The sequence below is a fragment of the Meles meles genome, chromosome 2 (assembly GCF_922984935.1).
Source record: "Meles meles chromosome 2, mMelMel3.1 paternal haplotype, whole genome shotgun sequence".
Taxonomy (NCBI): domain Eukaryota; kingdom Metazoa; phylum Chordata; class Mammalia; order Carnivora; family Mustelidae; genus Meles; species Meles meles.
In genome coordinates, this window is record NC_060067.1 from 91697961 (window position 1) to 91770049 (window position 72089).

General features: G+C 37.6%; 2 protein-coding genes across 2 annotated transcripts in view; both read left to right on the forward strand.

Moving 5' to 3' along the window:
* The window catches only part of MAD2L1 (mitotic arrest deficient 2 like 1), an 8568-nt gene extending 7327 nt beyond the window's left edge, over window positions 1-1241 (forward strand). Inside the window, exon 5 of the mRNA XM_045986868.1 lies at window positions 1-1241. This exon is cut by the window's left edge and continues 1208 nt beyond it. The gene's annotated coding sequence lies outside the window, so the exon portion shown is untranslated.
* A 14011-nt stretch (window positions 1242-15252) lies between these two features.
* LOC123936867 (rho GTPase-activating protein 20-like) lies at window positions 15253-45899 on the forward strand. The gene is made up of 14 exons (XM_045997404.1): window positions 15253-15317; window positions 16445-16615; window positions 23390-23539; window positions 25707-25748; window positions 26376-26460; window positions 31329-31406; window positions 33822-33888; window positions 35783-35968; window positions 39074-39249; window positions 40603-40764; window positions 42295-42404; window positions 42936-43125; window positions 44582-44693; window positions 45769-45899. Exons 1-14 carry the CDS (start codon window positions 15253-15255, stop codon window positions 45897-45899), a joined length of 1725 nt encoding a protein of 574 aa, XP_045853360.1.
* The last annotated feature ends 26190 nt before the right edge of the window (window positions 45900-72089 follow it).

The window sequence follows — 72089 nt, forward strand, 5'->3', positions numbered from 1 at the left end:
AACTTCTAAAAAGTCTCTTCTGGTCTCTGTTCTAAATTTTTTCTCACTTTTATATAATTACGTGCTTAGTATCAGACACTATACTAAGCTCTTTATATGTATTAACTCATTAATCTTTACTGTCAAGTAAAAACACATAGCCTGTATCCAGTCATTCAAGAATTGCAAAGTGAGCAACTGTTAATGTGCCAAGTAAGGGGATGAATGAAACAGTGTCCTGGCTTTTCTGAAGTTTGAGATAGGAAGGAGAGGAAAATACATGGCAAGCTACCAGAAAGTAACTGCACAGGTTTATCTCATATATATTTGTCTTTGTTATTTCACCTGAATAATCTGATCTCTTTGATCCTGTTGCCTGCTTGTTAAGAATAAAGGGCAATTCTTCTCTCAGTGAAAGACAAGTAGGTACCAATATTTGGTGATAGGTGTAATGAATGCTGTTGTGAAAGAGCCACAGCTCCCTTGAGAATTGAAGCTATCTAATTGAGGTCCACCCACAAGTCTTTTTCGGAAATGGAAATGATGTTGAATTAGGTATGGTCAAGAGTCTGGTTTTCCAGCATAAGATATAGTACAAAGTGGATGCTAATACTGACTTCTGGGCTGTTCATAACCTCTTACCATGAAACATTATGTTGAGAAGGAAAGCAGAAATGGAAGGTCAGTAAAAATATGAAGATAGTTGAAAATCCTGAAACTACTTTTAGGATAAAAGTTTGAAATTCTTTTTAGAAAGAAATTCCAAGGTGCTTTTGGAAATACTGCCTCCGCTAAATGACCAAAAATAATGTGGTTCTTCCCCCAAAAATCTCACCGGTAGAAACTTTCTTAATATATCATTGATAATACTCAAATTTCTGTCATTTATGTTTTTATTCACCAAATTAAATGATTCTAATATTTATCACTTTTAATTTGTAATTTCTAACGTTACTGACTTCTACTGACTTTCCCCCTATATACATTATGTATCAATCAGGAAATATATATACTGAAGTTTAGTAAGAGCCAAGCTATGAGCTTTATTGGTAAAACTCAGTTGAAAAGCTTTGACCTATGGCTCCAACTATACTTGTCTCACCCTCTTTTCCTATACCTTGAAGCTCACCTTAGGGAGATATTTAAACCAATGGGTTCAAGAATTGTGAATGACTGATGAGCACTGGGTGTTATATGTAAGTGATGAATCACTAAATTCTCCTGAAACCAATATTACAGTATATGTTAATTAACTAGAATTTAAATAAAAATTTGGAAGGGAAAAAAAGGCATGCATGACTTACTTCCACACCATGTTAAATCAGAGAAGCCAAGATTCCAAGAGAGTCTGATAGGCCTGGCCTGGACTCTGACTCAGTTTTGCTTATCATAGGTAGAGGAATGAAAACATGTTCCGATTAGGCCTGTCACGATCTGAAATAGAGCCCCAGAAGGGACTGAATCACACTTGGGTCTTCAGGATTCTTCTTGCAGTGTCATCAGTTGGACAGGGAAGTCAAGTCTTCATGGGAATTTTACACAGAGGTATAAATGATCTCATGTATTAGTTGGGTTTTGCTTCATAGGAAACAACCATAGAATAACCATAAGCATTTTTTTTTTCCTGTTAAATGTGGGTTATCTGGGGTGCTTGTTTTATTCTTATGCAAATCTGCAGGTCACATGTCTCATTCTACCATTGTAGGGGAAAAGGCTAGCCAGGACTCTTAAAACTTAGCTTCCACACTTTCACACTGACATTTTGCCCACATTCCACTGATAGGGGCAAGTCTTGTGGCTAAACCAAACTTCAGTGTGGAAGGGAAGTGAACTCCTACAGAGTTTGGAGGAGGATTATGTGAAAATGTGATGAAAATGATATTATAAGGAAGGATCAGAATAGCTATAATAATGCTACATTGTAACTCATATTTTCCACCAGATGTCACTAATGCTGCAATATTCAAATTAAGGTTGAACTTTTGACTTGATAATATTCAGCTTTTCTTATTGAAAATTAACATTGGGGTTTCTGGCTACAAAAATATAAAGAGATCAGAGGAGGAAAACAGGATCTGCTATTGGCTAGGCACTTAACATGAATTATTTCATTTAATGCTCGTGCTTTAGTGCACAAGTAGAATTGCGGGATCAACAGGCATGCAAATTGCACCATTTTTTAGAGTTTAGATGGTCTCTTTTATCCATGACCAAGGAAGCTCCACCAGGTTCTCAGCAGGCTCATCAAAAGGAGTGTTTCTTCACATGTTTCCTAATGGCTCTTACCTTTTACATCCTTTTAGCAACTGAGTGTCCAGAACCAATGGTTTTCATTTATTGTGTTTTACAAAACTCCCATGTTTCTTTGGGTGCATTTGTATTTACACTTTCCTCAGATGACTTTAACCAATGAAGGATAGGAACCAAAAGACAGAGGACTTAATCTTATAATTTATCTGTGTTGTTCAAAGAATAAAGTGTGCATTTGTGAGCAGTTGTGAAACACTTTCCCACCAGTCAAAAGAATTGTTCATTAAGTAACCTCAGTCACTCTTTAGGGAATTAATTTTTGGCTAAGGTAAATAATTTCTTATTTTTTTATTAAATATATGAAATTAGATTTTAGGTTACTTTGTTCAGTGTAACCATGATAAAAATTTGTGTTGGAATAACTATCGAATAGAAATGCTGCTAAATTTCAAATTTTATTAGCTACATTTTCTAAGAATAGATCTTTAAAGATCTTCCCATTCTTCATCAACATGACTTTGAAAGCCAGCAGTATTAACTGATGCTTATTAAAAAAAAATCTAGTTGGGAAAGCTACTTAATCTTCATTAGAGTTGACAGTCCTGTTCCAATCTGGCAAAAACACTGTAGCCTTAGCAACAAAACTATTAGAAAAGGCCTAGAGAGAAAAATGTCAAGAGTTGACCCTCTGATTACACAAGTCAGTTTATGTTACCATTTCACCTATTTTTGTGCTCTTACCATTTGATCTATTTTTATACTAGAGAAACATAATTTCATTTATTTGTATAAATTCCATTTTCATCTGCGTTTATCTGCACCATTTTGCTATGCAGCTTGTTTGCACAAAGGAACACATCAGATTAAAATCTTTATTGTTTTGGCATTTTATCTGTGCTAAAAAAGGCCTCTGAATATAAGCATGACCACTCATGCTCCACTTCCATGCAAGGGAAAGATCCCAAACTCTTAAAAGCTATCTAGATATGGACATGCCCAGGGGATACCTAGACATGGATCTGAATTTCTTTCTGAATGGCAGTCTTACTGACTCACACACATTTTCTTTAATCTTCACGACAACCCTAAAATGGGAGTTTTACCCATGTAAAACCTGAGATTCAGGGAAGCTAGGTCATTTTCCCAACTTTAAACATCCAGAATCTGTCCCCAGACCCAACCCCAAGACCAATATTCTTTCTATTATATCTCATCGCTTCTCAGAGACTAGGGAACAAAGGAGGGTGCCCCTGCTCCAGTGCGCAAACAGCCAGAAAGACTAGACTGCTCCTTGACTCTAACCCCAAGCTGGGGAAGGAGAACTCCACAATATTTAAGTACCAAGTTGCATTAATCCTTTAAAAAATACTTTTTCCATAATAAGCGGTCATTAAATGTTTATATACACAGTATTTTGCTGTATGATAACCACATGCATATTCTTCCATCAACATTTCTTCTCTTTTTTTCCCTTGTTTTTGTAACTATGTGCTGTGTTGGAATTTAACTAGTTTGAGAAATAGAGGAGACAGAAGGCAATTGAGATGCATGTTCTCACCCAAATCATGGATTTCCCTAATCAAGCTGGGTGGAGTGAGGCTTAGGCCTCAAGCAGAAACAGGGTTTGCTACTACACCTCTGGAAATGAGCCGGGGAATGGCCACGCAACTACAGGCGTCCTCACTCAAGCCCGCTCCAACATGGGAGTAAGAAGCCCTGCGTGCTGAATGCCAAGGACACAGTAAGAAAGTACCTTACCGAGCTCCTGTAAATCTTAGATCTTTTCTATGTTGCTTGGGATGGTGGGAGAGAGGGGCCCAAAATATCTCTCCCAATACCACCTTCTGTTATCAGGTGCGTCCCTCCCAACATTTGCCAGCTTTTTGAACTTTTTAGTATATTACACTGTGTGTTCCACTGGCGTCACGTGAGTTGCTGTAGGTAGCATGCTCACAGGCATTTTTTTTTAATAATTTTAGTCATGTATTTTAATCTGTATTCGGAAAAATGTATAACACATTTTAACACATTACCATGAGCAAAGATTATGAAGTCCACACTGAATACTTAAAGAAAAACATATCAATGTTTGTATGGGTGGTGCAAACGTAGACAAGGCGTGACGGCCGAGCACACAGGATGGAAGGCTGCGGAACAGTGCCGTAACCCATCGTGTTCCGGCATCGGGGGGAGCCAGGGCAGCCACCCGCCTCAGCGGAGCTGAGCATGCTCATGGTACCGCTGCGCTCACTCCTAAACTCTGCTTCTCCCTAGGAGTCCTTCTGGAACTGCTAGAGGGCATCTTGCTTTCTGCCACAAAGACTCAAGCACTATGAGTCAGATAGAACTCCATGCAGCAGCCTAAGCTGAAAGTTCACTCTCTGTTCTGTTTCTTGTGATAAATTATGTCCAGTCACGTTGTCCAAAGTGGCTCACCAGACTTTATGAAATGAACACAAGAGACTGTATCCACGTTAAAATGTCCCAAATTCGAACAATATGAAACTCTTTTGTGACTCAACATCCCCTCAGACTAAACCCCTCACAAATAAAAACCCATAGAAAGTCCAAATGACTTCATTCTCAGTTGTATACAGTTGGTTCAGTGTCAGCCAGAGGCTTTTACTCAGAGCCTGGGTTTCTAAGGCTGCAGCCATGTCCTGGGATTTCACGGAAATGGGTGTAGCTTCTTCAGCCTCTTCAAAGTTAGTTCAACTCTCTGATTTGTTCTAGTCTCCAAGGGGTCAACAGTCACAAAAGAAACCGCATCTTCACTATAGTTGTCATCACAAACAAAACTGTGGCCCCCAGTTCAGTGAATAGGTAATGTCATTTGACAGTGCTGTTCTCAGCCAAAGAGCAAGGCACCGGAAACAGCGAGGACCTGAAACTGTTGGGTTTCAGTCCCATGACAAGCCAGCGTCAAGTCCACAGCCTCTCTAAGTCTGAACAGACGGTGCCCAGCAACAGTTGGGTTTCCATGTTTAATACATGTGTGTATTTCTTTGTTTTTGTTGTTACTGTTTTGTTTGGATGACGTGTATGGGACCCTCCCATATGCATTGCCTACTTTCTCTCAGAGAGTAACCCTTGAGACACCAATGCCTTCTTCGAAATTTAGATATTCTGGTTTCTTCATGTTTTTGTGTCTCGTGTCTCATGCTTTTGGCACTTGGGTGCAAGATGGTGGTCTAGAGAAAGCATTTACTCCCAAACTCCTCCAAGTGTGTTCTCTCCAGAACAGTGGAGTGAAGTACACTCTCCCCTGTGAATGCATGAGGGATGGGGTAATGAAATATTTTTTGCTACTCCCTTAGCACAATGTTTAACTTCCTCATATACCACAGTTTATTTATTCTGAGAATAGTAATTGTCATCGCTCTTCCATAGACTTTTCATTCCTACCTGGGCAGGCTGAGTTGGACCTGGCTCATAGCGGTTGACCAGAACCAAGTTTCTAAGAAAATAAAATACCACAATCACAGTAAGAGCCAATGAGTCAGGATTACGCTTTGTCAAGAAGTAACAGAAGGGTAACAAAGCTTATCAAGGCTTTAAGAAGATTCTAGGCGTCACAGATTAAAGTAGTCAAAAGTTAGTATTCCAAAGAGTTGCGCCATTGAAAAGATAGAAGACAAGTACAAACAAAAAAGATTCCAAACTTAAATTCAGGGCAGAAATTTTCTGTTCTTTCACTCCTTCCTGTCTCAGTAGGATCTGACCACTGGTGTAAGGAGAGGGACTGCAGCTGGGAAGGAAGTGAAGCCAAGAGCTGCAGCTGCAAAAAGTCGGGTTTTTTTTTTTCTTTTAACTTTTATAGTGTAAAATTGATACATACACACATTTTTAAAAATCAAGCAGTACAGAGTGGTACCAAATGAAAAGTAAATTCTCTGCCTGAACTTGTTCCCTGACTTCTCATTTCCAGCTCCCTATTTTTAAATATTTTCTGTTTTGCTGGTGGTTATCACAATACCTCTGAAACCTATGTTAATACTTTCATTTCTTGCTTTATCAACTTTAAATAGCATCTACTGAAAGATGAGAAACTTGTTTCTTTCATCCATCCACTTCTACACTTTCCAGTTACATTGCTTTGGTTTTTCTCGTGAATATCATTTTAAAGTGTATGCTTAAGTCTGTATTTTTTAACATCAATTTTGGACAGTATATTTTGATTTTTTGCTATGAAACTAAATAGGTGAAAAAAATCTGTGACATTATCTTCCACGTCTCTCTGCTGCCTTAATATTCAGACTTCCATTTTTAAATATATTATCAATGTTAATTAGATTCTCTTTTATAGTTATTGTCTTCCAAGTTTTGTTTATATGTTGATTCTGTTAATATTAGATTCTCTTTTATAGTTGTTGTCTTCCAAGTTTTGTTTATATGTTGATTCTACAAATTAAAATCACGTTTCCATTATTTCAATGATTAAATTACTCCTTACCGAAGGACCAAATAGCTCAACTTAATGGAGAAAGAAAGGGTAATCTTATGTCATTAAAACTGAAAGATGAATGTTCCAAGTGTCAAGTTCAAATGGGATTATTTAAATTCAATCTTCAAGACTTTCTATTAAATTTTATTTGGCCTATGTTATCTTTAATTTCCCAGAAATCTTTCTTTATCTTTATTCTTATTTCATAGTCACCCATTCTTTGCCTTCTTGACTCTGAAGATGTTAGTTGGTTTTGTTTTCTTAATCAGTTTTTTTTCTTTCCTGTTCTCTTACTTGTTTTCTTCAGGATTCAACTTTTATAATATCTGTTCTAATTGGATCTTCTCATCTTTGTTTTTCACTTACTCTAAATTTTATGGGTTTTTTCCCACCATATATGTGAATTATGAGAAAGGTTGACCAGTATTGGTAGTATGATTTGCCACTGTGGTATTAGACCTCTTTCTTGAATGAAAAGATGGATGGCAGGGTTTATGTACATATAAGCTAGTAGTACTATTTTAGGGTACATTTAGGTATTTTTTCACCATTTAATTTTTGAAAATTGACTTTTAAAAATATTACATTAAAATATCGTATCTTATTTATTTAGTTTTTTGGTGCACCTCAAATTTTTTGTGTGTGGTTTCACTCATGGTAGTATCTGCTTTGGGCCAAGGGCCTGAAAGGGTAAATGTATTTCCAGTATGGTCAGTAGAGGGCAGCAAAGGGTAATAGAGTGAGCACTCACTGCCAAGGCCTGGGCATACATTTTCCCCTCTCTTTATAGAGATAACAATCAATTCGTGGTAGGAGAAAGTCCAGAGTGCCAGACTCAGGAGAGAAATTACTCATAGGGATACCAATCCAGGATGGGGATCAAGCTGAGGAGGTACAATTTACAGCCTGGTATCTATCATAGAGTTGTGAACCACTAGGCATCAGGAAGGGAATCATTAGACTTTCACAGTCCTGACTCCTACTCCCCGCCTATCTAAAGCCTAAGATCTGGATCTGTAAAGTAACAGGAGTCTCCTGTCCACCTTGGGAGCTGATGCAAACTTCCTATCTGAGAGTTAGGACATGGAACCAGCAGCGGCTTAGGATTCCACAACCAGCCATTTCAGGGAGGAGAGACAGAGTGGGATATGGGCACCATATACAAACACTGACAGTTGATAACAACACTCACATTTGTGTCAATTAAATAATGTGGGAGCCAACCTAAATGAGATGTGGCTTAAAATATAGTTTCTTTCCTCCCCCAGAAGGGAAACATTGTTTAGGTGAGAAAAAACTATATGACTTTGAAATTAGAGAAACTTGACTCTACAGATATCAGGTATGTGGTTCTCAGTTACTTAACTTTACTAAGCTTCAGTTTCTCCATCTATAAAATGGAAATAATGATTCTTACCTCACAAATCTGCTGCAAGGAAATGAGATGATACCCATAAACTGCCTGGCAAAGAACTTGACCATTTGTTGTTACTCCATCGGCATTACTACCTGTTCTCTCTCCCTGCCTTTGGTCATGGGGAAAATGCCCATGATATTCTTGCTATTTTTGAATAAAAAGTCTTATTGTCTCCTATAAGTATAACTAAATTATTTGAAGGATTACTCTGTGTGGTATACTAACATTTCTGCAGTATAATCTCATTTAATTCTCATAACAAACCCAGGTGCTTTTATCATTAGATGAGGACATCGAGGCTTTAGAAGTATAACTGGTTTACCCAGTGACACGTAGATAATAAATCATGAGGAAGGATTACAACTAGGTAATTGGATTCTAGAGCTCATGTTTCTGACACTGAAGAATGTTTTCCAGTATGCACATTTAATCAGAGATTTAAAATTTAAGGGAAGAAATCAAAGAAGAAATTAAAAAATACATGGAGACAAATGAAAATAAAAACACAATGGTCCAAAAACTTTGGAATCCAGCAAAAGCTATTCTACAAGGGAAGTTTATAGCAATCCAGGCCTACCTCAAGAAGCAAGAAAAATATCAAATAAACAACCTAAACTCACATCTACAGAAGCTAGAAAAAGAACAAACAAAACCCAAAACCAGCAGAAGAAAAATAATAAAGATTAGAGCAGAAATAAATGAAGTAGAAACTAAGGGGGAAAATAGTGCAGATCAATGAACCCAGGAGCTGGTTTTTTGAAAATATCAACCACATTGATGAAACTTTAGCCAGACTCATTAGAGAGAGAGAGAGAGAAAGAGAGAGAGAGAGCGATTGGGGGGTGGGGGGACTCAAATAAAAAAGATCAGAAGTGAAAGAGGAGAAATGACAACCAAAACCACAGAAATATGAAGGATTGTAAGAGTATTAGGAAAAATTGTATGCAAACAAATTGGACAACTAGAAGAAATAGATAAATTCCTAGAAACATATAACCTCCCAGAACTGAATCAGGAAGAAATAGAAAACTTGAACAGACCAATTACCAGCAATGAAATTGAATCAGTAATCAAAACACTCGCAACAAACAAAAGTCCAGGACCAGATGGCTTCACAGGTGAATTTTAGCAAGCATTTAAAGAAGAGTTAATGCCTATTCTCAAACTACTTCAAAAAACAGAAGAAGAAAAGCTTCCAAATTAATCCTATGAGGCCACCATTACCCTGATACCAAAACCAGATAGAGATACTACAAAAAAAAAAAAAAAAAGAGAGAGAGAGAACTACATACCAGTATCTCTGATGAACATAGATGCAAAAATCCTCAACAAAATATTAGCCAACCAAATCCAACAATACATTAAAAAATCATTCACCATGACCAAGTGGGATTTATTCCTAGGATGCAAACATGATTCATTTTCACAAATCAATTAACATCATACATCGCATCAATAAGAGAAAGGATAAAAAACACATGATCATTTTAATAGATGCATAAAAGAATTTGACAAAGTACAACATCCGTTCATGATAAAAACGCTAACAAAGTAGTTTTAGAGGGAACATACCTCAACATAATAAAGATCATATAAAAACTTATGGCAAATATACTCAATGGTGAGATACTAAGAGCTTTTCCCCAAGATCAGGAACAAGACAAGGATGTTCACTCTCACTTCTTTTATTCAGCATAGTACTGGAAGTCCTAGCCCCAGCAATCAGAAAAGAAGAAGAGATAAGCAAAATCCAAATGGGTAAGGAAGAAGTGAAACTTTCATTATTCACAGGTGACATGATACTATATATAGAAAACCCTCAAGACTCCACCAAAAATAAACTAAAACTGATAAATGAGTTCAGGAAAGTCACAGGATACAAAATCAATATACAGAAATCCACTGCATTTCTGTACACAAATAATAAAGGAACAGAAAGAAAAATTAAGAAACAGTCCCATTCACAATTACACAAAAAATAGTAAAATACCTGGAATAAACTTGAATAAGGAAGTGAAAGACCTATACTCTCTCTGAGCACTATAAAACACTGATGAAAAAATTGAAGACAACATGAATGGAAAAATATCCCATGCTTATTGATGGAAGAACAAATACTTTAAAATGCCCCATACACCAAATAATCTACAGACCCAATGCAATCCATATCAAAATACAAATAGCATTTTTCACAGAACTAGAGTAAATAATTCTAAAATATTCATGGTACCACAAAAGGCCCCAAATAGCCAAAACGATCTTGAAAAAGAACAAAATTGGAGGTATCACAATCCCAGATTTCAAGATATATCACAAAGCTGTTATAAAACAAAATAGTATGGTACTGACAGGAAAGCAATAGATGGATGGAACAGAATAGAGAATACAGAAATAAACCCACAATTTTATGGTCAGTTAATGTACAACAAGGGAGGCAAGAATATACAATGAAAAAAAAGATAATCTCTTTAAAAACTGATGTTGGGAAAACGGGACAGCTAAATCCAAAAGAATGAAACTGGACCATTTTCTTACACTATACACATAAATAAAATTCAGAATGGATTAAAGACCTAAATATGAGAACTGAATTCAAAAAAGTCCTAGAAGAAAGCACAGGCAATAATTTCTCTGACACTGGCTGTAACAATATCTTTCTAGATATGTCCCCTGAGTCAAGGGAAACAAAAGAAAAATAAATTATTGGGACTACATCAGAATAAAAATCTTCTGCACAGCAAAGAAAACCACCAACAAAACTAGTAGACAACTTACTGAATGGGAGAAGATATTTGCAAATGACATAAAAGGCTAGTATCCAAAATATAAAGAAGTTATACAACTCAGCACCAAAACCCACAAATAATCCAATTTAAAAAGTGGGCAGAAGACATGAACAGACATTTCTCCAAAGAAGACACACAGATGGCCAACAGACACACAAAAAGATATTCAACATCACTCATCATCAGGGAAATGTAAATGAAAACCACAGTGAGCTATCACCTCACACCTGTCCAAATGGCCAAAATCAACAACATAAGAAACAAGAGGTTTTGGCAAGAATGTGGAGGAGAAAGGAACTCTTGTGCACTGTTGGAATGCAAACTGGTGCAGCCACTGTGGAAAACAATATGGAAGTTCCTCAAAAAATTAAAAATAGAATTGCTATATGATCCACTACTGAGTATTTACCCCCCAAACAGAAAAACACTAATTTATGGAGTACCTGTCTGGCTCAGTTGGTTAAGAGTCTGGCTCATGATTTTGGCTCAGGTTACAATTTCTGGTTGTGGGACCGACCCCTACCTTGGGCTCTGCACTCAGCACAGAGTCTGCTCGTGATTCCTTCTCCCTCTTCCCCTGTCCCTATTTACAGTAGCCAAATTATGGAGTCAGCCCAAGTGCCCACTGATAGGAATGGATAAAGAAAACGTTATATATATATATATATATATATATATGTATATATATATATATATATATACACAATGGAATATTATTCAGCCATAAAAAAACGAAATATTGCCATTTGCAACAACATGGATGGATCTAGAGGGTATAATGCTAAGTGAAATAAGTCAGAGAAAGACAAATACCATATGACTTCACTTATATGTGGAATTTAAGAAACAAAACATATGAATAAAGAAAAAGAGATAAAGCAAAAAAAAAACAACTCTTAGCTATAGAAAACAAACTGATGGTTATCAGAAGGGAGGTGAGTGGGGGGATGGGTGAAATAGGTGATGGGGATTAAGAGTACACTTACCATGATGAGTGGTGAGTAATTGTATAGAATTGTACCTGGATGGCTCAGTTGTTAAGCGTCTGTCTTTGGCTCAGGTCATGTTCCTAGGGTCCTGAGATCGAACATGGGGCTCCCTGTTCAGCGGGAAGCCTGCTTCTTCCTCTCCCTCTGCCCCTGCTTGTGTTCCCTCTCTTGCTGTGTCTCTGTCAAATAAATAAATAAATAATTTTTTAAAAAAAGAATTGTTGTATACACTATATTGTAGACCTGAAACTAATATAATGCTGTATGTTAATTACATTAGAATTGAAATAAAATAAAGACAGGAAATTTAAAAGAAAAAAATTGAATTAAGAAAATAGTCTTGTCTTTGCAACATGCTTAAAAATGTTGGTATTATGGGCATAGGACCACCTTATACTATCTCTTCTATTTGATATTTAGGGTGAAAAGTTAAGTGTTCAATGAAATTGATGAAAACAGACCCTATCACTATTACTCTATTTAGAGCTCATTCATCAAATTAAAACACATAGCATTGGTATTTTGGAAGAAATGAAACTTTAGCTATTACTGTAAAGGTAACTATTATATGACTAAGGAAGGCTCCCTTTATCTTTCTAAGAGAAACTTTCCTTTGCTTTACTACAAGGGAAAGATAGTATCAGAACACTATATCTTTCTCAATTAATTCCTGGAAACCAATTCCTCACAATCCTGGTTACATATAAGAATCATTCAGAAAGCTTTTTAAAAAATACAGGTTTTTCCGGATCTGATGAATCAGAACCTCTGGGGGAGGAGGTTTCAGGAGGAGCGCCTGAAAAGTTCCCCCAAATAAGTCTGATGCACGTCAGAATTGATAAGCAGGAACTAGATTCTAGAAGGAGAGAAGTTTTCCTGGCATCTAAATCTGTAATCTCTCTGAAGGGAGAGGCAGAGAATGGGACAAAATCTGGGAACTGGGGAAGGTGCAGAGATAAGTCGCCTACATTTTTACCTTAAATAAATTTTGACAGATGCTTGATGGGAGGCCTGAAAGTGTTGGCAATGAGCCTCCATGGTTGTAATACAAGGAAGCATGTCCAGAGTAGCACTTATCCCTTTTAAAGTGGTGAGAAGGGGCACCTGGGTGGCTTAGTCAGTTAAGCTTCTGACTCTTGTTTTTGGCTCAGGTCATGATCTTAAGGTCGTGAGACTGAGCCCTAGGTCAGACTCCATGCTTAGCACCATTTGTGCTTGTCTCTCTCCCTCTGGTGCCCCCCACCCCAAATAAATAAATAAAATCTAAAAAAAAAAAAAAAGTGGTAAGATGTCTGAAGACCACTATCTACATGTCACTTCTGTGCTAGTTTGGTTTTAAGATGAGAGGCCTCAATAAAGTCTAAAAGGACCATCAGACTTGTGCTCTCATCTCTACCTACTTTTTCAGGCATATTTCATGTTCCTGTACCTTCTGCCCGTGTCTCCAATCTAGCAAACTCTTCCATGTCTCTGAAATGTCACATATTCACATTCTGTCCCTTCACCTGAAAAATTTATCTTCCCTCCCAACCCACTTCTCTTCTTGTCACCTCCCTCTTCCTTCCTCTTTTCTCTCCTCTCTCTAATTAATCCCAAATTATTCTTTAAAGCTTATTTCAAATGAGCTCTTCAAAGGAGCCTTCCTCTCCACAGTTGAAATTAGATGTCAGGTCCCTCTTTTAATTTCTCATCTCACTCTTTTTCTCTGCAGCACTTCCCAGAGTCTGGTGTTACAGTTATTTATGGCACTCTGTTTAATGTCTGCCCCCCCCCCCCATATTTAAATCCTGGTTTTCTGAGAGTTGGGCCTGGCTCCCTGTTGCTCAGACCTATTAAGAGCCTTTCTCCTAGTATGGGTTCAAACACTATCTGTTGAATGGATGAAGTAAATGAGAGAGAAACTATTTTAAGTCACGCCTTTTCCCCTCCATCCATTCCAGAAAACTCTTTCATTCACCCATTCAATAGAATTTTTGAATTCCTCCAATGTGCCAGTGTTTGTGAGAATTAAGTGATAAATCAGACATAGACTCTTTCTTTGAGGTCCATAGAGTTGAGTGGGGAGTAAAAGAAAGGGAATTTACATACCTGGTATAGGTGCCTGCAAGGAAAACTATAGACTTTGTTAGTAGGATCCAATTTCAGTCCTCCACAGTTGTCAAAGGAAAGATGCTGTCCATGTGAGAAGAGTGGGGGGCCCTCATGGGAAGCTGGGTGACCTCCTGAGTAGGCGGGATTTGAATCCTTCATTTTACGTCACAGCCACTTTGATTGAAAGCGTCTAACCTGTCTGTTCAGCAGCTGCCTCAACTGTAAAACGGTCAGTTTCCCTGTGGTCAAGGAACACCGTCTTCACGGAAAATGTTTTTAGCAGACTACTGTAGGTTCTGTAACACTAATATGATGTCCAGATGGGAAATAGATGTTTAGTATCACTAGCCATTAGGGAAATGCACGTTAAATCCACAGGAAGATACCACTACACAGCTACCTGAATAGCTAAAATAAAAAATGACAACACCCAGTGCTAGTGTGGATGTGGGGAAACTGAATCACTCCTAAAGTACCAGTGCGAATGTGAATTGGCAGAACCATTCTGGAAAACAGTTTTATTTAAAAATAAAACAAAACAAAACAGAGCAGTTAACCCTAGGTCCTGGCAGTTGGACTCCTGGGCTTTTAGTCAAGAGGTGAAGACTAATGGTGTCACAAAAACCTGTACACAGCTGTTTCCAGCTTATTAGTGACAGCCCAAGCCTGTGGACAATCCAGAACCCTTTCAGCAGGTAGTGAAGCAAACTGTGATACACCCATACCCTGGCAAACTACTAAGAGACACAGAGAAATGAACCACAAGCACCTGCGGCAAGCCATGTGATTCCAGTTATGCTGAACGGACAAAAGCAAATCACAAAAATTTTACATACTCTATGATCCCACCTGTATACCATTCTTGAAATGGCAAAATTGTACACATGGAGAACAGATTTGTGACTGCCAGGGATTAAAGAGGTCATGGAGGTGGGAGGAAGTTTGTGTGGTTGTAAAAGGGTAAAAGGAAGGATCCTCGTGGTGATAGAAGTGTCTGGAAGTCTCTATCTGTAATAAATGGGTGTAATTTATCTGTATTATTTCTTATAGCCTCACATAAATCTATAGTTACTTCAAACTGAAAAGGTTTACTTTTAAAAAATCAAAACATGCAGGCCAACCCAGGGAAACAGGTACGTCAGTTTGGCAGTTATGACATGAGCCTTAGATCCGTGACATCATAATGGCAGTGATCTCGGGCTACCGTGGAATCCTGAGGCTTCAAGCACTTTACAGTACTCTGCCAAGAGCTGTAGACTCACTCGATTTTCAGTCCTGAGAACTGAAGATAAAACGATGTTCCCGTCGATCAGAAAGCCTTCTGAACTTATAGGTGGTCGTTCAAGGCTTCACCGCATAAGGTAGCCTTTTGATATTACTATTTTTTGAGCCTCAAACAAACTGATGGTAACAGGAAGTGTCGTTCTCATTTGTTTCTTGTAATACTTGTAAACTAATGACTAACTTCAGCACCAGCTTCATGAAAAGCTACTCAGTAGGTTCCTAAGATTCAGTGCTGCTGAGCAGAAGAGAGTAGGCGTTAGTCTTAGGGGGGAGACACTTTCTTGACTCCATGAGAGAGAATTTTCCCAGGTCTATGAAAATATCTGTCCTATTTATGAAAGAACTTTTGCGTTCTGTTCAATTGAGTTGTTTTACCTGTTATGACCAGAAAGTCTTATCAGAGCTTAGAGCTTAGCCAAGTAATAGCTAAACGAATTCTTGTGTTTAGAAACTTTTTGATGTTTCCAGTATTCTTGTCGAACTTTGAGAATTTTCCCCCCAAATGTGAATATTGATTTGGATAAGACCGGGTTCAATTTCCAGAATCTTCAGTTGTCTTCATTTTTATCTTAACATGAAAGCAAGTTGTAATTAATCCTTCACAAAGGATTTATATTAGGCCACAAATTGTCCTTTTCATTGTTGTGGTTTGTTTGTCTTCTTGTAATACACTTTACCTTTTGGTTCTCCCCTTCCTAACAGTTCATGGTTAGCTTTTCTGCTTTCTCTACCCCACCTTTAAGTGTTGGCCTGCCCAAGGTCTTTGTCCTTGAAACTGTTCCCCATCTGCATCAATTCCCCAAGTGACCTCATATCTCTCTCTCTCTCTCTTTTAAGATTTTGTTTATTTATTTTAGAAAGAGTGAGTGTATGTGAGAGACAGAGAGAAAGCAGGAGCAGACGGGTGGGGTAGAGGGGGAGGCAGAAGCTGAGCAGTGACCCTGATGCGGGACTCAATCCCCAGACCTGGGATCCTGACCTAAGCTGAAGGCAGACACTTAACCAACTGAGCCATCCAGGCACCCCCACCTCACATCCTTCAATAGCTTTCTATAACACAGTGATCTGTGAATGTGAGATCTGGAGCCCTGTTTTGGTGGTGGAGACTAAATTTTAGTGCTGTGTGAACCTTGACATTTAGCATACATCTCTATTGTATATTTAACTAGTAACTGGCTGCTCTGTGGTCTTTGATGGGTTGCAGGAAGGGCTCTTCTGTTGAGGTGGACACCCACAGCGAAAGCACTGCATCATCTGAGGCTGCCGCCGGTTCCCTGCTTATTATCCACAGCCCCGTGGAGCTCAAGAAAGGCTGGAGGAGGCAGAAGCGGTACCTCTTCTTGTTCAGCGATCGGTTGCTGATGTCCAACACCAAGTATGTATGCTATGCTACGTGCTCTTGTGAGGATCACGAAGTTACATTTCCATGAACCCTTACCATAGGAAGACATGATATTTTTTTCTTTTGTTTTTTGCCAGTGTTTGGATCCTTCATTCATTCAAGTGCCTATGGAGGTCTTGTTTTATGCCATGCCCGCCCTGCAGAGAATACAATTGAGAATGTGACAGGCAGTGTGTCTCTTGCCAGGGACTTACAGAGAAGTGATAAAAATAAGAGAGGGAATTATAGATTGTGATTAGTGCTTCTGATAGACGGTAGAATGGGGGGAGAAGATGGGAACGTAACAGGGGTAGTCTAGGAGGACCTCTCTGAGGTGGCAGAACTGAGATGAGAAGCAGCCACATTGGTAGACAAGGTGCCTGAACCTTCTAGGCTGAGGGACTGGCAGGTGCAGTCTGACCCCTTGGAGGGAGGGGGGCTCAGGGAAGGGAGATCTGACTAGGGCTGAAAGCGTGGGGCATGCGATCAGATGTGATACATACTCAGGGGTCCAGTCACACAAGGTCTTCACAGGAAATATTTTTCCAAAGGATTTTTAACTAGGGGACTGACCAAATTTGATTTATAGCTCTAGCAAATTTTTCTGACAGTTGTTAGATGATGGATGGATGCGTAAACAAGAGTGGGAGCAGGGAAACTGGTTAGGGAGGCGGTAGTCTGATGGCTGCTCTCAAGGGCTCCATCGTGGGAGTGCAGTAAAAGCAAGGAGGCAGCAGACAGATTTGGAACATATGCTAGAGATAGAACCAACTGTGTGCGCTTTCCTTTTAGTCCTGAACACAAATGCAACTAATACCCAGCCTGCAACCTGATGATTGCTCAGTAAATGTCTGAAGGCAGGTAGATGGGAGTTCATCTCTTTCCTTGCTCCATCTCTATTTCCATTCTGTCTCTGATGTCACAAAACATCATGAAAGTCGAAGAATATTCCAACAAACCAAATATCAAGAAGCTTGTTGGTCACTAGAAAAAAACTAACCCCCTGCCTTTTTTTTTTTTGGGCCACCCTTACCCAGCTCCCAGTTATGCCCTGCCAGGGGCAAGACATGCAAGTACTAATTTGGCAAAATGCTATACTCAATCTGAGTGACGTAAATGATAATTTATCAAGGGCTTACTACACGTCAGGTTTTGTGCTAAGAACTTCACGTACCCAATCTTTTTTTTTTTTTTAAAGATTTTATTTATTTATTTGACACACAGAGAGAGATCACAAGTAGGCAGAGAGGCAGGCAGAGAGAGAGAGAGGAGGAAGCAGGCTCCCTGCAGAGCAGAGAGTCTGATGCGGGGCTCGATCCCAGGACCCTGAGATCATGACCTGAGCCGAAGGCAGCGGCTTAACCCACTGAGCCACCCAGGCGCCCCTCATGTATCTTGTCCAACCTTACAACTATCCTGAGAGATGGGATTATTTTTGTTTTAGAGAAGACCTTGATACTCAGAGGTCTAAAGGTTTTTCCCAGGTCACCATATTAGTAATTAGTAGAGTCTACATTTGAAATTAGTTCCATTTACTTCAAAGCACAGGCTTTTATTCAACCTGTGGTGCTGCTTTTTCTAGTCTTTCTATTTTTCTGAAATTCTTTGAACATTCCACAAACAAACACCTAGATTCTCTTTCATCATCGAACTCTTTGAAATCAACATTTATGTTGAGAAAACAAATAACTCCAACCTGTTTGATATCGGTAAGAGGTCAGAATGCTTAATGAACTGAAAAATGAAGGAAGTGTAGCTGTCCAAAAAAAATTAAAAAAAATCAGAGGCAAAGATAGAAATAGTAAAATATATTTGAGATGAGTGAAATTGCCTACAGATGTAGCCGTGGAGGTGGCGATGTCATGAGGAGGACAGAGAGAAGACTGTCCAGGTCCTGGCATGAGGCCCATATGAAGCACTCTCTTTCTCCTTAGAGGGCCAAGTCATTATTTTTAAAAATGCAGGCTAGTTATCATTCTCTTTGTTTTTTAACCAAGGTGAGTATGGGAGGCTAAAATGTGTGGGATGCACATTGGGGCCACACGAGGAACATTACAGATGCCTCATGTAACTTCCTCTCCACCCACTGGCTGCAGAAATGAAAATGGGGGTGGAGGAAGTCTCAGGAACAGGCCTGTCATCCACAGCGAAATGGTGGGAGAAACTCCAAGCCAGGCCTGCCTTCCTGGCAAGACCATGCTCTTCCTGCCACTCCGTGATGTACTCTTCCATGTCCAGTCCAAGAGACATGCTAACAAATAACAAACTCCTTTCCTGCTCCTTGGGACCTTGCAGAGCACTCACATTCGATTTTTAAGGGGGACACGTTCTCTTTCACTTTGTTTTCACCTTTGTAATGATTACAGTATGTAGGGAGAGGAGAAGACTTTTATTTTCTTACTGGAGACATTTATTGTCCTGAATACTGCTTGTCTCTCATTGGGTTTTACAGAGCCTACAGTGTTCTGCTAAAAACTTTAAAGACAAATTTATATACAAAAAAATTTATATAAAAATTTTTTAATATAAAAAATTTATATAAAGTGTTCTTTCTCCACAAGAGGTCTGCATCCTTTTAAAAGTTGAATTTTTATTTTGATTGGTTCACTATTACAAAAGAAGTGGAACATTTTTCTTCTTCCACATACTGCTTTTGATACAGATTTCTGTGTCTACTCACGGATTTTTATGTTGTGACAAAATCTACATCAGTGTATTTAATGTTCTTTTTAAGAGCTTCAGCTCCTGAAAGATATCTTACATACTTTTTACATCCATTAGGAATATTAGAAAATGTAAGTGATCTGAGACACTTGAATTTGATTTATAAAACCAAGGCCCTTGATACAGAGAGAACACAGATTTTTGAAAGTCCAAGTTCGGGACACCATTGGGGTCAGGTTCTGGTGAGAGCTGTCTTTCTGCTTGCACACGGCGGCCCTCAACGCCTGTGCCCTGGGCCATTTCCTCAGTGCCTGCATGTACATGCGCACAGAGATCTCTCTCCCTCTTCTGACAAGGGCACCAGTCCTACTGGATTAGGACCTTACCTCGATGACTCCACTTACACTTAGTTACCGCTTAAAAACTCTCTCTCCAAACATGATCATATTGGCAAAGACGGCTTTTAGAATAAGAATGCTGGCGAGCAGTGGGGAAGGGGACACAATTCTGCCCATCGCAGTAACGAGTGGTACTTCATGCTGCCGCGGTGTACAAGCTTTTGCCACAATTTTTAGAAAAGGACTATGAGGGCGCCTGGGTGGCTCAGTGGTTTAGGCCACTGCCTTCGGCTCAGGTCATGATCTCAGGGTCCTGGGATCGAGTCCTGCATCGGGCTCTCTGCTCGGCAGGGAGCCTGCTTCCCTCTCACTCTCTCTGCTTGCCTCTCTGCCTACTTGTGATCTCTCTCTGTCAAATAAATAAATAAAATCTTTAAAAAAAAAAAAAAAGAAAAGGACTATGACATCATTCCCATAGTAAATATGTGGGTATATTTATGATCACTGTTAATATGAAGAAATTTATATTTTTTCTAGAGGGAAACAACTAAAAAGAAGTAGCACATGCAATAATAAACTGATTTCATCGCTGTCATGCCTTGCTCTTAGTTGGAGGATTTTGTTATGCCCTGAATCAATCTGTTCAAATTAGTCATCTGATTTGGTGCCTAGTTTTTCCATTTAGCCATAAGAAGGGGGTGGGGTGACCCAGGTTCCATTTTACCTCAGCTCACTTCAGGCTTCAGCAGGAAACTCTCTCATCTTTAGGTTGACTCTATAGAAATTAACACGAATTGGTTAAGTATTTGACTAATTGCTACCTGTTTATTCAGTCAAAATTAGTGAATTTAGTCTGTGTGTAATAATAAAGAGAATTAAGTGTTTGTTTCTTCACAAGGAAATTATATTTCTCTAGTTGTACAAGATGTTAATAGTAGTGAAAATTAGGACTTTTTTCATTCTTTTCACATGACTTTAGAAATTTCTCAAGAACTGTTAGATGGAATCTTCCTTATAACTTTCAATATTCATTAAAATACTAAATAAGTTATTTTTCAAGTAAAATTACTTTTTTTAAGAACAGTATCTTCTTGATAAATATTAAAATATTATTACTAGTAGAGGCCCATGAAGAATTTACAAAAAGGAAGGGACTGAACTTAGTTCTTTAGACATCACATTCCTCATATTTAGTTATTGAAGAATGTAAAATGAAACAAAAAATGAAATTTTTTAGGTCAAAAGATGAAAATGACTATTAACTCATTATCAATGAAATTACAAAGAGTTACTTACAGAATATACGTGTTCTCTACTCCCAACATCTGTAAGACAATACCCCTATCTTAGAACAGGGAAAATCTCCTTAGGCTCCTGTAAATTTCCATAGCACGCTGGGGCTTCCCTTCCAGTATAAAGGTTGAGGTAGCAGAAAGCAAGAGTGATATCCATCATGTAAATATAAATATAATAAAGGACTATTTTTAAAAGTTAAAACTGTAGTTCTCCTCCTCTTCCTTCTGCTCGAGTCAGTTTACATTAGATTTGTACTTTCTAATTTTTACTGAGTTAATCCAGTTGGGTCAGTGATTAAGAGTGAAGAAACACAGTAGACCCTAGAAGAATCCACTGAAGTATAAAACTTCAATTATATAAAGCAATTCAATTGTTATAATACATTTTAAATATTTCTAAGCAAGCAACTAGCATTGTTAATACAATGTCTTGAGATTTATCCTCTTATTTCCCAGATAGATCCCATGAGCAAGCTTGATGGCTCTGGGGACCGAAGTGAGGCTGAGGGTAGGAAAGATGAGAAGGGTACTTCGTGGAACCATATAGGTCAGCACCACAGAGGCCAAGTGGTTACAAACATGGGCTCATGAGTTAGGCTATCGGGGTTCAAACCCTGTCTCTTGCTTTTGTCAATTTATTTAACCTTTCTGTAAGTTTCCTTATTTGTAAAATGGAGCTAATAGAGCCCACCTAGTGTTGTTGCTTGGGGATTAAATTTTTAATATTTATATTTATAAAATACTTAGAACAGTGCTTGGTATATGGTAAGTGCTCCAAATGTTATAAGAAAGTAGAAACCATGTTCTGGGCTTTGGGATAACTCCTTGGTTATCTTGGTTCGGAGTAGATAATCTTAGGGCTTTCTTGAACTAAGGACAGAATTGCTGAAATGGCTTTTTCCAGATGAATGTATTTGGAAGTTTCCACATAGTACCTTAGGTGTCTATACATACACAGATACCTACATTAGGAAAAAATCTGTAAAAACCAACAGATACATGTCTATCTTTCCCATTGGCCATATATTTTTAGCTTGACAATGCCTTTGGAGTTACTATCTAGAACAAGGATTTTATCTGATAATCAGATATCTGATCATTTAGATCTATTGTGTCATAAGCTTTGACTCTAAATTATCCTTCAAGTGGGCTTCTGGCAAAATTATTTTTATTTCATACATCCCATTGGAGAGTTTTAGCTTTAATTGTTCCATGAATCAGTGAAGTCATAGGGATTTTTGCACATGAGGTGTCTTTATCTCATTTTAGATTAGTGTTTCCACGTGTGTTTCTGAACAGTAAGGAGTTCCAGAGTGGTGTGTCCAAGTTCCATAGGCATTCCTCACAGGGCTTATAACTATTTAATTCTCAAGCCCACCTGAGAGTTAAAGTTGTGAATTAACCAACTTAATCAATATGGTGGTTTTCATGTTAGAGGTCAAAGAAGATTAGGCAGAAATTATCAAAATGCAATTTCACCACTGACAGAGTTGATCACCTTCTGACTCCTCAGAGAAATGGGAAGTATCCATCACTCACATATTAGACCTCCTGACCACTGATCTGGGATTGATTGATGGATGGACTGATAATTTTTAAATTGGCCTCAATCAGTAAGCTAACAGATTTTAGCCAAAACCTGTGGGAAAATGATATGGACAAAATTTTAGGAAGGGAAATAGAAAATTAACCTATGCTTTAAAGGCTAGAAAAAAAATTTTTTTTAAATTAAGGTTGAAAATAACTTTTAAATCCTTCTGATCCAAGTTTATTTTTTGTTTTCAGTTTGTCTCTCTCTCTCTCTTTCTCTCTCTCTCTCTTTAAAGATTTATTAGAGAGAGTGAGCATTAGCAGGGGGAGGGGCAGAGGAAGAGAGGAAACAGACTCCCTACAGAGAGGGGAGCCTTACAGGAGAACTCAGTCTCAAGACCCTGAGATCACCACCTGAGCTGAAACCAAGAGCTGGACACTTAACCGACTGAGCCACCCAGGCACTCACCTGGTTTGTTTCTCTTAAGAAAAAAATTGTATTAGTCTTTTTAGAAATCATGTATCAGTTACCTTTGTTCAGCCCCTCAAATACTTTTTGAAGTAAGCAAGTCATAAATGAATAATTAACTATAATAATAACCATAAAAATATATATAATAAGCAACAAATCTAGAGTAATAAGTGAATTAATGGTTTTCTTAAAAAGCTCTAAAATATACAGTCAGCACTCAACATTCAGAAAAATGTCTACATGCTGCCATTCGAGGAAGTATTTTCAGGACCTTCCTAGGCCAGACCTTGCTCAACATGCACTTTGTAAACCCCATGTCGCCATTTGCTGTGCTGTGGACAGAGGGTGATAGCGACGAGGGAGGGATGCTTTGCCCTGGAGCAGTGAGAACTGGTCTCTTATGAGCACAGCTGCTCGCATAACATTTATGAAACAAACTAACAGAGGTCTTTCTTGGGTATCTTTCTAGGTACAAAAAAGACTTCAAGATAAAAAATAAAATACCACTGAATACCATGTGGACTGCCAACTGTATGGACAAAGAGGGACATGCCAACATTCATACTGAAAGGTCTTTTGTCATCGGCTGGCCCTCGGTGAACTTTGTGGCCACCTTTAGGTAAGACCTACCACTTTGTCTTGTATTTACATGGGTTAAAAAGAAAAACATTTTAATCTGATTGTATATCAAAGCCAGTGACACACTTTTTGACCTCCCATAATGACACTTGTTTGCTTGTACTTTCCCCCAAAAGGTATGTACAAATGTGAGCAAGTAGATAACATAGAGTGGGAACTATTGGAGTAATTTCCTTTGGTTTTGGTCAGTGGTTTCCCAAATGGGCTCTAGGAGCCACTTGAGGAGTTGGGTGTTCTAGATATGTGGAAGGAGAATCAAGAGAGTGACGTTCTAGGTCCCCTCTCCAATATCCTGCCTCCTAATTCCCAGGAGGTATCTGTGTTTCTAAATCACTGGCATATTTTTCTTGAGCAAGTAATATTAAAGAGTCCAATTAAATTTGAAAAATTGCTTTTATACTCCCAAGTTCATTCCTTTAAAAATAGTACATAAGTAGGCAAATAAATTAATCATGTCAATGAATAGGAGGTGGCCTGAATTGCTGCGTACCGATTATCTTAGCTGGTGTCTCTAGAGAGGTGACTATCTAAATCAAAAGTATGATTCCACTGAGTCGAGGTTAGTTGTGCTAGACACATTCTTAAACGGACAGGAAGAGACATGAGGATCGGGGAATGTGGTGCTCTACCCTGGACATGCTGAGCAGACACTCCTGGATTTACAGGGATCATGCAACACTTATATCTGCTGTTTGAAACAACCACACCCAAATGGAAAGAAACCGTTTCAACTGGAAATGTAAAAAGCCTTTGACAGGGGAGTTTCCAAGAAACTTCTTTTCCCTAACGAGGAGGAAAATGTGGAAGCCAGGTTTATATATGTTATAATAGCTAAAAAGCTGTGTAAACATAGAGAAAGCATTTCTAACAACACCTGGCGCCTAGATTTGCTATTTGTTATTACTGTTCTGCTGATGAGCTTGGCTAACTAGAAGCTGTGTCCATACACAAAGGCAGGCTGGGACCCTAAGTGGGCATTCCATTTCCCTGACGAGACAGGTCCTAAAATGGTGATGGCGGGGGGTGAGGGGAGCAGTGCTACTGGGAGGAGTATAAAATGTGGCAGCCACTGTGGACGGTTTGGTGGTTCCTCAGTAAGTTAAAAAGAGTTAACATATGACCCAGCAACGCCAACTCCAGATAGATACCCAAGAGAAACATACGTCCACACAACACAGACGTTTATAGCAGCACCGTCGACAATAGCCACCCCCCCACTGCCCCAAAAGGTGGAAACAACCCAAGTGTTTCTCAACAAACACACAAAATGTGGTACAGGAGCTAGGAACAGGAAGGAAGGGAGAGTGATGGCTTCATGGACACAGGTTCGCTTTTGGGTGATAAAAATGTTCCAGACATGGAACGACACAGTCATGATGGTTGAACAAGACTGTGAATGTACTAAAGGACATTAGTGGTCAATTTTATTTTGTGTAATTTACCACAATACAAAATGCTAGTAAGTGATAAAGCCATGTATGGAGGAGACTTAAAACAGTCACAAGTTTGGTTCTTAAATGCTGTGAAAACTTCAGCAGAGAAAATACTACTTTGCAATAGTTTAGTCCTGGCTGCATTGTTCTTGCTCAGAGGATCACATATGTTTTCTAGGAACTAATTTAGCATATTACAATCAGTTATGTGTATAAAGAAATAAAAATATTACAGGTGTTTGTTCCTAAAAGATATTCTTGTTTCTGGTCCAAGGTAGTTTCATCCAAATGCCAAATTTCTTATGTATGATTTAATTTGAATAATAACATGAATAACACCGGCAGCTGCAGGAACACTCTGGGGTATAATTAACCCTTTTTCTGCTCTGGAAACTGAAGATCAGAGCAGTTAAGCAATGTGCCCATGGTCACATAGCTTGCATCACCTAGTTACAATTAAGTGTTCATATTTGAACCCAAATTTTCTTCCACTTTAGGATCTACTTCCAATGGATTTAATACCTCTCATAAAAGGGGGGATTCCCTCAAAAGCCCAACCATGAGGAGAGGATGATTAAACACATGCATCCTCATCCTTCTCAACGGGCTGCTGATATGTATATATATATTTTTTTTTTCTGGAAAGGTGACCTTATTTTGTTAGTATAAATATTGTATATATCTTAATTTTTTTCCCATTTTTTTAAATTGCAGCTCTTCGGAACTAAAGGAAAAATGGCATTCTTTCCTTCAAAGGTATTTTGTCACTATACATAATATAAATCTTTAACCCATGACAAAAGAATAAATCTCTTCAAAGCAGTGCCCCCACACTATGCTCCCTCTCCTGAGTAGGAATTGTTAGATTTTCCTGAAATAATTTCTTCTTTAGATGCACCCTGGCTGCTACTGCAAATAATCCGCCCTTATTTACATGCATATATTGCTTATTTTTAATGAAATTCTGGTTATCACTCTCATCTTCCCCTTCTCTGTGACCCAATGATTGGAACTAACATCATTCTCAAAACATATATTAGATTTTGTTAAGTGCAGCTTACTCTCCTGAATGATGCTCAAAGCAACTGCTCATTCCTACCCTTGAGGGTGCTGGCCCTCCCGTCTAGGCAGGAAAGCTCTGAGGACTGGATGGGCTACTCAGATCTCACAGGACAAGAGCAACCTGTTGTTTTCTGAGTTTTATTTTCCTGAAATAGTACTGCATGCTTTCTTCCAACCCATAATTTGATTTTGCTGAGTTTATTTATATGCATTTAAAAATAACAGAGTATGTTGAAAATTTTAGTCACATCGATCGATTTGAAAGTAAGCTAATAGCTAATTCATCCTCCTCTATTTTGGGTTATCATTGAATTTGATTAGGTACATCAATCTAGCCAAAGAGAAGAACGAGCCAGAAAGCATTCCTCTAAGAATCTTCACAAAGAACATCAAGAACTGTGCCTCTGTAAGTGTTTTTAAGACCAAAAATTAAATTCCATGTTCCTGATTCAGATAAAATGAAAGAGATGGAGATAGAGGTGGACATAGATGGGGGAGCGGGGAGGAGATGGGTAGGTAAGAAGGAGAGAGCAAAAGATAAGAAAAGAGAATTTAGAAAAGTACCATTTTTCCCATCCACAGGTATACTTAGAAAGTGACTCCTAGGTCATATGACAAGAGAGGAACCCTCTCTTGTCCTTAAGTACAAGGACTTAAGTCTTAAGTACTTAAGCATGCTGCAGTACTTAAGCACGGAAAGAGTATTGCACGTTAAATGTCCATAATATTTCTCTGGATCCTTCTAGTAGCAATTATACTGGCTTGTAATAAAGTGATTTACACATACAGGTATTTCCTATTAGAATTAAACCTTTTTCCCAGTGGTCACTACTTAGGAACAGAATGGTTTGGATGGTTTCCACACCACAGTTCTTCCCCACTCCCCTCCCCCATGATGTTTTCTTTGGTATAACTGTAAACTCACAGAAAAGTTGTAAATATAAAAATAATACAGAAAACGCCCCATGCACCCTTTACCTAGATTCACCAATTAGTAACATTTTTACTCCATTTTGCTTTATCATTAGTTTTCTTTCTCTGTCTCTAGTAAGTGTATGTGTATATTTATTTTTGAGGGTCATATAAATGTCCTGGCCCTTTATCCTTAAACCTAAGTATTTCCTAAGAATAAAGATGTTCTCTTATATCACCAACATACAGTTATCATTCAGTAAACCTAGCATCAGTATAATACCTTACTCTGCCATCCGTTGTCAGTTGACCTCAATAATGTCTCCTTTCTAGTATAGGATCTACTCAAGGATCATGTATTTCACTTACTAGTTAGGTCAACTGCAGAGGAATTTTTTTTTTCTTTTTTTCTTCTTTTTTTTTTTTTAAGATTTATTTATTTGACAGAGAGACACAGCAAGAGAGGGAACACAAGCAGAGGGAGTAGGAGAGGGAGAAGTAGGCTTCCCATGGAGAAGGGAGTCCAATGTGGGGCTTGATCCCAGGACTCTGGGATCATGGCCTGAGCAGAAGGCAGATATTTAACGACTGAGCCACCCAGGCGCCCCATGCGGAGGAATTTTGAAGGATCTTTTGTTTCAAGGAAAATCAGGGTTGAATTGAGCTCAGAGGGATGACACACTTAAGGGAACACCCTATTTCTATCTCATTTCTTTATGCTATTGGGGGGGAAAAAATCAAGCCAGTTGCCCCAGTTATTTGTGTAAAATTTGATTTCTGAAATTGTAGTGCAGTAGGCAAGACATTTACAAGATACTTTGGGTATCTTTAAATGGCATTTTTTTTCCTGTTAGATAAGACTTCAGTTTGTCATCTCCATTATGCAATGTAGCCTAGTCAGTAAATTTTTTCTTTAAGATATTTTTCAGATATTTTCAAAAAATTTCTATTTTTAAATATTTTTAATTTCTATGCTAAGATGCCTCTATTTTGTTTATTATGAGCATATTTTCACTTGGATCATTGAGCATTATTATAATAGCTGTTTTTGGCTAATAGTGTGAACATCTAGATCATCTCAGTGTTGGTTTCAGCTCTTGAGAATTGATTACATTTTCCTGCTTCTTCATATATTAAGTAACACTTTGACTCAAAGGAAAAAAAGGAAGTAACATTTCTTTTTCTTTTAAATTATTTCAGAAAACAGTTTATTTTTCTGAAGTTATTTGTTTAGAAAGAGCTCTATCTACTGGAATTTATCTGTTTTGGAGAACCTACAACATGCAGGAAAATACACATACATCCTTGAAATTATTATTTTAAACATAGTATATTCCTTATGCCATGAAAACCATTATCTTGCAGACCAGATAAATTTAAGGAGTGATTAATAGTATTTCAGAAGAGATTTTTTTCTTTTCCTTTTTTTTTTTTTAAAGATTTTATTTATTTATTTGACAGACAGAGGTCACAAGTAGGCAGAGAGGCAGGCAGAGAGAGAGGGAGAAGCAGGCTCCTCACTGAGCAGGGAGCCTGATATGGGGCTGGATCCCAGGACCTTGAGATCATGACCTGAGTGAAGGCAGAGGCTTTAACCCACTGAGCCACCCAGACACCCCTTCTTTTCTTTTTTTACTTCAAAAAGTTTTCATGGGAGGGACGTCTGGGTGGCTCAGTCAGTTAAGCATCTGCATTTGGCTCAGTCATGATCCCAAGATCCTGGGATAGAGTCCCACATCAGATTCCCTGCTCACCACGGAGCCTGCTTCTCCCTCTACCTGCTCCGCCTGCCGCCACTACCCTTGCTTGTGCTTTCTTTCTGATAAATAAATAAATAAATATTTCATGGGAGAGTTTTTAAGTTGTATTGAAAGGCTTTCAGACACCATTAAAAAAAAATAGCAGAGCCATTACTTCTAACTAAATTTCAAGCTAAGACCCTGTCTTGAATCCTCTAGACAATTTAACATAGGATATCCTTGAATTTGGGTGCTCTGAGTCCTAATGCTGAGTTCTGAACACTTTTTTTTTTATAATCCCTAAAGCTCAAGTAGTTTGAAATCAATGAACAATTTTGTTTATAAAAGTCCGATTTTCACAAAACCACAATGAGATAGATACCACCTCACACCAGTCAGAATGGCTAAAATTAACAAGTCAGGAAATGACAGATACTGGCGAGGATGTGGAGAAAGGGGAACCCTCCTACACTGTTGGTGGGAATGCAAGCTGGTGCAACCACTCTGGAAAACAGCATGGAGGTTCCTCAAAAAGTTGAAAATAGAGCTACCCTATGACCCAGCAATTGCACTACTGGGTATTTACCCTAAAGATACAAACGTAGTGATCCGAAGGGGCATGTGCACCTGAATGTTTATAGCAGCAATGTCCACAATAGCCAAACTATGGAAAGAACCTAGATGTCCATCAACAGATGAATGGATAAAGAAGATGTGGTATATATACACAATGGAATACTATGCAGCCATCAAAAGAAATGAAATCTTCCCATTTGCGACAATGTGGATGGAACTAGAGGGTATTATGCTTAGCGAAATAAATCAATCAGAGAAAGACAACTATCATATGATCTCCCTGATATGAGGAAGTGGAGAAGCAATGTGGGGGGTTTGGGGGGTAGGAAAAGAAAAAAATGAAACAAGATGGGATTGGGAGGGAGAAAAACCATAAGAAACTCTTAATGTCACAAAACAAACTGAGGGTAGCCGGGGGGAGGGGGGTAGGGAGAGGGTGGCGGGGTTATGGACATTGGGGAGCGTATGGGCTATGGTGAGTGCTGTGAAGTGTGTAAACCTGGCGATTCACAGACCTGTACCCCTGGGGCTAATAATACATTATATGTTTATAAAAATTAAAAAAAATTTTTAAAAAGTCTAATTTTCAAACAACTTTCAGGCCATCTGTCATATCAAGCAATTACATTCAATCATAAGAAGAAAAATACAATGAAAGGACAAGTTTCTTTTAACTTTGTTTTTTTTTTTTAAGATTTTTATTTATTTATTTGACAGACAGAGATCACAAGTAGGCAGAGAGGCAGGCACAGAGAGAGGGGGAAGCAGGCTTCCTGCCAAGCAGAGAGCCGGATGCGGGACTCGATCCCAGGACCCTGAGATCATGACCTGAGCTGAAGGCAGTGGCTTAACCCACTGAGCCACCCAGGCGCCCCTTAACTTTGTTTTTAATATTTTTTAAGGCCCATGGGTGTCCACTTGTACTGTTTGTCTTCTTTATGCACTATTTCTCAAAGGACAGAGGCCTCCTTGCCTAATAATGTTATAAAAACTGTATTCATAGTTGGTTACATATTGTCTTATTTTAAAATGTCTTTTGGAATTCAGATAGTTTTACAGATATCACCTCAGATTCCTATCAATCCCTTTCAGGTAATTTTCTGTAAACCATTTTCCTAGTTGTATGAGGCAGTTTCTCAACATAAGGTAGAGCTATTATAAGTAACGAGTTATAAGTCAGAGTTGCGAATAGAATAAAAACTTCTAACATTTTTAGTCTCATTTCCTAGACTTATTGGTTTTATTTGTCTCAACAGATTTCAACAATGGAAAGCTTAGTAACCATGATGCCTGATACAGAGAAAGTAGTGACTAAATAGTAGTTTTTTAAAAAAGTCTTTACATGGACTCAATTAAAAGGATGCTCTTAACTGTTGTATTACTTAAAGACGATTTTGTTGGAAACTTTTCTATGATGACTATTTAAATACTAAGAATGTTAATGAAGAAAGCTGTGAACAAAGGATTTTGCTCTTCATTTGGTGTCTTGATCATTTTTATCATGGCTTTCTCTGGCTAACTATGAAATACTAATACCAAATAATTTGTTAAAATTAATAAACATTAAGAAGTTTGCTTTATAATAAAAAAAAGTCTTTCATAGCCAGTTCTTATTCTGATTTTGCTGAAACTGATTATATAATTACAAAGAAATAAAGCCATACGAAAAAAACGTAACTCAGGAAGAGCTCCTCCTTTTTAAACTATCTTCCCCCTCCATTTTGGAAATAGCCTTAGGAGCCGAGGGTCAGCCCACATCCCCTTTTGGAATTCTCAGTTTTTCTCTTGCTTAAGCTGCTATATTTTGTGTGCCACAAATCCTTGGAGGGAAATATATGTTTTACTGAAATGTTTCCTACTAGTTTCATGTTATATAAAGAAATGAAAATATAATTATGGGTGTGTGCTCTACTTATGTTTTACTTTGTCATTACCTGAAAACAAGCTTTGCCTTTAGAGTATGGATAATAATTTGGCAATAATAATTTGGTCACCTGCTTTAAATTTTAAAAAATTTATAGCAATCTTTCTTATTTCTTTTTTACAGTCTGTAATTGTAACAGCAACAAAATCAGACACAGTGAATGACATTATCAACATGTCACTACGAATGCTAGGAATAACTGTAAGTTGCCTGCAAACTATTTTTAGTTTAAAAACCAACTTTGACTTTAGAGATTCATGTGTGTGCATGTGTTGTGTACCTCCCATTATAAAACAGCTGATTATTATAGATATCATAGTCCTATTTCGTTCTCCAAATTTAGAAATTGAAGGCAGCAAAGCTATATTATTAACCTATACATGGTGCTATTCTTGCATTCCCATTTTTAATTTTCTGCAAATTCAAAGTCATAGAATAAAATTGGGCTATAATTTTAGAGTGCTAATGATATGCAGTTTATTTTATATATTTTATACATAGACAATAAAATATTTCTAAGTTTCTAAATATTTCCTCCTCTATTGGACTCTTCTTTCTGTGTCTTCATTTTGGATTCCTTCCCATCCCTATTTACCCTGGTTCTCATCCAAGGACTCAATCCCAGTTTAATGAATCCTAAATTACATGTTTTGTTGTACATTTTGACATAAACACCACATGGCTAGAAGCTACCTCCTCCTCTTGATGCGGTTCCTTGGGATGAGGTGGGTCATGCCCATTATGAACTGGTAAGGAAGAAGACAAGTTCTGAATAAGACTATGCGAACATATCACTTTCATCTTGTTTTGGTTTTAACTATCTATGTTTTGATGGTACTGGTGTGAGTTGCTGGATTTTTTTTTCTTTTGATGAAAGATACGGACATATTTGATGTTGAGGTTTTCTGAGGAAATAGAGAGGGAGAGTGATAGTCGTTGGACAGAACTGAAGGGAGTACTTGTAAAGCACAACTTCCTATATAAAATCCTCTGTAGGGGTGCCTGGGTGGCTCAGTCATTAAGTATCTGCCTTTGGCTCAGGTCATAATCTCAGGGTCCTGGAATTGAGCCCCTCATTGGACTCCCTCCTCAGTAGACAGCCTGCTTCTCCCTCTCCCTCTGCTGCTGCTCCTGCTCTCTCTCTCTCTCTCTCTCTCTCTTTTTTCTCTCTCTCACTGTCTCTCTCTGTTGAATAAATAAATAAAATCTTTAAAAAATAAAATGTAAAAATCCTCTATAAATTCAAAAATGTCTCGCTATTATGACATGACATAATTACAAGATGCCCACTTAAATTCTATCTGACCCAATGGTATAATTAAGCCCCTTAAAAATTCAGAGCAACCAGAATTTGGCATAAGAAATCAATGATTTCTGTACAAACAAAAGTTAATGATACATCCGAAATAAAATTGAATTTATATGTACTGGGTAAAGCACATCTCTACATTGATTTCTAACCTGTATGATATATATACTCCAAATAAGAATTAAGTCTTGGAAAGAGAGTGAGTGGTTTTAGGGATAAATTTGGGGAGATTGATTAATGATATATCTCATTTTATTTCATGTTTGTGATTTTCCTTTGCACAAAGTGATCCATCTCACTAGACAAAAGAATTGCTGTTTTAATGAAGAACTAGAGTTATTTGGCTTTCTGTATACCTGATTTAAAAGGATTCCAGAATAACATTTCCAAACCCTACCCTACCTTATTAGCTCTCACTTCTTATTTGCAATACAATTTTGAGCAGAGTTTGCTCTGTGTGTGTCTGTGTCTATATCTGTGTCCATACCTATGACCTTCCTTCATAAGGGCAAGGCCATGATTTTTAATCAGGAGTCAAGGGCAAGCATAGTACCTCTCACCAACAACCATTTCAAACATTTTTTGCTTTAGTCTCCTGGATGACTCCTTAAAATAGTTCAGCAATCTTTATAATTTAGACTTGTTTGTTTCAAGTGGGATTTCCAGTATTACTAGGCAGTAATTCTGCTGGGAGTAATTGTTTTCTGCATTTGATGTGTTGTCTAAGGTAGACTCCTTGTCCTTTCTCTCCCTGAAGTGGGGCTTGCCATCATCAAGGCCAGTGGCTAACTTCAGTCCAGTATCTCCTGAAGGCCCTTGGGCATTCATCTCCTTTTGCTCAGGGCTGCTGACCTATTGATGCCTTTCAAGTTACTTTGCTCAGAAATAGTCATAGCAGGGTATATGTCTCTCTGGACAATATGCATGTCTGGGCAAGATATTTGGAGGCAAAAGCCAACATTACCCAAGGAGTCTAGAGACAACAGAAGATAGGACTCTGAGATAAGCCCTTTCTTCCTTAGTGAAGGGGCCAACTGTGATTTCTTATGCTATGGGCCACCCATACAGTGAGGGGCTGATTGTACTGTGGTCTCCTGGCCTTTATCAAAAATGACAAGAATGTGGGATGGTCTACTGGAGGCTGTGAGAGAAACAAGTTAACAGGTACTATAGCTACCTCCATGGACCAAACAACATTTATACCGGTGCCAATTCTTTCTTTCTGGAAACACAGAAATGCTAAGGAAATGTGTTCTTCAATTACTGTTAAAGATTTGTTATGATGCATAGTTCTTTTTGTCTCCAAGGGCTCTGAGAAAGACTACCAGCTGTGGGTGAGTTCCGGCAAGAAAGCAGCCCCACACCCACTCATTGGTAAGTGTCAGGGAAAACCCAAGATGGGATTGATTAGGTTCAAAATTGTAACCCTACATCTCAAAGTAATGCTTGTTCTGTCTTAAGCTTAAATACCCTTAAAAGTAAAAATCACATGCAATATTCACTCACACATTTATTAAATAATTGCCAGGTACTTACTTTTTCCCAGGCACTGATGACATCTCCTCATTCAGCAGCTTATGGCATAGTTAGGCCTAGTAAATTTTTCTTTTCTACTTCTTTTTACCCAACAAACAGAGCTGTCTTGAAAAATTTTTGTTTATTTATTATTTGCTTACTTACTTACTCACTTAGGTATGAAAACAAAATGGACTGGAATTTCTTTTTCCTATACATTCATTGTTCATATTCCAATCTTGAATTCCAGTTCCTAACTACTAAATAGCCTCTATTTTGCGAAAATCCTCTAAAATCCAGTCATGTCTGTGAATCTAGGTATAGGTATGTATTTAACACGTGCCATGTGCCTGATGGCACTGAGAAGTCTTCTCAGTATCATAAAGAATATGAGATAATCACATTTAAACTCCTCAAGTCTTCACTGACTTGAAACTTTGCTGTTTCTCAGGCTTTTTCCATCAGTCTCAAAGTTATTGATAAACCTTTTATACCTCTTCTAAGATAGTTATTAGCACAAGTTTTCTAAAAAAAAAATAGATCTTTGGATTAACAAAATTGTTCAGTGCTTACTCGAAATAAAAGGAATAAAAAACAAGAGGAAGAGGACAGGATACGTAGCAGACCTTGGTATGGTAAAGGCAACGATGGTTTCTGCTAGAGATCTTAGAGCATTCCTCCTTATATGCAATTTTTTTTATCTTTCTAATAATCCTGTGAGGCGGGATGCCTGGGTGTCTCAGTCAGTTAAGTGTCTGCCTTCAGCTCAGGCCATGATCCCAGGGTCCTGGAATCAAGTCCTCACTCCCCCTGCTTGTGCGTGCTCTCTCTCTCTGACAAATAAATGAAGTCTTAAAAAGAAAATAATCCTTTGAGGGTATTACTCTTTTTTAAGTTATCTAAAGAATATTTTCCAATGATCTGGAAATCTAAACAACCAGTTTCTTTATATGGAATGTATATTCCCAGACTTAGAATACAGAGAGTCACCAAGCGCATAGCTGAGGACAAAGCCTACCCCCCATTTCATGTTCTGTATTAATGTTGACATCTTTGTAAAAGTCATTCAACAATTAAAAGGAAAAAGTTAAATACTGAAATATATTTATTTTAATAAATTGCATTGATTTAAGTAAAACAATGAAGCATAAAGCATAAAGTCTACCCATCCCACCGCCCTTGAGTAGCTCTGGCTCTAGAACTGACAATAGGAAATGGGAAAAAAAAATCTGTTCAACTGGCATTATGTAAGAGAGAATAGCACTTCTTAATATAAATGGTCCCAATTATTTAAAAATATTAAACCACCAATGCTTATTAATATATTTACTCTGATCCTTGTAAGTTTGTGTGAGGGCAAGCATTTCAAAGGATGAATGTAAGGCTCAGAGGGGTCAAGTAATTTCCCTAAAATGTATAGATCTCATTAGTTTCAAGGCAGAAACTAGAAGGCCTTAAATATTCTCAGAGGGAAACACAGCAAAAGTCAGCACTATGCAATGCACTGACCAATCTATGTATTCCAAGCAAAATAACATGCTTTAAATTTTTTTTCTCTTCTTAAAATCTTTCCCTTGGGCACCTGCTTTTTGCAGGGTGTCCCCAACAAGAGAGAATATGATGCTCACTCAGGAGGCACAACCTTTTTAATCTGGAAGCCCCAGAAGAATAACAGCATATACCAGTATGGTGAAGGTGGGTTTGATGACAGCCATCACCATCAGCCTGAATCTATATATTTTTTTCCATATAGGACATGAACATCCCTATGGAATTAAAATGAGCCATCTTCCATCTACTACACTGCTGCCACAAACATCCGAGGATTCCACCTCTCCTTCCACCGCCCAGGAGTCCCTCCTGGAGCTGAGATTCACAGAGGTGCAAGGCCAGTTCATCCTGAAGTCCAGGCACCCAACCCAGAACGAGCAAGAGAGAGGTGAGCCACCTCCCTTTCTTCAAGTGCCTTCTCTTGGCTTGTGTCTCCACTCTTGACCATAAATTCATGACACAGAGCTGACTCTCTCTGTAGGGATTGGGGAGGAACAGTATAGGCAAAAACTCCAAAACTATGCAGAGTCAAGCTTAGAGAAACCCAAAGGTGTGAAATCAAGACCCAAATCTCTTCTAGGAAGGTTCTTTGTTTTAATTCTTCTAGGTAGACCGTTACTCCTTTCTGTGTATCCCCAGAGCACTTTCTAAGTGTAAGTATGTGTGTACACATCTGTGTGTCTTAATAGAGCACAAGCTCTTTGTGGCCTGGAAACAGGTGTTCTCCATTCCAGGGTTTTGTCTAGTATCTCAGGCCATCACAGGGTGAGATCAAATGACTGCATGGCTTAGACACACCTGGAATGGAAGAACTCCAGTGGAGTAGAGAGTTATGGAACTGAATTTGTTTTATTCTGGGCTTAGGCTGAAGTGGCCTTGGGGTTCCAGTTAGAATTCAGCTCTCAATTCTTCCCCCCACTTTCCATGTCTGCTTCAGACCGAGGTTAAGGCTGGAGCCAAACTGAAAGTTTATGATCAGAGCATTTTAATCATCCTTCTTGCTATTTTTTCTCCTACCATTCCAGTATTCCCATTGATAGTTCTTTCTTTAATGAAAATGTGTTGTTAATCTGAGAAGAATTGGGGCCAAAAAAGAAAGTATTTTATTGCTATAATTGTTATTCTATAAGCACAAAGTTTAACTATTTTATTTTTTAATATTCATACCCTAATTCAAGCATTAGGAAACATTAACCTAAATCTTGCCAGTGCTGTTTAAGAAATGATAGGTTTCTATAAAGTTAGATTATTTAATCATTCTTGTATTTGCATGGCTATAGAATATATTTTTATTAGTCACAGAGGCAACATGAACTCTGACAGCAAATAACATACATTACAAAACATCCAGCTAAGCCTAAAAATACTTTTGAGTAAGTATAGGGCTGTATGTCTACCTGCTTTCTGTATGTACTCCTAGAGTAGCTACATATACAGCTTTGTATCAAGGGATACAACATTCTTCTTAAGAGAATTCTTCTTAATAAAGTTGGATAATAAAATATATTTGGGTAGTTTTAGAAATAATAAAACTAGGGTAAAAGTAGGGAACCCAGGTTGCATACAACAACTCAACTTATATATTAACATGTATCTTAAGCAAATATGTACATTTTGATGTACAGGAATTTCCTCCTGGATTTAAGAATGTATTTGCTTTCTTTATTCTCTCCTTTTGTATCAATTCCAGGGCAGGAAGAAAGAGCCTTAGTTAAGCAGAGTGGTGGCAATCTTTCGTGATTGCTTACCTTCTAGAGGTTGCAAAATCAAATAGAGAATGGGAGTGATCTCTGCTTTGGGGGAGAAGAGATTAAAAGACTGATGTCTAGAGTGCCTGAGGCCCTCTGAGCAAGGAAATTACTTTTATCAAGGCTGCCATGAACCATGTCTTGTGCTGAGTAGTACATTATATTTAGTTCAATAAGTTGTAGGCAGCAGCATTTACGTTGAAGTTGAACAAACCAACGCTTAAAAAATTTTGAGTAATCTAACCAAGTAGCAGAACCAGGATGCTTCTGGTCTTGGGTCTTGATCTTTCCAGTCAAGCACCATGAGTGTTGCCATCCACGTAAGTGGACACGGTGATGCACTCACTACATCCCAGAAAAGCCCAGCGGTTGGGTGTTTAAGGATTTTTGGTGAAATGTTGCTCATTTGTTTTATCCTTCTGCAGTTTGGCTCCTCTGTGGACCTTTAAAGAATTTAGTGACTTAAGCAGATTATGTAAGCAAATGTTAAGGTATCTTATAAGGAGAATATTCATAGTTGACCAATAGAAACTTTGAACTCAGCTTTTCGCTGCCGATCAACTTTTCTTTGTAAAACTCTTCTTCTGAATTCCTTTGATAGGGAGTATTGGGTAATTCAAAATCATCTGTGGAAATTGGGGGTAAATAAATGCATTCAAAATCTCTCATTATTTTTCTTTTTTTATGTTTTCTTTCAAGCCTTGTACTTGTAGATGTATATATATGTATGTTTGAGTATACATATGTTGAGTATATATATGTATGTTTGAGATGTATATATATGTATGTTTGAATTGTGTGAAATTCATTGTGGATAAGGCTCTTTTCAGTAAATATCAAACAATTTCAAAAAAAAAAATCATCTCTGGGTAGCTTGGTGGGGAATCACAAGAAAACGTAGCCACTTGGAATCTTACCACATAGTCAGCATGTAATGACTATTTCCCAAGGACTGCAGCAAGTCATCCTTGGAGATGGCCCAGAGCAGAGGTGCCAGAGGCTGGCTGAGAAGTGGAGTCAGGCAGGTCATGTCGTGAAAGGCAAATCTTTTTGATGGTAGAAAGCTGAGCACTCAGAAAGCCAAAGAGGAAATCTAAGGCTGGGAGGAGACTCATTGTGAAAGCAGGTTATTACCAAACTCAGCTTAATTTGAATTACTGAATCTTTTTAGCTTTTATTTTTTTTATTATTTTTTAAAGATTTTATTTATTTTACAGAGAGTAGGCAAAGGCAGGCAGAGAGAGAGGATGAAGCAGGCTCCCCGCTGAGCAGAGAGCCCAATGTGGGACTCGATCCCAGGACCCTGAGATCATGACCTGAGCCAAAGGCAGAGGCTTTAACCCACTGAGCCACCCAGGTGCCCCTCTTTTTTAGCTTTTAAAATCAGATCTGACACCTGATGAATCCACTGACCATACTTACTAATAGGAAGCAAACAACTACAAGTTGAGTGCCTCATGATACAGCTCAACAGGCAGTAGATGGCACTGAAAGTATTGACTGAGTCTGATCAGGTCTCTAGGTTTAACCATCACTTTGCAGGATCTGGGGAAGAACACGCTAACACCATAAGGATTCTATCAGCCAATATCATTGATAATGGAGAAGTCTACACAATGAGTGACTCAGTTTGCCCTCTTCTAGCCATTGCAATGAACATGCTGTAAAATGGCAATTGTGAAAATAAGGTTAAGCTAATGAAACTACTACTACTACTAATGATAATAATCTCACTTCTTCCTTAGACTCAGACCAGAAGAAAGATCAAAGACATTCTTTCAGAAACTGGGCCTTTTGGCGGCGCCCCAGCACTTGCAACAACAACCAGTGCACAGCCACACCTTCTGCAAAGCCTGGACAACTCTTTGGAGTTACCCTCACGGATGTGTGTGATAATGACAACTTGCCCTTCCCAATTCTGGTAGGTCTTCTACAGCCCTCCAGAGGAGGGGAAACTCGGAGAGGTCAAGTGTTCTCATCCAAATCTATCCCCAAATGGAGAGGTCATTAGATAGCTCCTGGCTTTGGCTGAGAAGCTCTCTGTTATTTCAAAGAATAGAATCTGATTTAGGTAATACAGAGTCATGAGGCAAATACAACAGGAAAAGACATTCTTGTCCATTCCGCTTGTTTCTTGTTTCCACAAAGACCCACGTAGTCCTGTTCAGATCAGTCAAAATGGACACTATGTATGAGTCTCTGAGAGGCCACATCATCTTCACATTCTCCCCTTCATTGCCTTCCTGAACTCACATTAGTCTCAAGTCTCCTTCAGCTGAGTCTACTCAATATAACAACGAGAAACACCTCACACAAGCATAAAGACTCATCCTCTGGCAAATATGAATCCGTTAACCCTAACAGAAGATGTCAAACAAAAGCCACAGAGTTTGGCCTGTGTTATCTCAAATTGGTGTATTGAATTGTCAGGGTTGACATTAATTGAGTGTCCGGTATCCCTGTGAGCACTGTACTCAATGTAGGGAATGTTCTGCTAGATAATGAAGAAATTTATCATATTAGTTACATGCTAGCTATCACCCCAGTCCTTGCATCACAGCAAATTTAGGGGGTAGCTATGATTATCATCCTCCGCTTTTCACAAATGAATTAGAAAAGCCTCAGTACAGTATGTGTGTACCCCAGGTCACACAATAGATAAGTAACACAATAGATTTCAGATCCCTTGGATTACCTGACTCCAGTCCTTATTATCTTTCTGCACTGCAGGGAGAGGACATGAAGATAGAACAAAAGACAATGAAAGACTCATGAGAAGGGAATGTGATCAGAGAAGGAGAAGAGAGATTTTGAGCCTAATTTGTCAAAAAGGAAGGAAATAGAAGTAGTAGGAATGGAATATACAGTCATTTAAAGAGAAATAAACAAATGGGAAATGAGTATGGCAAAAGATTTCCATATTTAGGGAAAAGCATCTATGTAAGGGAATAATGAGAAAAGAATGGTAAAAAGGAAACAGATGGTAGTTCCACAAAGGCCTCGAAGCAGAGAAGTTTGATTTTAAAGTGTAAATTCAATGAAAAGGAAAATCTGATTAAAATAAGAGTTTAAAATGTTTCAGTGTATGACTGTAAAATGGATTTTTGGGTAGAAAATATATAGACACACTGAAAAAAAAAATCTAAACTGATTCTAGTTCTTCTAGCTCTTGAACACTGTACCTTAACATTCTCCTGCTCTTTCAAAAAGGAGGCAAGCTTGTGCTCTGTGGTTGTGATATGAATTGCCATACACTTTTCTTTCCTTCCTATAGGATATGCTTTGCTTTATCAATCAACAAGGGCCACTCACTGAAGGCATCTTCAGAAAATCAGCCAATATAAAATCATGCAGAATCCTAAAGGAGAAATTAAATTCTGGGGACAAAATGAACTTGGACGATGAATCTGTTCTTGTGGTAGCATCCGTCCTAAAGGTAGGGAAAGTTCTAGCATTATCCATACACAAGTAGCTGAAACTATGATTGGTGTCCTTCATCATGACTGCCCAAGAACCATAATGGGCATAACAGATTAAGAAGCTGACAAACTGAAAAACACTTGACAAAATCAAAATTTAAGGAGGCTACTTTAGGAATTAAAAGCCCCATATGTTAGAAATACTTCCTGTTTTCACCACATACCGCCCTCCTTACCTTCACTCCTGAAGACTCCATGCAAAATACCAATACTAATATGACTACCAGTAATGATAACAAATTTCTAAATATGCACTTACATGTACACAATGTTTATCAAAGCATACATCCTCACCACCTTCCTAATGAAGGCAAAGTTTCCAAAAGAAACGGAAGAGAGAAAGAACTTAATTCATTCACCTTAGCACATATTAACAGCTCTGAACAAACCTAGGTTAATGTAGTAATACTACAATCTTAGAATCTCAGTCACATTCGGTCTTTCCTTGTCCCCCATTAGTGCTGGAAGATATGATAAATAGCAATAATCCAGAAATGACTTAGTTAACCACTATTACACCAGGGTCATAATAACATATACTAGTAATATACATATAGGCATCAAGAATGATGATACACTAAGTATGTGAATAGCAAGATGAGTGTTGCCCTCTGTAAGGTACAAACGTGGAATTGACTTTCTAGCAAGAGTTAGTGGATTCTTTCCTATTTCCATGTTATAAGCACAGACTAGGAAGAGGGTGACCACTTGTGGATACAGTTCTTACACATTTCTAAAGTTTTCTCTTCTGAAAGTTAACTGGTCTTGGTGGAGAATCAGATTCTGCAAACTTGGTCTTGATAATATCATGTCAAACTAACCAGAGAATTGGCCTAAGCTAGAAATGAATATATCCTCAGGACCACAATGAGTTTTCCATTAGAATCTTGACTTTCAAACAGTTAAGAAAAGGAAGAATGAAGCAATTATGAGAGTAGCTTTCTTCCAAGGAGCACATACACCCCAAGTCAGAAGACCTAGTTCTTTCCTAATATGTGTGCAAGAACACACCTGTTTGTGGTCCGTTTCAGAACATTTCTTGCTAGAATTAAGAGCTAGTACTGTGTCTAAAACAAGCAAAATGAGTATGTGTATTTCTGTCCAAGAAACTAATAGGATTTAGGATGGTCTATAGCCAGACTCTGAGAGTTTGTGGTAGTTTGAAACATACACACACACACACACACACACACACACACACACACACACAAAATAAGTTCCAGATGACAGAAGGGATCTTTATCTTCATTTACACCACAGCCTAAGCTCTGCTTTTATGTTTCTAAGTTTTAGTTGGAGAAAATCCAAGCACCTGCTTCTGCATGTGCAAATCAATGGAGAGTCAGAGCCAAGCTCTGTGTGGGTCATAGTTTGGGTATCTGTGAAGGAAGTGAGGGTGGGGGGGACTGAACTTTTTAACTAAATATTTTCTCTGTAATATTCCCAATCTATATTCTATAATATATATATATTTTTATCTCCATAAGGATTTTCTTAGAAATATCCCAGGGAGTATATTTTTATCAGATCTCTATGACAAATGGCTTGGTGTTATTGATCAAGGGAACGAAGAGGAGAAAATAGCTGCAGCCCAGAGGTAATGATGCAATAATTACTCTACTCTGGTCACATCTCAAAAAATACAGTTAATATACTATTGGGAAAATACTGGCTTAAATTTTACAGCTTTGTCCACTAAAATAATGATCCATGCCAAAGAGTTTCAATTCTTGACATCCATGGAGACCAGCTTCAAAATAGAAGCATGCCTTAGGGCTATTATTGTTCTTCTTCTGATTTTATTAATATGGAGTCCTTGGTCATTTTACACCTTCTGGATGTATGAAACTGGGAGATGAAATCCATTGGTCTAAGAGAGATGCTAGAGCATCAACTGCCAGGGTTATGACCTTAAGTTTGTCAAACGTTTAATTAACCAGAGAAGTTTTTATCTGGTTCAGGAACTGAATTCAGTGAAATATCTTTGTATACACTCATGCCTGCAACTCTGCTACAGCGGACTGTGTACTAGATATACAAAGATATACCCTGTCCCCTGTCTATGTATTTCCAACCCCCTAAGTGGAATGACTTGTCTTATTTAAAAGTGCATTTTTTTTGACCTTAGGCTTTTAGCCCAGCTGCCAAAAGCGAATGTTGTTCTTTTGCGATACCTTTTTGGAGTGTTATACAACATTGAGCAACAATCCTCATCCAATCAGATGACAGCTTATAATTTATCAGTGTGTATAGCTCCAAGCATCCTTTGTCCACCTAATTCTTGCAGCTTGGAATTGGAAGAAAACGTCATAAAAAAGGTAATGAAGGCTCTCATTTTTGTTTCCTGGTGGGGGGTGTAGAATCCCTACTCTGAACCAAAAATGTGCAGTAGTAACTCTGATGGATCTGTTTTGTAAAGTGCACATTTTCATTAGCCTCCACTGGAGGGTCAGAATTCTTTATCCTACTCTGGTGGGGTCTGGGAAGGGGTGTCATTAGGCGGGAAACTCAGAGCAGTTGAGTCACTTCTTCCCCATCCGGGAGACCAAACACTTGACTAAACAAGAGAGAGAAGAATCGTGTGATACAATAGAAAAGAACCTGGGCTTTGGAGCTCGACAAGCCAAGGTTCAACTCTCAGCCTAATCCTTGAGGGACTTGTAACCTTGGGCATGCCCTGGTTTCCTCATTACACAATGGCAACAACATCCAGCTCCTCTGGTCATTACTGGCACATCCTAGGTGGCTTGGGCAATATGAGCACCCATGGCTCCAAACACATTGGCCTTCCTCTGCAAGTTGTGGCTCATTTAGAAAAATACTTGGCTACTATTTCACCTCTGCTACATCATACAGAAATTAGTAAAAGATTCCAGAACATCCTAATGGAACCGCAACATGCCTAATAAGATGACAGCTCTTCCCCAAGCCAGCATGCGACAAAGCAATACATGAGAAAGGACTGAAGTTAGACAGACATATTTTTTCTCCAACTGCGTGGGTTTTCCCTCACAAAAAAAAAACCCACAAAAATCTCTGCTTCCCAACTTTAAGATACTTCTTCATTTAAGAAATGGGTTTCATAAGTTTTTGTTTATACTTTATAAATTTTAATAAGATGTTATATGTCAGTTATAGCTCAATAAAACTGGAGACAAAATTTAAAAACAAAAAACAAATAAGTAAAATTTAATAAGGTAGGTTACTTTGAAAATTATCCTAGTTTTATTTTTATTTTTTTAAAATATTTATTTATTTGAGAGAGAGGGAGAGAGAGAGTGTGAGCAGGGCAGAGCGAGAGGGAGAATTCCAAGCAGATTCGCCACTGAGCATGGAGCCCAGTGCTGGCTCCATGTGAGGCTTGATCTCACCACCATGAAATCATGACCTGAGACGAAATCAAGAGTCAGATGCTCAACTGACTGAGCCACCCAGGTGCCCCCCCCCAAAAAATAACCATTGATATCAAAATGTTAGCTATTTAACTAGGCTACAACTTATCTACAACTTATATATTATATATATATTATATATTGTAACTTTAGCCCACTGATGAGCAGTATTTTAAAATCTGTACCCAAAGTATACTGGAAAGTATCATTCTTTCTAGGTTATTTCTTAGAGAACTTTGATTTCTATATATTTTTATCAACTTTGAATTTTTCTCGAAAGTCTTTAACATTTTTTGTTAGGTCCAAGTTCTATATACAAAATGTGATTTGTAATTATGCCCTATGAAAAAAGCACCCCATTTTTTGTCTTTTTGTGTTACAGGTTTCTCTTATACAATTTCTCATTGAAAATTGCCTCAAGATATTTGGAGAAGATATCACTTCCCTCTTGGGAGAGAACTCAGTGAGTTGTGATAACAGCGAGAAGGCTGCAGGTACAGTGAATAATTTAATTGGCTTTAGAGAAGCAGACAGCAAGGCTGACAAGGGTCATGGGAGATGCTTAGACTGCACTGTTCTGGAGCCCCGAGCATCCCCAGGGCAATGATTTCCATCTGCTCCTTCTTCCGAAGACTGGCTCACAGGTCAGGGGAGATTTCCCACCATTGTGAGACCAAAGAAAGGATAAGATGAGGTCTCTGACTTCAAGAATTTTCCAGTGTAGATCATAACAGCATTAGGAGCCATGATGGTCTGATGCGGTGTTTGGGAATTTTTTTCTAACAAAATTTTAAATGGGTCCCATATACATATGTGTGTGTGTGTGTACATATATATATGTATACATATATATATACATATATGTACATATATATATGTATATATATGTACACACACACACACACACACACACATATATATATATAAATATATAATATATATGATGTGCTCTGGTTGAAACTACGGTGAAGGGCTTTTATTCCCCCTCCCTCCTCTTTTTGCTCAATGACTCTTGAGCCACACAGGATTCCGGTGTTCTTTGAAATGGTTGAAAAGAACTGGCATCATTGAGAAAAAAGGGTTTGACTTGAAGTCAAAGAACCTCTCCAGAGTGTAAACTCCTGTGCCTCTATTGACCAGCTATATTGTTTTTGGCCAATTATTTTAGCTCAGTATCAGTTTATTCATCTCTAAAATGTGGATAAAAATAATGTCTAAATCTTAGAATTGTTGTAAAGATTAAATAAGATGATGACTGTAAAATAAATTTCTAAAAAAGCTATTAGGAGGACTAGGAGAAGTTTCTGTGAGACTAAAGCTAGTATTATTTGAACCTAACACAGCTAACTGGCAACAATCCATTTTATAAGCTAGAGTTTAGATTCAGCACCTGGAGATGTGTGTCATCAATCCCTCCATAATTTTAGTATTTCTTGGTTTTATGACATTTACCTCATTGTTTTGAGGAAATCTTAAGGAAAATACTTGTCATCAGGAATTAAGATGAGTCTAGCATCATGTCTGAGACTATGCTTATATAAGAGAACTGTTTGTTTTTCATTTCATCAGTGACAGAAGAACAACCTCTTGAATCCAAGCCAGTGAGCGTGATAGTGATTTACAAAAAGGCACAACTGCAGAATGATACCAAGACCGAATCTTGCATGGATCCACCCGACTCCCTGTCTACAGTTACCTAAGTCACTCAAGACTCAAATCTCCATAATGACACTTGACACTTCCTTTTTCTTTATTTCCTATAAGAACTCTTTTTCCAATGAATGAAAAACAAGCCCCTTCCAAGGCACCAGCTCATCCCATCTGAATTTTTCTTTTCCCTCATCCCATATATTCATATTGAGGAAATCTACTCATAAAATATCTCCTCTGTCTTCAATGCCTACCATATCATATTACATATTTTTAGTATTGTATTGTACTGTATATTTAGATATTGATATAATAAAAACCATTCCATAACTCACTGGGCTAGACAACCATTTTATTTGCTTATGATTCATATCAAACCTTCAGTGGAGGTTCATCTGAGCAATTCTGGTCTCAGCTGAGGTTACTTGTACCCTTGCAGTCAGCGTGCAGCTCACCTAGAGCTAACTATGTGTCTGTTGGTGCTAGCTCTCAACTGGTCCCCATGTCTTCAACAAGCTAGACTGACCTCCTTCATATGGTGGAGGAAGAGTTCCTAGAAGCAGGGAAGGCTTTTCAAGAGGTAGTGTGGGAGAGGACTGCAAAGGACTATGCCAAAGATAGTGATTTACAGGATGAGGCATTCATTATTTATTGAGACCACACATGGTAATCCAAACTCAAGGCACAACAACTACTATACATATCCTTTTGTTCATCAGCTTTTAATCCTCAGTTCTGCACACCAGCATTTCCTAAAAGGCAATGCCTAAAAGGCATCAGCAATGCCTAAAAGGCATTCCAAATGTGGTAGGAAACATCTTTGAAATAATAACTAATTTTTTCAGCAGGTATTCCTTGCCCCTCCCCTTCTCCTTGTCTTAAGCTTTCTTAAGAGACAACTAAATCACTTCCTCAGGGAATAGAAGCTATAGGAGAATAGGAGGGAAAGGGAGCTCTTCATTGCTTATGAGTTTTAAAAATTTAGTTTTCTAGGAAACAAAAATGATTCATGGCATAGACTAGAAGATTTAGGTGGAAATCTCATGGGAAAAGCCCAAAACCATTAGGTACAAGGGACATCTGCACCATTTGCTGGGTAGAAACCAAAAGAAAGCAATTCCTCACAGAATAGCTAACTGACATGTGTAAGAAAGATGGGGGCCCTGTGGGTCCACACACAGTTTCTTATACCTCAGCATGGAACAGATCAGTAAGTAAAAGTATGCTCATCAATCCCAGAATAGTATGGAAAAAAAATAGAGAGAGCTCCTGGGTTTGAAAGACATGTCTCAGCAACAGTAGTACTGACTAATTCCCCAGGAACAGAGAGCAGTAGGGCATCTCAGCAGATGCTAGTATACATCAATGACACAGAGCACCAGATAAGTGCCACCTCACCATTTCACAGCCGCCTAACTCCCTGGCACTAGAAGACTCCAGAACATAGACACACTCGTGGGGGAAATTAAGAGATCCTGAATTTCTACCAATCTGGGAACAGAGAAACTAAACATCAAGTGAATTATTGAAAAATACAGAACTGGACATTTCTTACATATATCAATGTATAGACTGAGATTGGTATCAATACATATAGAATATATGATCCATGCATGGTGTTCCTAGAAAGCATTCCCTGGTCAAATAGGTTTGGGAAATTCTGTATTTTCCTTTTGGAAGTCAAATGTCTCAGTTTTTTCCACATTACTTAACCCTTTTGGAGTAACCCCATTAATTAATGGATCCTGGAAACATACATTAATAAACATTGCTCTGGATTAATTCTTAAGTCACAGATTTTCCCATTTCACTCACCTGCTATGAAGCCATCAATGGATTTCAATAGACCATTGGATTTTTTTCTTTTTTTCAGGAAAAAAATGTCCTTTTTAAGAACCTCCACAATGCAACCTGCTCTAGTAATCAATTTTGTCTACCTCTTTCCCAGTATAGATCCTTTGCTTTAGCTAGGTCAGACACCTCACTCATCCCTGAACAAGTCACATGTACTTTTCTAACTATAATTCTCACCTCTCCTTGATCTCTACATTTCCACACACTAATGAGGTAGCCATTTGGGTTCTCCACTCCCAGAAATTTCACAAAGCCTTTCTCATCTCAAATTAATTGCTCTTTACATGAGCACTTGACCCTACTAGACATTGGCTCATATGTTGCTTTGCACCATCGGGAATTAAGCCAGTGTGTTCACATCCAAATTTCTGCAATAAACAACTGTATCTTATATTCGTTTTATATTACTTTTTAATGCCTGGCTAAATGTCTACTCAAAAAAATGTGTGAATGAATATATTCAATTTTCGAAGAGTGTAGAGATTTTATATAGATTGATAGCAACTGCAAGTTTTAAAACTGAAGAGGTAGAACACAGCACATATAAAATTTCAGTGGGCGCAATACATCAGTTTGACTAATTTTTTTAGATATGACTTCACAGCCTTATTCACAAGTTCTGGGATATACTATTTTTATTCATTATGCAAAAAATGTGATATCAGTGTGATGTATTTGGGAATAATTGCATGTTTGTATGAAATTTCTTTTAAATAACAATCCAGATTAAAAGGGGAAACAAACAAACAAAAAAACATGGCTGAGCAATGAATCTGTGAATTTTTAAGCCAAGGAAGATATACTCCAAAAAAAAAATTTTTTTTTTTAAAAGAAGAGGAGATAGAAATACCAGGAGGTAAAGACAAGCTGAAATTGAACTAATTTGTCAATGGCAACTCACAGAAGAGATTCCTGACATAGGAAAATAGTTAATAAATGTTAGTATTTCTGTCAGAACACTCAAGCATAATATCTCTTTGAGAACAGCAATTTATTTCTTAATTTTGAGGAAAAGATTCTGGCAATTCTGATAAACTGTAAGAGGACTTAATTGCCTAATCTAGAATGAATAAAAGGCAATTAGACATTTTGATATTGGCCTTTACCATACCTGGGAGTAAGATGTGTGTAATCATCAGTCAGTCTGCACTTTGTGATGCAGTTAAGGTTAAACATCTCCAAAAGTAAAATAAAGCTACTTAGAATGACTCTCTTATTTTATTCCAGAAAGAAAGCTACTCACAGGCTACCAATATCAGAAAACTAATTCTCCTGGATGGTTGGGATTAATTACCATGATAAATTAAGTGGAATATATATATATATATATATATATATATATATATCTACAAAACTTTTATTCTACAAAAGCAAAATGTAAGAATTTGGTGAATGGAATATATATCAGTACAGGAAGCCACCTTTTTTCAGAGAGAACTGAAAAATGCCTTTTATATTTTTCTGTAATTCTTTCCACACTAGCCAAATGGGCCAGTAAATACTCTGAAGATTTTATAGTGGTGACTTTATTTTCCAGTTTTGTTTTGTTTTACTTACCCATAGCATAATTAGCGCCAAGAAAAAATTGCTTTCCTTATGGTCCTGGGCCTAAATGTCAGTATTAATTTAGTTGGCTTAATCTTTTAAAGAATGATATCATTCCTTTGTCAAATAAAGAAACAACTAGAAAACCAAATTGTCAAAGTAAAGTTATAATTTCCTAAAATGGAAAAAGAGAAACTGCTTTGTAAGAGTGGGAGTTTTTCCAAAATATAAAAATATAAAACTAGTTGGAAAAGAAAAAAAACAAAACAAAACAACACCGTCTTCAGGGTAATGATTACTTCTGTGGAAGGAAAATGGGATTGAGGAGGGGCACCTGGCTGGCTCAGTCAGTTAAGCAGCTGCCTTTGGCTCAGGTCATGATCCCAAGGTCGTGGGATCCAGCCCCACTTCATTTTCCCTGCTCAGCAGAAAGCCTATACTTCTCCCTCTCTCTCTGCCTGCTACTCTGCATACTTGTGCTCTGTCAAATAAATAAATAATTTTTTAATGGGATTAAGGAAAGGGGAAAAAAAGAAACTCCAAGCACACATATATTAATTTCTTGAAAGATTTAAAAATGCTAACATTTCACCACGTGCTTCACACTTTTTAAGAAAATGTTACAGTTAACTTTATTACAGAAATATCCACAACACACCCATGCACACACACACACACGATCTGTACATATAAACATACAAAACATTGTTAAAGGAATAAGCAAATAAACTACAAAAATTCTTATCTTTCAGCAATTTTATCTTTTTACAGGATGTTTTGTGATTCCTCTTATTGATAACCCGGTTTGCTCTGTCTAGTATTCCAACATGTGATAATACATTTATGTGTGTACACATCTATCTTGATCAAGCTTTCTAGAGGCTTGCCTAATTTATTAGCTTTCACAAAATAGATTTTAAAAATCACCTCCATTCATGTTTTTTCCCAGGTTTTTAATTTGTGTTTTGTTTTTATACTTCTTTTACTTCAACTTTCTTACTATTTGACTTCTTCATCTAGCTTCTGGATTAAATACCAGCTCGTTTACTTGTAGTAAATATATTTAAGACAATTCATAATTCCCAAGTACTGCTTTAGCTATATCTCACAAATTTTTCATGTTTTAGTTTGCTGATAAAACCAATTACAGTGTATGATTTTCCTTGTAAATTATCTTTTAACCTATTTATTATTTAAGCTTTTGTTTTTTCAGATTTTCTAACCTGTAGGATTTTAATTACTAGTTGTAGTAGTTAATTCCTAATTAAATTGCATAGTAATCAGATAATAGGGTTTGAATAACTATGACTCCTTGTGACTGAGAGTGTACAGTTAATTTTATAAATATCTAACATGTTGCATGCATGCTTTAGGAGAATGTGTATCCTCTGTTGTGTTGTCCTTTGAGTGCAGGGATATGTAAAGTCACAATTCCGTCATATGTGTTACTCAAATTCTCTATGTATCCTCCAAATATGTAGTTTCTGAGAGAGGTGTTAAATTTTGCATTATGCTTTACATAAGCTTTTCAATTTTATTTTGTAATTCTGCGTTTTTGTAGTTGATGGCTTTTGGTGTTTTACAATTTAAGTCTATATTATTAGGTACATACAAATTTATAATTTCTATAGTTTTTTCATGAAGTCTAGCTTATTTGCTTTACTCACATATTCCATTCTGACAAATACTGTTGCACCAGCTCTTTTTTGGTTCATATATGCTTAGTATATTTCTTTTTTTTCCTTTTTACATTTTCTGTTTTGGGGTTTGTATGTGCATATGTGTATAATAGTGTCCCTTAACAGCTATATGTAGAAGAATGAAACTCGACCATTCTCTTACACCATACACAAAGATAAACTTGAAATGGATAAAAGACCTCAACGTTAGACAGGAATCTATCAGAATCCTAGAGGAGAACATAGGCAGTAACCTCTTCGATATCAGCCACAGCAACTTCTTTCAAGATATGTCTCCAAAGGCAAAGGAAACAAAAGCGAAAATGAACTTTTGGAACTTCAGCAAGATCAAAAGCTTCTGCACAGCAAAGGAAACGGTCAACACAACAAAGAGGCAACCCATGGAATGGGAGAAGATATTTGCAAATGACAGTACAGACAAAAGGTTGATATCCAGGATCTATAAAGAACTCCTCAAACTCAACACACACAAAACAGATAATCATATCAAAAAAATGGGCAGAAGATGTGAACAGACACTTCTCCAATGAAGACATACAAATGGCTATCAGACACATGAAAAAATGCTCATCATCATTAGCCATCAGGGAGACTCAAATCCAAACCACATTGAGATACTACCTTACACCAGTTAGAATGGCTAAAATTAGCAAGACAGGAAACAACATGTGTTGGAGAGGATGTGGAGAAAGGGGAACCCTCTTACACTGTTGGTGGGAATGCAAGTTGGTGCAGCCACTTTGGAGAACAGTGTGGAGATTCCTCAAGAAATTAAAAATAGAGCTTCCCTATGACCCTGCAATTGCACTACTGGGTATTTACCCCAAAACTACTGATGTAGTGAAAATAAGGGCCATCTGTACCCCAATGTTTATAGCAGCAATGGCCACAGTCGCCAAACTGTGGAAAGAACCAAGATGCCCTTCAATGGGATGAATGGATAAGGAAGATGTGGTCCATATACACGATGGAGTATTATGCCTCCATCAGAAAGGATGAAGACCCAACTTTTGTAGCAACATGGACGGGACTGGAAGAGATTATGCTGAGTGAAATAAGTCAAGCAGAGAGAGTCAAGTATCATATGGTTTCACTTATTTGTGGAGCATAACAAATAACATGGAGGACATGGGGAGATGGAGAGGAGAAGGGAGTTGAGGGAAATTTGAAGGGGAGGTGAACCATGAGAGACTATGGACTCTGAAAAACAAGCCGAGGGTTTTAAAGGGATGGGGCATTGGAGGTTGGGGGAACCAGGTGGTGGGTATTAGGGAGGGCACATATTGCATGGAGCACTGGGTGTGGTGCAAAAACAATGACTACTGTTACACTGAAAAGAAATAAAAAAAAATAGTGTCTCTTATAAGGAACATATAATTGATTTTTTTATATTAACACTGATAATTTCTGATTTTTAATGGAGCGATTTAATCTATTCACACTTATCATTACAATGCACTTCAAGTTACGCTGACCACCTTATTTTATATTTTTATTTCATCAGAGATTTCTCCTGGTTTCTTTTTTCTTCCTTTCCTAATTATTGTTGGATTGATAAATTACAGTTTATTAGTTTCCCTATAATTTTATTAATATGTATTAAAATTTCTCAGCTATGTCTTTGCTACTTTGTTCCAATATTCTTCTATTATCTTTTACTAGAATCTGCTATAATTTTATAAACAATGATTCTCAAAGAGCACTCCATATAAACAACACTTTCAAGCTTTTCTCTTTATATTGCATTCTGGGTAAAATTCTCAGTTGTTTCTTCCAGTTTATTTAAATTCTTTAACTTTGGTCATTCTAGAGTTTATTCTCTTAGTTTCATGTCGTTTTTGGTTTTTTTTTTCTGGAATTTTTTTTATGTTTTTTATGTTTTATGTTTTTATGATTTTTTTTATGTTTTCTGGGATTACTAATCAGATCTTTTTCCTATTCATATAATTTTATATTTTTCCAATAAAGATAATTTCAGGGGTGCCTGGGTAGCTTAGTGGGCTGAGCATATGATTCCTAATTTCAGCTCAGGTCATGATCTCAAGATCCTGACATGTAGCCCAGAGTGGGGCTCCCCACTCAGTGGGGAGTCTGCTTGAGATTCTCTCTCTCCCTCTGCCCCTCCCCACACTCTCTCTTGCTCATGGGCTCTCTCTCTCTCTCTCAAATAGATAATTTTTTTAAAAAAAGATCATTTCGTTCATTTTCCTCTCTGATTTTGGTACCAAGAAGTAGGGTGCTGTTGTGAAAAATAACTAAAATTTTCAAGGCATTTTTAGAACTGGGTAAGGGGTAGAGGCCGGAGGAATTTTGAGGGGCATGCTAGGAAAAGCCCACATTGCTGTGAACAGACTATTGGTAGAAATAATAGATGTTGAAGGTGATTCTGTAAGTGTTCAGAAATAAAAGCAAGAGCTTCAGTGATAGACTATCTTCTTAGAGAATAAATAACTAATCAGAAACAGAATGTTAGAAATATGGATGTTGAAGATCTTTCTGGTGAGATCTCAGATGGAAATGAGGAACATGTTATTGGAAACCGTAAGAAGGGAGATCTTTGTTATAAAATGGCAAAGAATTTCACTTAACTAGTGTTCTAGTGTTTTGCTGAAGGTCGAACTTGCAAGCAATAAGATTGGGTATTTACCTGAGATTTCTCAGGAACGTTTTAAAGGAGCTTGTTTCATCCTGACTGCAATGCAAGAAGAAGAGAAGTAAAATGCAAGAAGAGAGAAAGGGGTTGAAGAAGGTATTAAGCAAAAAGAAATCAGGTCTTAAAGATGTGGAAAAGTCTCAGATTTCCCAAAATCAGCTTGTCATTTCTGCTCTAGCACTTGTGTTCATGCTGTTGCCACCTCTAGATGGTTCCCTCCTTGTCCTCTTCCTCCAAATCCAACCGACAGAGTGTCAGCTTCCCAACCAAGTCTGTCCTGATTTGTTCCGTCATGTTGGCATTTTCTCTTGGGAATTTCTATAGCCTTGTAATCATTTTCATGTAATGTTTGTGACATGGAGTCTTTAAGGCTTATCTTCTTTTTTTTTTTAACTTTACATTTTCTGAAACTGAAGCACCAGCCAGGAATGGCCAGCAATCCCTGTACCCATGGATGAAAGATGACTTCAGACTTTGCTGCAAAAGTGAGGAGAAGGCAACAGGGTCAACTCTCAAAGGCAAAGACCCTTTGCTCTTCTTTGCTCCCGCTTTTATTGGTCCTTCAGGATAATCACAAATCTTTATCACTGCTTCTCAAGCATGTCCTAAGGGTTCTGCTAAACATAGCCTAAGGGACAATGCATCTCTCAGATCACAGGGTGGCTGTTTGGGCTAGAAAAGCTTCAGGAAGGCAACTCCCCAAGGCATTCCAACAGGCTTCAGCATTCCAGAGGCCAATGCCCTTCTCTGAAACCTTCCTTGGCCCTCTATGGCCTCTGTGTTACATTTTATTTTATTTTATTATTTTTTTCATGTTACATTTTAGTAAGCCAGGTATTATGGTTGAGTTCATGCTCTACATTAACCCCAACAAGTACCCTATATGTATATATGTATTTTTTTTTTCAGCAATTCTCTGTCCACCCTCAAATGCTTTTAAATGGATAACACGTTAATCCATTGGTTCTTAGAAAATGAGGAACTAGCAAACTTGACTTCGCAATGGTTCTCAGGTAGTCCTCCACAGCACCTCCCAGAGCTACCAACAACGGGGCTGATGCAGTGGGAAATTTATGTAAACCAGTGAAGCCCTGCTCTGGTCATTCCTACAGCCTTGAACAAGCAGCTCAATTCTCTCTCTCTCACTCTCTCTCTCTTTTTTGGTACTTTTTGTTTTATTACTTTATTTATGGATCTGAGCAAAAGGTTTTGTGGACCTGAAAATATTGGTATAAATACGTAGTATGTTTTAGATTTGTCTGTCTCATTAGAACACAGGCTTCTGCACCCAAAGGGACTGGCACAGCTATGGCTGGATAATTGGGTCAGTTTGTTCTTGATTGGTTTGTGTGCAAACATGCAGACTACATCCACAGTGATCATTCCTCTTAATCTTTTCAAACAACTGTGTGCCAATCTCCTAAATGATAGTTCTTTTCTACATCCTCATTTTCTTAAAAAAAAAAAAAAAAAAAAAAAGAGTGGTGCCTTAGGCCTCCCAGAATGAACATGAATTATCGCTCTAGTATTTCTTCATAGACAGCAAATTTTAGATTTATTTCCAAAGCACATACATGGATATTAAGGAAATCTGTAAAGGGCTATAATTTCAGAAAGTGTTATCCTTAAGATAAGATTAGAATTTGGAAGGAAAAAAACCCCACAACTTCTATTTAGAAACTTGTTATCTTGAACATAGAATTCTGTTCCTGCAGAATTTCTAGTTATATACTTAGTTTGGATGCAAGAAGTAAATGTTGGAAAACTAAAAGTAGGTGAGGTTTGAAAAGACTACACGGTGAATGAATTTACAGTTATCTACTTTCCCCCTTTCATTTGGGGGAAGATAAGAGAGAAAGAAAACAAGCATACACTTTATTGTAAGAAATTGGGCTCACAAGGGTGCCTGGCTCAGTCAGTTGAGTCCAACTCTTGATTTCAACACAGGTCATGTTCTCGGGGTCATGAGTTTGAGCCACACATCGGGCTCCATGCTCAGTGGTGAGTCTGCTTGAGATTCTCTCTTTTCTTCTCCCTCTGTCCCTCCCCCTGCTTGTGCACACTATAAATAAATAAATAAATAAATAAATAAATAAATAAATAAAATCTTGGGGGAGAAAAGGAAATGGGCTCACACAATCACGAAGGCTGGCAAGTCTGAAATCTGTAGGGCAACCTGGCAGGCTAGAAATTCAGGTCAGAGTTGATGTTACAGTCTTGAGCCAAAATTCCACAGGCTGTCAGGCAAATGAGAAATTCAGGCAAGGTTCCTATGTTACAGTCTTGAGGCTGAATTCCTTCTTCTATGAGAAACTGGTCTTTGCTCTGAAAGCCTTCAACTAATTAGATGAGACCCACCCACACTGAGGAATGTAATCTGCTTTACTCAAAGCCTACTAATTTAAATGTTAATCACATCTAAAAAATACATTCCCAGCAACATCTAGACTAGTGTTTGATCAAACTATTGGGCACTATACCATAGCCAAGTTAACATATAAAATTAAACATCACAGTGCTTCCTTAACTATTAGTCTCTGTCTTCTGAAATCTTTTCTTCACTGAGCTCTACTTAGTTTCACCTTACTCCACCAAATAAAATGCAACACAATTCCAGCCTTGTAAGGGTCTCTAATTTGTTATGCACCTGAAATCCCCAAACTAATCAAGACTGTGCAGAGCTCTCTAGATGACATAACCACAAAGACCAAATCCCCAAAAGCTTTGTGTGTCAGAGGTTTTCCTGCATGGTAGGTTTGATGGAAGAGACAATAAATGAAAGGAGTGGGTAATGTGAGCAGGTTGATTTCAAAATGTTAATACAGATTTGGCCCCGAATTGATCTTATGGATAATGTATCATTTCTCTCCTTATTGCTAGAAGTAAATTTTCATGAAATCTTTAAAGCAGTACCTTGATACATATATCAAAACGGATAGAAAAGTGGATCTGAACTGCTCCTTCCTGCTACATTTGGAATCTCAGCACTCATCTCCTGAATTTGTTTAGAGCAGAACTGATACAGCACATTTCAAGCTCTCAAGATAACATTTGAATGCATTCAAATGAATGCAAGTAGCTCCATAAAGTAAGCACTAAAAAATGAGATTAACCACTGTTATGCTTTATGAGCCATAGCATGTTTTTCTTCTAGCACCGTGGTAAAATAAAACTTACTTGTAGAGGTCTTGGCAGTTTAAAAGCAGCACATTTGTATTTCCACATTTGATTCTCCCTCCAAACAGCACAAGGAGGAGGGCTACTGTGTGGCTCAGTCACTTAAGTGTCTGCCTCTGGCTCAGGTCATCATTCCAGGCTCTTGCTGGGCAAGGGAGTCTGCCTCTCCCTCTCCTTCTGCTTGCTGCTCCCCCTGCTTATGTGTACTCTCTCTCTCTGTCAAATAAATAAATGAATAAAGTCTTTTTTAAAGATAGCACAATGGATAAAATATTGTTCTGTAGATATGCAACTTGGGATTCAGAATTCACAGATTTCACTTGCTGAAGGACAAAGTAAATACTGGGGTCAGAAGTAGATCACTGCTTTTTCCACTACATCATCTAGTCTGTTAAACATTCTTAATTGCTGTTCTGGAAAATAAAAATCATTATGTTTCTAAAGTAAATTATGAACAGCCCTGAACGACTTGTTTTAGAGGTAGGGGTTCTTACACAGGAAAATAAAAAGCAACTATTTGTGGTATTACTGTGAAAGCCTCTTACTGTGAAGTATCAGAGAAAAAAGTTAAATTTATATGAAATTCATTGATTTAAAATGTAACATAAAAATACTGGAAGAAAAAAGAAATAGTGTTTCTCAGTTATGATAATGAAGGAAGTAATTTTCTTTTGTGCCTGGTAACTGCATTGGAAAACACTTTAAAAAAAAATAAGTGCAACTCAAATTTAACTAGATCTTTGAAGAAGTGGAGGAAGGAGGGGATTCATTCTAAGGATCAGCTTGATCTTTGCTTCTTTCACAGAGATCAAAAGATTTATTGTTACTGGAGAGGGAAAAGTAGAATTCAATTAGGACTGAGATGAAGGGAGCAGAGTAGCTGCCTTCTCGATACTTCCTAATTGGGTCTACTGCCTCCAACTAGATACTCGTAATTGCTTCTTCAAAATCTTAATTCCAGCAATTAAGCCATTTAGACATCGGAAGGATGTTAACAAGTCCAGTAAGAGCAACAGGATTCAAAATCATTGCAAATGACTAGCGTGGCAAAGAGATGAAGGAATGGGAAAGAGGTAACTTGTTTCCTGGCCCTCCAAAGTTAATCCGTAATGCCTCAAATGAGTTCATTTATCATTCACAGAACAGATAATAGGTCTCAGAAATCTCAGAACTGATTCTCTCCACAAAAATTCATCCTTTGTTTTAGGTACAAAACTTAATTATTCCCATTCTGTCATCATCAACTCATGGACTTTCGAGCCCTGCCCAACACAGAATTTGCTGAGTGAAAGTATATTTAGGGGCCTGAATTATGTGGCAGAATATTCTTAACTTTCCTAAAATCAAACTCATCACACATAATACAGTAAGTTCTGAAGTTTTTGTCTTCTTTTAAAAGCACAACCATGACAAAAGTAAGTGATAAATCACCAACTGCATTTCATTTCCATGACATGTGTAACAATGAAATGTTCTCTGTTTCTAAGAGAAGATCATATGTTCTATAGAATATAATTTAAGAAGGCAAATTTTAGAGCAGTGCAGACATTTGAAATTTGGGCCATGTATTTAATTATGTTTTAAACTGCCATTATTATTCCCTCTTGGTCTTATGCCCTTTGCTTGTCTTAGTTGGCAAGCATATTCTCAATAGCCTTCATTTTTTTCTACATATATGGAATTCCAACCATATGGAGTTGAGAATTAGGAAGGAAATTAGTATTCTCTGAACACCAGTCACTTTCTTTCATAGTGTTTCATTTTATTTACTTCAGAGCTTTTATCAGTATTGCCTCAAATAACCTTGCTCTTTTGTTCAGCTGTTCTTTGTTGATCTTTCCCTCAACAGAATGTTAAATTCCATGAAAGCAGAGCCCTTCTCTGTCATGTGCTCTTCTAGATCCTGCAACCCCAGAGGTGTGTGCTTGGTGAACAGTTGGTATTCATGGTTTGTTTTGTTTTTGTTTTTTTAGAGAGACAAAACACGTGAGTGTGGCGGGAAGGGGCAGAGAGAGGGAGGGAGAAAATCTTAAGTAGGCTCTACACTCAGCATGGATCCCAATTCAGGATTTGATCTCATGATCCTGAGATCATGATCTGAACCAAAATCAAGAGTTGGACCCTTAACTGATTGAGCCACTCAGGCACCCCAAGGTATTCATGTGGGTTTTTTTTTGTTGTTGTTGTTGTTGTTTGTTTGTTTGTTTATTTATTTGACAGAGAGCTAGAGAGAGTGCACAAGTAAGCAGAGGGGCAGGCAGAGGGAGAGAGAGAAGCAGGCTCTCCGTTGAGCAGGGAGCCCGAGTGGGACTTGATCCCAGGATCCTGGAATCACGACCCGAGCCGAAGGCAGCCGCTTAACCAACTGAGCCACCCAGGCACCCCGGTATTCATGTGTTTTAATAAACTCCAGGCACAGGACTAGACACACTGTGAACAATACCTCATATAATTCTCAAAGTTGATCTTGAAATATGAATATATTATCCCTTTTTCACATGGAGGAATCAAGGCTTAAAGGAATTAACTTGTCAAAAATCAAACAATGAGGAATTAGGTCCGATGTGCATTTTGTTTGGGGGCCATGTTATAAGGAATGTGCATTTTGTTTGGGGGCCATGTTATAAGGAATGTTCCCAAAGTAGTCTATGGCTGTAAGAGAGATGATTAGGGTCATGAACAAAGTGGCATTAGGTAACGACAGCGTTAGACCATAAGAAAATTATTTCCTCTAAAACTTCTTCGTAATTAATTTTATTACATCAAGGATAAAGTCTCTGATTGGTGCCAGTATGTATTTAATGCTTTCCCAGTAACTGCTACTTTCTCTCTCTCTCCTCCTTATTTCACTTACGGGCAGGTAAGACTAAAAGCCAGAGTCTGTTTGCACTGCATAAATTTTCCACACCTTACTTAAGGTAAGTGGTTCTGGTTTCCCATGTGCAATAGTTATATAGTTCCTTCAGAAATAAATTTTAGATAAAAGTCCTGAATTTACTTAAGGAAAATATTAATTAGATAGCAGGTACAGGTGATCTATTTGGCAAAAATTATGGGGGTGGCACACAGCGTCTGGTCTAGGAAACCCTGCTCTAACACAAATTTACAAAGCCCTGAAATAGAAACAAGCAACAGAAGGCATTGCTATGCTAGGGAAACTCAGACACATAAAATAATTACCTCCAAAATGCTTTAAAAGTGCCGTGCTTGAGATACAAAAAAGTAACTCAACATAACTGGGGAAAATACTACTGAGATACAAATGCTGGGCCTACGATGAAGTTATACTCCTCAGTAATGGTGCCAAAAATATAGTGGGAGACATATATAAGTAACCAGAATACAGGTTAGGAAACAAAAAATGCCCCAAAGAAGAAAAAATATGTATGATGTGAGAAATCACACTTCTACACTGTTGATTACCTTTAATTACCTTCCATTATCGATAAATTTATAAATTATAACTCATAATTGTTTATATTATATATTTGTTTCAAGTTATAATATATAAATTATACACATTTATAACTCAACTTACTTAATTTCAATTAATAATTTTGTCACATATGCTCAGAATGAGTATCCTTGCTAAGTCTATTATATAAAAGGAGAAATAAGAAAAACAATTAGCTTTAATCTCATTTTAGATGGTATACAAATGGGAAACATTCCCACTTGCAAAATGGCTGGGCGCTCTTTCTTCTAATTGCAAGGAAAGCCTCGGTGGTTTTGTCAAACATGTCCTGCTAAACTGCCAACCATCTAAAAGGAATCAAATTCATAACCCCAGTAAAGTTGCCACATCTCAAACATGGTACAAATCAGTGCTCCACTAAGGTACGGTGCTGCCTGGGAAACTGTCATCACTTAGTATACTCCTGGGTAAACCTTTACCAAGGAAGGGACTGGTTTTGCTCTTCTAGTCTTTATGCTGACATCTGTTTATAGGGAGTATCAGAGTAAATTCACGCAGTACGAAAGCTGGGGCTTTCTGTGAGGCCACCTGTCAGTGGCTTGCTCCTTTTCTGCATTCAGCTTCAAAGGTATAAACGAATACAGGACATCTGTTGCTCTCTTACTCAGGAGAGGCTATCTGGTGACATGGTCGCATGGACCGGACCCCTCAGACCACATTCAAATTCAGATTCTCCCGCTTACTTGAGCAAGCTCCTTAATTTCTCTTGGCCTGAATGTCTTCAACTGCAAGTTGAGTGAAAGGATCTTATTAGGAGATTTTGAAAATTAAGTGAAATAAAGCAAGAGGATATTCGGTGAGGTAGCGGGCCCATAATGGAACGTCACTTATTATTAGCTACTATCAGCCTGCATTAGGAAGGATGACATTCTCTCTCCTCTGGGCTCCCCAGAGCCCTGGGGAAACACGAGACTTTTAATCTTACTAACTTGTGCTGATACCTACTTTAGCGCTTCAGGCCAGCTCCCCACATGTGAGTTTGGATTGTCTCCTCAGCTCCTACGAGTTCATCTCTGTCCCTGTACTTTCCTGGTCAGAAGAGTGAATCTGGAAGCACCACCAACCTCAGTGACTCAAATCTCTTTCCTCCTGCTACCAACCAATGAGAAAGCCTGCATTAACATTCAAACAGGGGCTTTGTGATTTCTCCAGAGAGGCGACTTTGACCAAATCCTCCGGAGAATCTAGTCTGAAACATCTTTCTCATTTGCCATTCTCTTTAGCTGGCTAAGAGTTAACATTTAATACAATGCTCCTGCTAATCTTATTATAGCCACTGATGGCAGCTCTCTGGAAACTTCTACATTTTGTTTCTGACAAACAGTATGTCAGACATTTGCGCAAACAAAACATAAAGAAAATGTCTCAGCCTGTGCTATTTTTGCATACATTTTACTTTATAGCCAAGTGCTACGGTAAAGATGGTGTATACATTCAGTGAACTAGAGTATGTAAGACCCTTAGACTCATTTGCCTGTGTATAGAGCAAAATGTTTAATTCTTCAGAATATGTATCTGGAGGAAGAATCATTCCCGTATATTTTCAGGAGTGTATGCCGAGTGGGCAGTAGGCCCTGGCTGCTGTGTTCTAAGGCCCTGGTGGGCTGGCTTAGCCATTTGGCTTTCTGGGGGCCAACTGGCACTGAGACACCACAGAACTCTTAGTCGTTACCTTGCTTTTACTCATCCTGAGCGGCGATTATTCAAATCCCCTCGGATTCTCAACATACCAGAGTACGCTTATTATAAATGGCCTCTTTGGGCTTAGGCGAGCACAAGTAGATATCTGCTACATATACTAAAGAATCCAAATTTAAAACTGGAATTAAAAAAAAATTTAAGGATATTAAGCTTGTCAGCAAGCTTAATAATAAAAATAATAATAATATAAAAATATAAATAATAAAAATAATAAATAATAAAATATATATAATAAATAATAAAAAATAATATAAAATAAAAATAATAAAAAGCTATATTAGGTTTTTATATCTCTTAGTACATTTTTTTTTCACTGTAAAAGCTCATCTTCTTGTTTCAAGGGCCAACAGGTAGGGTTAACTGCCTCTAAAAATATCAGTAAAGAAAAACACTCTTATTCAGTGAATTTCTCAAAGTAATAAGTCATATAAAATGCACAAATCCATAGCATTTTGGATTTCATTGAAATTATCTTCTGAAATTATCTTCTCATTAAAATAACCTAAATCTTTTGAATTAAAATAATAACAGTTTCATATGATACTCAATATTCAATATTCTTGTAATATTAGTAGTATGTCTTAACTCTAGAATTTTAAGCGGTGATATGATATACTTTTGCAAATGTGTATCATTTATTTTAACAACAGATTTTAAGCAATTTGATGTACTGGGAAGTCACAGTAGCTGCTTTAACTTCTTTTTGTAATGTATATTTCAGGAAATTTAGTCCCACTATACTTCCTCCGGTTCTTCTTTGACTATTACACATACCCTCCCAACATACCATGCACTTTTTTGTCTCTGCACCTTTTTTATGCTGTTGATGCTACCTCTCCCCCTTAAGTAAGTCTACAAGGAAAACTTCTATTCATCCTGCAGGGCCCAATTTTAATATTACCACCTGGTGCACTTTCTGTCTATATCTCTCTGAGCAGAAGCAGTTTTTTGCTTCCCATTTATTTTTCATCATACCACTTTGTAAAAGCCTCTACTATTTTTATGATCAGCTCTATCAGTAATTTCAGGTCTGTCACCCCAAGTTATCTGTAAATCCCTTTATGGCAAAAACTAGATCATGTTCATAACCGTGTCTTTCCAGCACATGGAACAATTTCTAATTGATAACTGACATCTAGCACACACTTGTTGTAAACAAGGAATTTCAGTTCAGAAAAATGTGAGGAAAATTTCAGGTGGTCCTAGAGTAATGGTTTTGAGAATTATTAAAATGTTCTTAAATATAGTATTAGGGCCTTTTCTGGTTTAGATATATTTTTTCAATTTATGATTTTATTAAAGCTTGCCGAAAGTTTTTCAAAGTAGTTTTTATCAATTTCTATACCAAGCAACAGTGTATAAGAGTTCTAGTTGTTCCATACCTTACCAACTTAGCGTTTTCACATTTGTAAGTATATTTCACATATGTAAGTATATTTATATACTTACATACATACAACATATTGCTTAATTTGATTTGACATCTTATTCAGCATTTTTGTTTCTAGTGCTTATAAGTGAAGTTGGGGGCGCCTGGGTGGCTTAGTGGGTTAAGGCTTCTGCCTTCGGCTCAGGTTGTGGTCCCAGGGTCCTGGGATCGAGCCCCGCATCAGGCTCTCTGCTCAGTGGGGCACCTGCTTCCTCCTCTCTCTCTACCTGCCTCTCTGCCTACTTGTGATCTCTGTCTGTCAAATAAATAAAATCTTTAAAAAAATAAGTTAAGTTGGATTATATTAATTAATCTTTTCTTAATTTAATCATTTCCTTCATTCCACTTTGGGTGCAATCTTCCTTTCTTCTAGTTTTTTATAGTGAAAACTTAGGTTCACACAGATTCAATACTCTCTCTGTATTTGTACATATATATGTGATATACATATGCATGTATGTATACATATATTTGCAAATTAGATATATATATTTAGTATATTAATAGTATTTATATTACATAATATCAATGTCTTATATATTCTTGGTAATATGTACTTTTTACTGTAATAGATATTAACATGTAATATAATTAATATATTAATATTGGCTATATTAATATCAGGCAAAATATATCTTAAGGTAAAATTATTTTCTGAAGACATTTAAGTTCTAATGATATATATTTAATATATGCAATATATATAATATGCAATACATATAATATATAATCTAATATATAATATATAATCTAATATATAATATTTATTAATGATGTAAGTATATCATGTATCTTGTATCTATATATAATATGCATTTAATATATGCATATTAATTATATATTCGATTATATAAATAAATAATATATAAGAAGTTTAAGATCTAATGATATATATCTAATATATACATAAATATATATTAAATTTATATATATGAAAGATATTCAATTGTATATTAAACTATAATTTTATATAACATACACATATTATATAATGTATAATTGATATGTATTATGTCTATACATTATTTATTAATATATATATTATATAATTTATACTTTTTTGTAATCTGCCAAGATAAGTGAGATTCTTTCTCAGTAGATTAGCTTTCTGTGTTTATGCTATTGTGTTTTGTCCTGATTACTTAAAACAAATAAAACCCAGAAGTTCCTTACTTCTGAGACAGCTAAGATTGCTTACAGTTACCCTGGTTTCTGCTTATATTCATTTATAAATGCTGTGCTGTCATTTCAATTACCAAGAAATCAAGCTACAACCATTCATTGTTGTCAGGTACTTATGTACCCATGTTAAAAATCAAGTGACCAATCTCTTCTGCTAATGGTTTTGCATCTTCTTAACGTCAGAGACAAAATTCAGAAAAATCAAAGGTAAATGAATAAATAAATTCAAGGTATCTTTTTAACTATGTTTTCTTTTTTCTTACCTTACAAAGGAACCACTACTAGAAAAAAATCTTTTTTTTTTTTATATCCCATCTTTCATAATTAGCTCAATAGTAACTCTGAAATCAGACAAGTTTCAACTTTATTGGTTGTTACATTCTGGTAAAAATGTTATTAATTTAATATATTTCAGAGATTATATACTTTATAGAAAAGCACTCATGTATCATATATAAGTGACTACCCTAAAGGGAAACTGATGTAATCCTTATGTAACGTTTGTATATTATATCCAAAAGGATTTGACTTTTCTCCTTTCTGATGTTGTGGTTACTTATATAATTAACCACAGTCATTCATCCTTATCCTCAACAGATAACTGATTTCCTTTCCTGCTTGCCAAAAACTCTGACATGAGGCAGAGGCCAAACACTGTCTTCTACAAGGTAGGGCAGTTTCAGAGCCTCATGAAAAGGACTGTACCGGGAATTCTAGTGATGCTTAATGAAAGGGGCACAAAAGACAGCCCAGAAGCAGCAGTTCTTGAAAGACACCTGGAAGGAGACTGACTTCCTGGTCTCACAATTTGTGCTGGGGGTGTAGGGATTTTTAGGAGATTTCTCCAAGAACAAAAGAGCTGGTGATTGCAATTTCCAACCCCCACCCCCCAAACTAAGTATCTGGACAACCATGGGATCCGGCATGAATACTCTTCACTTAGCTTGCTAACACTGCATGCCTCACCCCTGCATTCTTCTGCAGACCTGCCCACTTGAACACACCCTCAGTAGGAGTCCAACCTAAGCTGCGTCACAAGCTGGGCAGTGTGCAAGCAGCCCTAACAGGGGTCAGCACCACTCCACAGTGATTCCTGCCGCTGAGAAAGGGAAAGAAAACCACACACATCAGTCCGGCTGCAACCCCAGCACTGGGCTGGGGGCAGACAACTGGTCTGACTGCGGGTCCCACCCACCAACAAAAGCTCCTCACGAGGAGAGTGCCCTGCAATTCAGTGACACTGAAGCTCTGGGAAACTGCTCGTCTGAGTCATCTCAAGCCCAGGGTGGGCCCCAGACTGGCCTGTTAACCAAACAGAGACCAGACCCTGACTACAACAGGCAAAGAGAGCCACTGCAGATGACTGGACTAAAGACAAACACAAGTCAGCCACAACAGTAGGGCACATATAACATACATAGGAGACACCTCTGAGGTATCAGGTTCTGGGCAACAGGGGACATTGAACTGCAGGGCACAACAGGAACTCTTCTTCATAAGGCCACTACCTTTAAGAGCAGGATATGTAGCTGACTTTTCTAACTCAAAGAAACAGAGAATTAGACAAAATGAGGAGATAGAGGAATTTGTCCCAAATAAAAGAATAGCACAAAATCCCAAGAGAGCTAAATAAAATGGAGGTAAGTAATATGCCTGATAGAAAATTTAAAGCAATATTCACAGAAATACTCACTAAATTTGAGAAAAGAATAGAGAACCTCAGTAAGACTCTCAACAAAGAGATAGACAAATAAAAAAGAACCAATCGAGGGCACCTGGGTGACTCAGTCATTGAGCAATTGCCTTCATCTCAGGTCATGATCCTGTGGTCCTGGGATCGAGCCCCACATCAGGCTCCCTGCTCAGTGGGGACCAAGAATATTCTATCCTACAAGGCTAGCATTTAGAATAAAAAAAGAGATAAATAGTTTCCCAGACAAACAAAAGTTAAAGAAATTCATCACAGCTAAACCAGCCCTACAAGGAATGTTAAAGGAGATTCTCTGAGTGAAAAGAAAGACCATAAGCAGGAATAAGAAAAGTAAGAAACACAAAACAAGTAAAGTCAAGTATATCTACAAAAACCAGTCAGGGATAGTGGTATGTAATTCTCCTTTTTGGTAGTGTCTTTATCTGGTTTTGAGTATTAGGGTAATACTAGCCTCACAGAATGAATTTGAAAGTGTTTCTTCCTCTATTTTTTAGAATAGTTTGAGAAGAGTAGGTATTAACTCTTTAAATGTTTGGTAGAATTTCCTATAAAGCCATCTGGCCCTGGGCTTGTGTTTTGGGGAGTTTTTTGATTATTCTATTTCATTGCTGATAATCAGTCTATTCAAATTTTCCATTTCTTCCTGATTCAGTTTTGGGAGGTTATATGTTTCTAGGAATTTATCTGTTTCTTGAGCGTGTTTAATATATTGGCATGCCACTTCTCATAATATTCTTCTAATCCTTTGTATTTCTGTGGTGTTGGTTGTTACTTCTCTTTCATTTCTGATCTTACTTATTTGAGTCCTCTCTCTCTCTCTCTCTCTCTCAATGAGTCTCGTTAAAATTTTATCAATTTTGTTGATCTTTAAAAAAAAAACCAGCTTATGGTTTCACTAAGAAACCTTTTGAGGAGGCAACCTTTGAATACAAACTTAAAGCATGAGCGATGACATTCTTCATGAAGACCTGGGCAAGGTATGTTCCAAGAAGAAGGAACAGCAAATACGAATCTCTGAAGCAGCAATAATTTAGGGGAAGAGCAAGAAATCTTGTATGGTTGAAGCAGAGTAACAAGTTCATTAAGGAGGTAAGGATGAGATCATATAGGGTTTCATTTATCATGGTAAGAAATTAGAATACAATTCATTTTTGTTGTTGTTGTTGTTTTTTTAAGATTTTATTTATTTATTTGACAGAGATCACAAGGAGGCAAAGAGGCAGGTGGGGGGGGGGAGGGGGAAGCTCCCTGCCTAGCAGAGAGCCCAATGCCAGGCTCGATCCCAGGACACTGGGATCATGACCTGAGCCGAAGGCAGAGCCTTTAACCCACTGAGCCATCCCTAGAATACAATTCTAAGCAAGATTTAAGCAGAGGAGTAACATGTGGCAATAAAATTTTAGAAGAGCACCCTGGCTGTTATGTGGAGAACATACTGCAGAAAAACCAAAAGTAAAAACAGGGAGACAAGTTAGGTAGTCCAGATGAAAAATGATTATGAACTGAGCCAGAGTGCCAGCTGAATAGATGGTGAGAAGTAATTATATTCAAAATATATTTTGCATATAGAGCTAGAATGGTCCATTCTAGCCATAAAGAGGCCAAACCGTGAAGAGCGTAATCCCAGTGAAGAGGCTGGAACTCAGATATCTCATGCTGGCTCACAGGACAGCCGTATGTTTTCATGGTAAATTAATGACCTTGCCATACCTTAATGGGAGATGAATTTCTGAAATATCTGCGCTGGCCACAGTGTGTCCTCATGTTAGGCCCAAGTTTTCGCATCCGAGAGACCACCAAGGAGCCAAGCACCGATACAATCACATGAGGGTTTATTTGACAAGCTTAAGCTTGGGCCCAAGTATACCTGACACAGTGGAGTAGGGACTTGGACCCAAAACCAGATTACAGTTAGAATTTTTAAAGGCAGAGTAGGGGTAGACTCGGCAGTGGGTGAGGACAGAGGGGATTAGGGATGGCGTAAGTCTCTAAGGAATTTTGGAAGCAAGGTCTCCAGGACCTTGAGGGGCTAGTTATTGTTGGGAGAAAGGTTATTTATTACTAGTAGTAAAAATCTTCTTGTGAGACCCTTTAGATGTATGTCAGTGGGCCATATACTTGGGAATGACTCTCAACACCATCTCGGAGGTTTAGAGATAAAGGAATTGTTAGAGTAGACTTAACAGGATCCTGGTCGGACCTGTTGGGGTAGGGGGTTGGTCAGGCTAGGATTGTCTTTAGCAAAATTTCAAGGTGAGGGCAGTTAAGTCCCCAGGGGAGAACCACTCTGTCTGTTTCAAAGGCTTGTCAGTAGGTGAGGAATTTTAATGATTTTCTTCTGCCTCTGTTTCCCACATCAGCTAAACTTGAAGTGGGATGGCCTTAATTTTCTCGGGCTCCACACTCAAAGCTGGGACAAGGATTCCCAAAGCTGCATATTTGACTGAGTGACTGAAAACACTGTTCTCTGTGAGAGCCAAAAAACTCAGTTCTTTTTCCTATCATCTGCCCATGAAAATCCATTATTAATACCGCATTTTTTTTCATACACCTTGTTAATTGGTGGAGTAAATGATTTTGTAAAAAATAATTTGCCTTTTCTTGGTAATGGAAAACTCTTCATGTTATCCAAGCATAATAACTATCATTTGTTTATATATGTCAGACTACATTAAATTTCTTACATATGTTATCTCATTTTTTCATCTCAATATACCTATGAAGTAGGTATTATTATGACCCTATTTTTTTTTTTTACACATGAGGTAACTGAGGCCAGAAAATATAACTGCTCAGAGCTGCTCAGAGCCACATGGCCTATAAGAATAAGAGCCAATGTTCAAACCCAGAACTTTGCCCAAACTCCTTGCTCTTAACCTGTATCATTGCATAGACAAAAATATGCTATAAGTAGAAAGAGGACACCGATAAAATGCTGTGAGACAGAAGAATATTCTAGCTTCCCCCTTCTCATTCACATGTTCATCCAAGTCCATTATACTTAAACAAAAAATCCCCATTTCGGATCTGTGGGGATCTTCTGGGGATTCCTTTACCTACTAGGAATATTTTCCTACAATGGTAGAGATTTTTTTTTAATAAAACAGAAGAAAATAGAAGTTAGAAGTTAGAAATGGAAAAGATAGAGAATAGTTTCTTCTCTATGTCTACACAAATGCATTTCTCTTAACAGTTCTCTTGAATCTTGGAGAAGATAGAAACCCTGAGCTAGTAAAACTAGTACTCTTCCCAACACCTGCTCTCACTGTATGAGGACTAGGGATAATCAGGAAAGAAGATCCTACTCAATCTTCATCACATGCTTCACTACACTGACATTGTTCCTGACAAATAAATTACTTGACTACAGAAGGAACAGTTATATTTGAATTTCAACTAAGCAACAACAATGATAATAGCAAAAAATAACAATATTTGTCAGGTTTCTCGGTAACTAAATGGAAATGAGACCACCAAGACAAGCGGGGGTCCGAGAACAGATCTTTATTGTGGGCACCCTCGGGCGAGGTTCCATGACTCAAAAGAGGGCAGTGAGTCGGGGAAGTCGCACGCAAGACAAGGTGGCAGGGGTTTACATAAAATTGAAAAGCAGAACTACTTCCTATTGGTCGGCTCATATGCAAAGGAAGGATTGTAATCCGACCAGTCAGTTACTTCCTCTATGCAAAGGAAGGATTGTAATCCGGCCAGTCAGAGCTACTTCCTCTATGCAAAGGAAGGATTGTAATCCGACCAGTCAGAGCTACTTCCTCTATGCAAAGGAAGGATTGTAATCCGACCAGTCAGAGCTACTTCCTCTATGCAAAGGAAGGATTGTAATCCGACCAGTCAGAGTTACTTCCTCTATGCAAAGGAAGGATTGTAATCCGACCAGTCAGAGCTACTTCCTTTTCTGGGGTTTGAGGGGTATTGGGTTCAGTTGGGGAAGTCCAAAAGGAGAGGTGTAGGGGCCTGCATCGAGCTGTCAGCAGGTCATTGATCCATTGGTGTCCCAAGAGGAGGTGATGACGGGAACCTCCGCCATTTTGGGGTATCCGCCATCTTGAAGAGTTTCCCTTCCTGTCCGGCCCCAACAATATTAACAACTATGGATTTGTGTGCTTACTAAATAGTTCAGAAATGTGAGGTCCAACTCTGATGTGTCTATTGTCCAATGCTTGGTCTGTGGTGTAGATCAAAAGCTTTTCTCTGAAAATTCATCTGAAATTTACATACAGTGAAATTCAAAGAATCCAATTTTTTATTGTCTATTTGGTCAGGGACAAATTGCCATATTAAAAACACCCTATTTTTTTTCCTACTGTGTATTGGTTGCTTATTTAATCAAACTTACGTATTTTATTTCTATTGAATATGGAATTCTAATTCTTTATTATTTGACCTTAATTGAAATCTTACTCTTTTCTTTAATAAATTAGGACACACTAGTCTTATAAAATGTTATTTCTAATTATCTGCTAGTACATTCCTCTCCTTTTATTTGACAAGTGAGACATACAATAACTCTATGTAAAGATATTTGATGATATAATACAGATTTTAATGAATACTATATATGTTATTTCTATTGCATAATTCACTTTAGTGTCTCCATTCATCAAAATATAGTATTCATAAAGAGTTTCCCTAATAATTTTTTTGCTCCTTATGAACAGACATATATAAATAAAGCAACTGCCTTACAACATGTAATTGGGTTGACTTACTTATTTGTATGTGGAGATTTATACAGTGATTTGTCTCCAAAGAGCAACTGAAGTAATTTTTTCAAATGGAAAACATGAAAATTTTCATGTGAATACTATAGGGAAGGTTTTAATTAAGAAGAAGGCTGACATATTTTCTTGGTAATGACAACACAGACATTGTTAAACTTCTTTGTGAGGACAATGAGAGAAAAGATAGGAGGCTGCTTTTGTAAAGTCATTGTTATTATTACTCAAGTCAATGAGCTGTTAAGTACAAGCTTAATTATGACCTCTGTTCTTCATCTTGATACTTAATAATGCACCAGATGCGCTTTTCCTTCTTTGTCAATTGCCTGATCTATCAGTTGACTGAGCATTTCCTGAGACAAATGTGTGACTATCTTACATCTTGGGAAGAGAGAGATGGTTTACCCACATCTAGCCTCCAGGCAAGTGCCAACTCATTTTCTGCTCAAAACATCCTGTTCCCTGGGACAGGTTCCATCAGAAATTAGGCTGGAAATTTGTTGCTCACCCACATCTTAGGTCAGAAGAAACATTGGAAACAGTATCTCATCTTGATAAATGATTGAGATATGTCAGATGACTGAATAATTTGAAAAGTTAAACAGTTATTTTTGACATGGAGTCTTTCCAGAAGATTCACTAGCTCCAGGAGCTAATGAAATGGTTGTGTCCTACACAGATACAGCAAAGAAGCACAACCAATTCAAGTGCTGCTCTGCAACTAACAATTCTGTGGAAGTCTTTCATTTATTTTCAGAAAAATTGAGCTCAAGTTGAATAAAGAACTATAGTCTTTTGAAGATAGAGAATGAAAGATTATAAAAAGGAGTATTTTAGACTCTTATAAATGGAAAAATATAAATTATTTTTAGTTCTAAACTATCCTTTTACAAATGAAGAATACAATTATCCAATTTTCAAAGAGTAAAAATTAATATTAAATTCCAGACTTACTTACCAATTGAATTACCCTTCAGGTATTTCAGGTGCTTACTATTTTTTTATTTTTGGTTTTCACAGGAAAATTTAGATCACAGTTTAAGTAAAACAACAGCCTTACAATTTTTTGTTTTGTTT

Bases quoted from the DNA above. Each gene is read 5' to 3' on its own strand.
- LOC123936867 (XM_045997404.1), top strand. From the start codon at position 15,253: ATGTTCCCGTCGATCAGAAAGCCTTCTGAACTTATAGGTGGTCGTTCA. The intron at 16,616-23,389 runs GTATGTATGCTA...GTATCTTTCTAG, and splicing joins TTGCTGATGTCCAACACCAA to GTACAAAAAAGACTTCAAGA. The intron at 40,765-42,294 runs GTAGGGAAAGTT...TATCTCCATAAG, and splicing joins TGGTAGCATCCGTCCTAAAG to GATTTTCTTAGAAATATCCC.